At 43.1% G+C, this 72089-nt stretch overlaps 2 protein-coding genes across 2 annotated transcripts in view; both read right to left on the bottom strand.

Moving 5' to 3' along the window:
* Positions 1–48861: 48861 nt before the first annotated feature.
* LOC123099883 (probable isoprenylcysteine alpha-carbonyl methylesterase ICME) lies at positions 48862–53190 on the bottom strand. The gene is made up of 12 exons (XM_044521925.1): positions 52855–53190; positions 52496–52572; positions 52235–52304; positions 52072–52152; positions 51928–52002; positions 51721–51822; positions 51024–51161; positions 50516–50581; positions 50274–50414; positions 49844–49934; positions 49320–49488; positions 48862–49220 (listed from the first exon to the last, which is right to left on the bottom strand). The coding sequence occupies exons 1-11, from the start codon at positions 53058–53060 to the stop codon at positions 49324–49326; spliced, it is 1212 nt and encodes a 403-aa protein (XP_044377860.1). The 5' UTR covers positions 53061–53190; the 3' UTR covers positions 48862–49220; positions 49320–49323.
* Positions 53191–69035: 15845 nt separating this feature from the next.
* The window catches only part of LOC123099895 (probable isoprenylcysteine alpha-carbonyl methylesterase ICME), a 4317-nt gene continuing 1263 nt past the window's right edge, over positions 69036–72089 (bottom strand). The window contains exons 6-12 of the mRNA XM_044521930.1: positions 71887–71988; positions 71190–71327; positions 70682–70747; positions 70440–70580; positions 70010–70100; positions 69486–69654; positions 69036–69386 (exon numbers count right to left, since the gene is read on the bottom strand). Coding sequence (XP_044377865.1) covers positions 69490–69654; positions 70010–70100; positions 70440–70580; positions 70682–70747; positions 71190–71327; positions 71887–71988 — 703 coding nt within the window. The 3' untranslated portion in view covers positions 69036–69386; positions 69486–69489. The remainder of the gene's footprint in view (positions 69387–69485; positions 69655–70009; positions 70101–70439; positions 70581–70681; positions 70748–71189; positions 71328–71886; positions 71989–72089) is intronic.

Consider the following 72089-nt stretch of genomic DNA (forward strand, 5'->3'; position numbering starts at 1 on the left):
AACATGCAACAAAGAGTCACTCCAAATCCACTAATAGCGGAGAACAAACGTAGAGATTATCGTAGGGTACGAAACCACCTCAAAGTTATTCTTTTGGATCGATCTATTCAAGAGTTCGTACTAGAATAACACCTTAAGACGCAAATCAACCAAAACCCTAATGTCACCTAGATACTCCATTATCACCTCAAGTGTTCGTGGGCATGATTATACGATATGCATCACACAATCTCAGATTCATCTATTCAACCAACACAAAGTACTTCAAAGAGTGCCCCAAAGTTTCTACCGGAGAGTCAAGAACGTGTGCCAACCCCTATGCATAGGTTCATGGACGGAACCCGCAAGTTGGTCACCAAAACATACATCAAGAGGCACATGATATCCCATTGTCACCACAGATAAGCACGGCAAGACATACATCAAGTGTTCTCATAAAAGACTCATTCCGATAAGATAACTTCAAAGGGGAAAACTCAATTCATCACAAGAGAGCAGAGGGGGAGAAACATCATAAGATCGAACTACAATAGCAAAGCTCGGGATACATCAAGATCGTGCCATAGAGGGAACACGAGAGAGAACACGAGAGAGAGAGATCAAACACATAGCCACTGGTACATACCCTCAGCCTCGAGGGTGAACTACTCCCTCCTCATCATGGAGAGTGCCGGGATGATGAAGATGGCCACCGGTGAAGGATCCCCCCTCCGGCAGGGTGCCGGGAAGGGCTCCCAAGAGGTTTTTGGTGGCTACAGAGGCTTGCGGTGGCGGAACTCCCGATCTATCTTGATTTTCGATGGTTTTACGATACGTAGGCTTATATAGGCGAAAGAAGTCGGTCGGGGGGGGGGGGTGCTCGAGGGGTCCACGAGACAGGGGGTAGGGGGGCGCCCCCCTATCTCCTGGGCCCCTCGAGGATCTTCTGACTTAATCTCCAAGCCTCCAGGATGATATTCTGCCAAAAAATCACGATGCCGAAGGTTTCATTCTGTTGGGACTCCGTTTGATATTCCTTTTCTTCAAAATACTAAAACAGGCAATAAAACAACAATGTGGGTTGGGCCTCCGGTTAATAAGTTAGTCCCAAAAGTAATACAAAAGTGTATAATAAAGCCCATAATCATTCAAAATAGATAATAATATAGCATGAATGCTTCATAAATTATAGATACGTTGGAGACGTATCAGCTATCGATAAATGTTTTCTTCCCTGCAGGGGTGCACCAACTTACCCACCACGCTCGATTAACTCCAGCCGGACACACTTTTCCGGGTCATGCCCGGCCTCGGCCAAATGATACGCCGCAACCCAACCTAGGCCTAATAGAGAGGTCAACACGCCGGTCTACATCCTAAGCGCGCAGGGGTCTCGAGCCCATCGCCCTTTGCACTCCTGCACGTTGCGAACGCGGCCAATGAGAAGACCTAGCCCCCTTATACAAGGCGAGGCGTTCCAGTCCAACCCGGCACGTGCCGCTCAGTCGTTGACGTCTATCAAGCTTCGGCTGATGCATACGATGCAGAACGCCCATACTATGCCCACGTGATGGTTAGTGCTATTAGGCCAGAGTCCCCTCGGATCAAATATCCAAACCGTTAGTGTGTGTTGGTAGTGCGGTCACGAGCAGAGACTCACGAAAGATGTGACTCCGTCGCCCCGTCTCGAGGACTTGCGGCAAGGGCTAAGAATGCCCGGCCATGCCTCGTATTCAACTCTTGGGTACCCTCTAGGTTAACCCATCTCCACATCACTCGCGGGTACCCCTCAGGGTCGATGTTGGGGATATAACTACTGAGTATAAACCGCCCAGGAGGGGCCGATTCATCCTCAACTATATTGAAGCCCATGAATACCAAGAAGATGGCGCTTTACTGATGAAGCTTAGAGGCCCAGAGCCCAAAGGCGGATTAGGGCCCATAGTTGTAAACCGCCATAGTTGTATAACTTGTATTGTAAGTTACAAAGGCAGAGACCAAGCCGGACACTTGTATGAGCCGGCCTCGGGACTCCGTCAACCGGCCGGGCGTCAACCTGTGTATATAGGGATGACCCGACGGCGGTTCAGGGAGAGGAGACAACAGCTCGAGACTCAGGCAAAGCGTATTCGCTCCCTGGTCATCGAAACCCAATCAATTCCATCACAAATAGATGTAGGCTTTTACCTTCATCGTAAGGGGCCGAACTAGTATAAAACTCTCGTGACCTTTGTCTGGTTTAACCCCTTTAAGCTAACCCGTCGCGATGGCTCCATGACTAAGTCCTTTCACCAGGACATCTGACGTGATATTTCCATGATAGTTGGCGCCCACCGTGGGGCTATCGCACGATGGTTTCGAGTTCTTAAAGGGCAGCTTTGAAGGACTCAAAGGGTACACGGTTGGCTGGATGACCAAGAGTCGCCGCGACAAACTCTACATCGACGACGCAGGCTGGGGCCCCGACGCCGGCTCAATCGGGTACGGGTACCGGGTCCCCTTTGGAGGAATTCACGTCTTCATCGGCAAGATCAGCGAACCGGGCCTTGAGCCGGACATCTGCACCGACCTCGTCGAGACGGCTCAGCGTGCAAGTCCCGCCCGGATTCAGCCCGCCATGAAGCGTGCGTTCGTAGGATGTGTCCATGGGATCGGATCTGAACCGGTATCCGAAGGTGAGACGGCCGTTTATTCCGATGGCGAGTCATCAATCGGCAAAACCGAGTCCCTGTACCAAGTTCATGACGGTGTGTTCGAAGGGTATTCCGATGGCACTAGTATTCCAGAATTTCTTGAACCGCCAAATCGAGTCACAATCTTCATGGCCGGTACACAACCAACCTTGCAAAATTCTACTGCGGAGGCATTGGGTTCCGGACCAGCAGCTGGGGCAGGAGGCCCCGCGCGCCGGCCGGCTCAAGTTCTGTCCGTTTGTTGGACACCTGGACGACGTTATTGGCCACAACAGTTACCCCGGAGACTCGAGATCGGCATAACGCAGAGGTCACTACGCTACGTGATCAGATAACGCAGGCCAAGGAGGACTTGGCGACTGAGGAGACCAGGATGGCTATGGAATGTGCCGCTTTAGATGCCCAGGCGCAGAGGATTTAGGCCGAGAATTATCGACTTTTGCTGGATCAGAACGCCTCGAATGAAGTATGAAGGAGGAGACATCAGTCTTGCTTGCCAGCGGATTATAATGCAATGAACCTCTTCAGTACGCCAGGGGCAGGAACCAACAACCCGGCAGCAGTAAACCAGACTATCGTACCAAGGACCGGAGCGTCGGATCAACCTCAGGTGATGGGTCCACCCCGACGAACAAACAACCCGCCGCGGTACACAACACCCCCGCTGGGTCACTTCTCTACCCCTTTGGATAACATGATAGCTGCAGCGTCCCGGCTGGCAGCTATTCTGATGGAAGGTGAATCGCCAGCGGCGGTTGAGACACGGCGGGCCAGGGATCTTCTTTAGACTACTATGGTACAACAGCAGGCTTACTCATACAGCCGAGACAGGATTCACACGACCCCCCGTCCGAGCAAAAGCTATAGCAGGCACATAGATGAATTAGAGGTGTCCAGCAGTGCGCGGCGCCGTAATGCCCCTCAAGGACCCAATCCGGTGCGCGGTGAGGTAAATGCTCAGGACGTGTGGATAATGGCAGAGCACGAAGGGAGGCCGCTTTAGCAGCACAATATGCGGGTCGTTATCAACTCGCCCCGGTTCAGCCAGCAGCATCAGTAGACCGAGGCACCGGGCTTGCTTTCAGTTCCTGGGGAGTGTCGTGTCTCATTTCGGCTCTTCGTAATGTGCGACTATCCAAGGATTTGAAGGGTCCACGAAAGGTGCCTAATTACACCGCCGATCAACCACTTGAGGCGTGGGTTGAAAGTTATGAGATGGTGATGGAGATGCTGGATGTGGATGAAGCGGCCTGTGCAAAATACTTCATGATGATGTTGGAAGGGACATCCCGTACTTGGTTGAAGAACCTGCCAGCCAACTCCATCGAGTCATGGGACCAATTGAAGGTCCGGTTTATAGCAAACTTCAAGGATACATGCAAACAACCTATGTCCATTGTGGATCTGGATGCCAGTGTTCAAGGAGAGAATGAGTCAACAACTCATTTGGTGCGCCGGGTTTCAGAAGTTTTGCATTCGTCGGACCGGATTAATGCTGGCCAAGCAATCATATCGTTGGAGCGTAATTGCCGGTTTAAGTCACTGAAGATGAAGTTGGGACGGCTCAAACGCCACTGCAATGACATGGGAACCCTTATGGAAGCTTTGGCTAAATATGCCGATTCTGATAATACCAAGGATCCCTATTTTGATGAGGAGAAACCAGAGAAGGGAAAGAAGAACGGCGGTGCAAAGGGACAACAGCACAACCAAGGGGGCCATGGGAATAATGGTAAGCGCAAAGCAGATAATTCAGATTTTGTGGCTAACACTAATATGCAGCGTCGTAAAGGTAAACCGCCCCAGCGCCGGTGGAGGTATGAATCTGGAACGACTGTTAAACCATCCCTGCCCAAAGCACGTGACCAAGGAGGTTCCAGCAACACATCTTTGGAAGGATTGTTTCATCATGAAGGAGTTCAAAAGCTCTGATCTCTTCCGGTATGATCAGGGTCCTTCGGGCGGTTCAGGTCCAGGTTTTCATGGTGGTGGCGGTTCAAACTCTGGATTTCAGAATAATCAAGGCAACCAGAACAACCAAGGTGGCAATAACCAACAGAATAATCAGGGGAATCATCAGCAATCAGGTTTTCAAAGTCACCCAAAGCAGTTGAATGGCGGGCAGTATCATGTGTTCACTACTAGCTTGTGCAAACGTGATCAAAAGCTTCACAAGAGGGCAGTTAATGTTGTTGAACCAGCAGTGCCACATTACTTGCGGTGGTCCGAGCAGCCCATTGTGTGGAGCAGAGAGGATCATCCGCCCCGGGTTGATAATCCGGGTCATCTAGCTTTAGTGGTGGCACCTCAGGTGGGAGGTTATAAGTTTACCAAGGTGCTGATGGATGGAGGGAGCGGTATCAACATCCTGTATTATGAAACCTTCCGTCGCATGGGGTTGACAGACAAGAGTCTTAAACCGTCAAACACTGTTTTTCATGGTGTAGTACCAGGTAAATCAGCATATCCTGTTGGCAAGATAGCTTTGGAGGTTGTGTTCGGTGATGAGAATGACTCCAAGTCTGAAACATTGGCCTTTGAAGTAGTGAAGATCCAGAGCCCATATCACGCACTGTTTGGACGGCCGGCTTACGTGAAGTTCATGGAGAGGCCCTGCTATATTTACATACAACTCAAAATGCCGGGTCATAAGGGGACCATTATAGTCCACGGAAGTCGTAAGATCACTTTGGATTGCGAGGAAGGTGATGCGGCCTATGCTGAGTCGGTTTGTGCTACAGAGGAGCTGAAGTTCTATAAGGACAATGTTGATCCGGCAGACATGACCCCTCTGAAGAAGCCCACCACTGAGCATGACCCGACCCTGAAGTTCAATCCGGCTGATGAGACTAAACTTGTTGATTTTGTTCCTGGCGATTCATCCAAGCAGTTTAGCATCAGCACCAATCTGGATCCAAAATAGGAAAGCGCGCTCATCGAGTTCATCCGTGAGAACCGGGACATTTTTGCATGGAAACCTTCTGATATGCCAGGTGTACCGAGGGAACTCACTGAGCACACTCTCAATATTGATCCCAAGTTTAAGCCGTTCAAACAGTTTCTTCGCCGCTTTAACGAGGAAAGACGCAAGGCAATCGGTGAGGAGGTAGCCCGGCTGTTGGCTACTGGGTTTATCATCGAAGTGTTTCACCCTAAGTGGTTGTCTAATCCGGTGTCGGTCCTTAAGAAAAATGGCACTTGGCGCATGTGTGTGGACTACAAGATTTAAACAAAGCTTGTCCGGGAGATCCTTTTGCTCTCTTGCATATTGATCACATCATTGATGCGACGGCGGGTTGTGAGCGTTTAAGTTTCTTGGATGCTTATTCAGGTTATCATCAGATCAAAATGGCAGTTAAGGACCAGGAGAAGACAACCTTTATCACTCCCTTTGGAGCCTTCTGCTATGTTTCTATGCCCTTTTGGCTCAAGAGTTCCCAGGCAACTTATCAGCGCTGTGTGCAGAATTGTCTTCACACTCAGATTTGGCGCAATGTTCATGCCTATGTGGATGACACTGTAGTAAAATCCAGGAAGAAGGAGACATTGATAGATGATCTCAATGAGACCTTTGACAATCTTCGGGTTTATAAGATGATGCTTAATCCAGAAAAGTGTGTTTTCGGTGTTCCGGCAGGCAAGCTCTTAGGTTTTCTGGACTCCAACAGAGGCATTGAAGCTAATCCGGAAAAGATCAAGGCGATTACATCGTTGGCTAAACCGGCCTGTATTAATGATGTTCTGCGTCTGGCAGGTCGAATTGCAGCACTAAGCCGGTTTATTAGCCGCTTGGGAGAGAAGGCGATCCATCTATATCAGATGTTGAAGAAAACAGACACTTTTGTCTGGAGTGATGCGGCTGATGCGGCGTTTGAGGACTTGAAGCGGCAGTTGGCTGAACCGTCGGTCCTTGCTGCTCCGGTTGACAAGGAGCCCTTGTTATTGTATGTGGCTGCTAATGCCTGTGCTGTCAGTGTGGCAATTGTGGTTGAGCGCAAGGAGGCTGGGAAGGAATATCTGGTTCAACGGCCGGTTTACTATATCAGTGAAGTGCTTATCAAGTCAAAGCAATGATATCCGCATTGGCAGAAGCTGGTATATGGGGTTTTTATGGCAAGTCGGAAGCTCAAACAATACTTTCAAGGCCATCCCATTACAGTGGTCAGCTTTGCTCCCTTGGGCGATATAATTCAGAACCGGGAAGCAACTGGCCGGGTTGCAAATTGGGCAATTGAGCTTGGTCCACATGGGTTGAAGTATATGCCTCGAATAGCCATCAAATCTCAGGCGCTTGTTGACTTCATCAATGATTGGACCGAGTTACAGGCACCATAGGACAAACCGGATAATACATACTGGACTATTCACTTTGATGGATCCAGGCAATTGGAGGGCTCGAGGGCTGGAGTTGTCCTTACTTCCCCTCGAGGTGATAAAATTCGTTATGTTCTCTGCTTAATGTTTCCTTGTACTAACAATGCAGCTGAGTACGAGGCGTTACTCCATGCTCTCTGTGTGGCTAAGGAAATGAATTTAAGCCGAGTACGATGCTTTGGAGATTCTGATCTGGTGGCCCAGCAAGTTTCTGGCACTTCGGATTCTAAGGATCCACTCATGGCGGCTTACAGACGCGAGGTGGATATTGTGGCGGGTCACTTTAAAGGATATCAGGTTGAGCACATTGACCGGCGCAAAAACGAAGCAGCCGATGCTTTAAGCCGGCTGGGATCTCAGCGTAAACCGGTACCACCCAATACCTTTTTAGATATCTTGCATTACCCGTCTGTTAAGTTGCCTACAGAGGAGGATTTAGCTGTTCCTGATATGGAGGCCCAATTGGTAGCCGCTTTACATGTAATTCCGGATTGGACGGTTCCATATTTGGCGTATATGAACCGGGGCGAGCTACCAGATGATGAGGTTCTAGCCAGACAGATAGTCCGCCGATCAAAGTCCATGGTCATTCACAATGGCGAGTTACACCACTGCAATGTTTCAGGCGTATTCCAGCGTTGTGTTTCTCCTGAAGAAGGCCAAGAGATTCTACGTGAAATCCATGAAGGGGATTGTGGTCACCATGCCGGTTCAAAGTCCCTGGTGGCTAAAGCTTTTCGTCATGGGTTCTATTGGTTGACAGCTCATGCGGATGCTGAGGATCTGGTAAAGCGGTATGATGCTTGTCAGAAGTTTTCACGCCGAGCTCATGTTCCGGCTCAAGAGCTACGGATGATTCCCATCACTTGGCCGTTTGCTACTTGGGGGATTGATATGGTGGGGCCCTTTAAGTGATCCAAGGATAAGAAGACCCACCTGTTGGTGGCGGTTGATAAGTTCACTAAATGGGTTGAAGCGGAGCCCGTAAGCAAGTGTGACGCAGCCACGGCGGTTCAATTCATCAAAAAGATCATCTTCCGCTTTGGCTTTCCACACAGCATCATCACGGATAATGGCACAAACCTTTCTAAAGGTGAGATGGAGGACTTTTGTCAGAGAGAGCACATCCGGCTTGATATAGCATCCGTGGCTCACCCCCAGTCCAATGGTCAAGCTGAGAGAGCCAATCAAGAAATCTTGAAGGGTATCAAGCCTCGGCTCATGGTTCCTTTAAAGCGGACGCCGGGTTGTTGGGTGGAAAAATTACCTTCAGTTTTGTGGAGCATTAACACCACCCCCAACAGATCAACGGGTTACACACCTTTCTTTATGGTTTACAGGGCAGAGGCGCTCCTCCCAAGTGATATTCGTCACGATTCTCCCTGGGTTGCTAATTATGTTGAAGCGGACAATGAGCAAGCACGCCAGGAGGCGTTGGACCTGTTAGATGAAAACGGGACATGGCATTGGCTCGTTCAATGGTTTATCAGCAAGACCTGCAGCGTTATCACAGCTGCCGGGTTAAAACAAGAACCTTTCAAGAAGGCGACTTGGTGCTCCGGCTCATCCAGGATCAGACCGATATGCACAAGTTATCCCCACCTTGGGAAGGGCCCTTTGTGGTCAGCAAGAATCTACACAACGGATCATACTACCTCATTGACGTTCGAGACAACTCACGCAGTTCTGAGGAGGAGACCCGGTGGCCATGGAACATAGCTCTCCTTCGGCCTTACTACACTTGAGCCATAGGCTTCTCTTATGTACATATTTTGACAATGTATATATTATGATCAATATAATAACCGGCATCCTTGCTACAAGCAGGGCCTCTGCCGTTTGCCTCAAATATCTTTTGGTTGCATGGGAACTTCAGCTGACAAAGCAGAGTTCTACCTGTTAAGCCGGCTATCATGCCACAATACAGCTTGGGAGCTTCACACCCAAGGGGCCAAAGAGAGTCTGGATGCTATGCACAACTCAAACATAGGCACCCATTAGGCACAGCTCACGAAGTTACTTGGGGGCTCTTTGTGCACTGCAACAAAGAGTTTGAAAGGACCCTTGTAATATGCTATCAAGCACGGCTTCGAAGCCTGGTGTATTCACCTAAAACCCCGGATTAACCTGCCTTCATCAAGTAAGCCACTCCTATCCAGGTAATCCTGGCATGACCCGCGGAACGTTTGACAAGTCAATCTTATACAGACCCTGAACTTGTCAAAGTTAAAATGACGATTGATTAGTTGGAGGTCCATCTTAAAAGGCTTTGCAAAATGGTTTAACTCAGCGGCCTGGCAGCCCATGAAAAGCCTCGAATTTGGGCGTGGCAGCCCTTGAAAAGCCTTGACTACATGGTTTTATTTGCTTTTTGCCAAGTTTTTCCCCCTCTGTTGAAATTTATGTTAAACCGGTGTCAGTTGACCCGGTATGGCTTTTCAGTCATCATAATAACTCGGTGTTTGTTAACCCGGCTTGGCTTTCAACTACAAGTTGTCAGACCATATTCATTATTAAATCGGTGTTACAACACCCGATCTGGCTTTGACTACATGTCGCCAGTTTGATCATCTGGTGTTCATCACAACCCGGTATGGTTTATCATATACACCAGCACTGCATGGTGAGAGTTATCAACACTCCAGATTTGGGTTCTCACCCTTACTACAATCCAAGTTGGTAGACCAACTAAGGGATTTAATATCACAGACATCAGGATCGCATGAAATTATCCAAGTATAATCAAGCACAACAAATATCATGGCGGATCAACAAAGTCATGCAATAGTGCCGCAGATCAAAGTACTTTAACTAGCCTATTACAAGGCGCTTTGAGGCCCAAAATAATGATTGTTTTTACACAGAACAATGTTTGTGACAATAACCGAATTGCCGGATTAAGACTCATCGCCAGGTTGACGTGAGGTTGATGGATCCTCAGGCGTCGGTTCAACCTCCTCCTCCCCACCCAGTGGCTGGAAGTCAACGGTGGTCCAGTCAATCCGGGTTAAAGCTTGAAAGATAGCCTCTTCACTTATAAGATTCGATGGTTCAACGTCAGGGGCATAAGTGTGCTTACGGATTGGCGGAATAAGATTCTGCACTTCTTTCATAGCAGTGTCAACTCGATGGTTGTTGGCATCATAGAAGGACCAATGAGCATCCCAGTTCACCTCTTCGGCCAATTGACTTGCTACAGGACGCATCTCCTTGGTCAGGGCTTTGGGGGCTTTGTTATCAAATGCTGATCCGTTTTCTTGTTCATCCGGATAGCCCTTGGCGATATCAACTGGACCACCGCTTTGGCACGAGTCAGTGCTAACAAAGCGCCAGCCCTGGCAGCAGATCGCTTCATTTCTTCTATCTGCGCTAGTGTCATCAACAATTTGGCCAGTGTATCCTTGATCAGCGTTGGTGTCGGTTTGTTATATGAGGCCGCACAGATAACTCATTGGGCACCAGTGTACAGTTGCTCAACCAATGTGTAAGCTGCCTTCAACTTCATCCGCATATCTGCGCCCAGATGAGCAATGCGACTACCTGCAATGGTTTAAGAATTTAATGTTAAACCGGCAAAGTTGAAGATACTTCAAAACAGGCTATTACACAGTACTTACCAAAACTTGCAGAAGTCATGGCATTCACTTGATGTTTTAGCCCAGTCAGCTCTTCCGCCACCGGTTTAAGAGCTGCTTCCGCGTCTTCAGCCCGCTTCAACAAAGCGGTCTTCTCAGTTTCCCAATTCGTGCGCTCATTTTTGAAGCCATCCTTCAATTGTTCCATTGCTGTTAAATTGCCCTTTAGCTCCTCTTTTGCTTTAGAGGTCTCTTCTTGCTGGGACTTGATATTTTCCTGAAGATCGGCGATTTGAGAATCTTTGGTGTTTATGTCGGTCTGCAAAAGTCAGATGATGAAGCTGTTAAAGTCCCAAGCACATAACAAGTTATACACTTGGCACTTGGGGGTTAATGCGGATTGCTTCTTAAAATAGATATTTTAAAGTCCCAAGGTTCAATACAAGTATTAAGCTTGGCACTTGGGGGCTAATGCCTAGTTGATCAGTCAAATCAAAGGTGGAGGCAGTTCATAAAGACAAAAGGTTTAACAAAAAGTCCCGGTTCATCTTGCTAAGATAAACCGGCCCTTGGGGACTACTCAGTTGAAGTGTTCTTGATCTTAGAAGTCCTGGTTTGTCTTCAAGAGATAAACCGGCCCTTGGGGGCTACAATGGAATTGGGATACAGAACAAGCAAATTTAAAGTGTTTTGAAGATTACCTCATAGCGTTCCTTCATTAAGTTCACCAAACCGGCCTCATAATCTCGGCTTGTGTATAGGCGGTTTAAGAATCCGGAATGGAGCTCTTCGGCGCTAAGGTTAATGAAGCTAGATAAATCTGTCTTCCCTTTCCCCTTGCCCATAGCAGCAAATTCCTCCTTGGCAGTATGCTTTGACAAGGCAACTGGGTTGCCAGGGATAGTGTGACCACTACCAGTGATAACAACATCATCATCGCCACCTTTTGATGGAGTTGGCGGATTGACAGTATCCCTGGCCGGGCTTGGCACATCTTCGCCCTTGGCTGGGCTTGGAGGATCAGCATGCGGACTGGCCGGGTTGACTTCTGGCGGTTCAGCATAGGTATCCTAACTTTGGGGTACAGGATCATCAATGGCGATGTCAGCATCTCTATTAGTGCCTTCTGAAGTTCTGTCCGGTTCAACCTCTTCAGTAGGGACATTGGGTTTTGCTTTCTTGCTTAGAAAGGCTCTGGTGCTGTAATATTAAAACAAGAGGTCAGTTGGTAAACCAGCACAAGAAAACAAAGTTAAAGCCAGTTTACTTACCCAGGGACAGTCTTGAGGTGAGGCATTTGGGTTGTTGATGAATCGCCGGATGAAGAATTGGAAGTCACCTGATAATTTGAATCAGACGGATTAAGTGGATATCGGAAGCATCCCGCCAAAGGATAATTTTTTTTTGGGAGAACAAGAAACCTCTGGACGACGCTTCCGGGTTGGTGTATCCGATAAATCGGACGAAGTGACTTGCTGGCCACTGTGCCGGGTTGTGCGACGACCTTCATTTTGCTGTGTCTTCAAAGAAAATTGCGGATCCAAATGAGCAAGAGGGTGAGAGTATTTAACTTTCCGAACTGCACGGTGAAATTTTTGAACTGGCACATGATCTGAATCAGAGGAAAGGGAGATTATCTCTACATGGTCCGCACAACTGGCCTCCGCATCATCCTGGGAATAGTCATTGTCAATAAGGTGTATGAAAAATGAACCAAGGGAGTCAAGTTCTACCTCTGGATCCGACTCATCAACGTCTTCGGGCGGATCAGAGGACTCGGCGGTTTTCTTCTTGGCTACTTTCTTTATGACTTTGCTTTTTGCATGGGGAGCCCTCACTGGTTTGTCTGAAGCTTTCCTCTCCCAGAAAGAATCTTTGGCATGTAAAATCAAACAAAGGGTTATCAAAACAATGTTAAAGCAGAGACGGATCAACAAAAGGTAGGAAAGGTAAACTTCTTACTGTTGGCGGTTTGTTGGAGGTGTAAAAAGGGGGCCAATCCGGTCTTGCTGCATTGAGCGATCGGTTCATCCAGCATCTTCTTCACGGACTCAGTGACTTCCTCATCAGTCATTTCTATCTCATGATACCGTTGAGGGTCTTTGATGTTTCCAGCATACTCATGCATCAAACTGGAGCGGCGGCTTAAGGGAAGAATACCCCATGAAACCCAGCAACGAACGAGGTCAATGCCGGTTAAGCCATTTGCTAGAAAGGCTCGGAGCTTAGCAAGTTGAGGTGCATACGCTTGTCGTTCTTTGGCTATGAGGCGTGGTGGCAGTGGATGGCCATTGCTGAGCCGGTGAGCATGGTAACCCGACAGAGTGTTTTCATCAGCAGGTGCAGTGTTCTGACAGTAAATCATGTTTGATTCCAGTCTTTCAGATGGTTGTGGTGTTTGGCATGAGGGAAATCAACTTCCTTCCTCTTCTGAATTGACACGCCGCCAAGTTCAGTATTGGGGCCGTCAGAGAATTCGGTTCGGCGGTTTAAGTGGAAGAAGTCTCTAAAGAGCTCAACAGTTGGTTCTTCTTGAAGGTAAACTTCGCAGAACACTTGAAAATTGCATATGTTGGACACAAAGTTTGGTCCAATATCCTGAGGATGGAGTTGGAAGCTAGCAAGCACATCCCGGAAAAACTTTGAACCGGGGGGGCTAAAACCCCGGTCTAGATGCTGCATGAATACAATCACTTCTCCGTCTTGAGGGCCAGGAACTCGCCAATGGAGAACATCTTTCTTGGCCAAAGCGCCAGTTAAAACATATCCATTGAGCTGTGTTTCTGTGATCCGGGAAGGATCCCAGTTGCAAGCGGTGAATTGCTTGGTCATTTTGGAAGGTAAACTGAAAAATTACGAAGGCCGGTTTACGATTCAAGGTTGATGTGTACAAACCGGTGTTAAACCGGGTAATTATACATGTTAAACCGGCTATTGCTATTCAAGTCAGGATGACGGTTTAATTGAGGGCTAATGGTACCTTGCGGATTATGATTTTCTACAAGTTAAACCGCCTATACTAGAAGCAGCAGAGCTGAAATTCACTAAGTGTTGCAGAAACAAGTTTCAAAAAATGATGATATAATTTTGGATCTACCGTGGTTGAGTAAAGGAAATTTTCTGGGTCCTACAATGGCGTTAAGCAGAACAGAGAAGGTCCAGATGGGATTTTTCCAGGAATAACAAGATACTGCAGTATGGCAGATTAAAGTTATGGATCTAGCCGCAAAAGGAGGTTGTCAGGCCTAGCTAGATTCAGTAAGATGCTAAAGGAAAAACTAATAAGTGTTGATGAACATTGAGGAACACGGATGAACACGAAGCCCTAATGGAGATCTAGGGTTAAAGGAAGAAAGCTTACCGGATTTTCAGGAGCAGCGGAGGAGATCTCTGGAGCGTTCAGGTTGATGCAGCGACCTGAGGTGATGCAGAGCTTCGAGGTCGACGGCGGCGGCGATGTTTGAGTTCTTCGGGTTGCGAGGAGGAAGACGAGACGACGAGGCAAGGGGAGAAAATGGAAGGACCCCCCGGTCTTATTTATAAGGGGCAAGAAGATAAGTGACAGGCGCGAGAATCGAGGAGCCTGAAGCGGCAAGGGGCGCAACTGTCGCCATGATTTTCAGGAATTAATTAAATGAAGGGAATCTTTTTACACAGAGATGATGTCATTATGATTCACTACAATATTCGGAAGATGATGTCATGGCGGTTTAACAAAGTTAACAGGAGAAGACATCATGGCGGTTTACAAGAATCGTAAGAAGATGTTCACGGAATTTTATTAAGTGTTGAAGATTGACATGAACAGGTTCAAATCAATCTGGGGCCTAATGTTGGGGATATGACTACTGAGTATAAACCGCCCAGCAGGGGCCGGTTCACCCTCAACTATATTGAAGCCCATGAAGACCAAGAAGATGGCGCTTTACTGATGAAGCTTAGAGGCCCGGAGCCCAAAGGCGGATTAGGGCCCATAGTTGTAAACTGCCATAGTTGTATAACTTGTATTGTAAGTTAGAAAGGAGACAACAGCTCGAGACTCAGGCAAAGCGTATTCGCTCCCTGGTCATCGAAACCCAATCAATTTCATCACAACTAGATGTAGGCTTTTACCTTCATCGTAAGGGGTCGAACTAGTATAAAACTCTCGCGACCTTTGTCTGGTTTAACCCCTTTAAGCTAACCTGTCGCGATGGCTCCACGACTAAGTCCTTTCACCAGGACATCTGACGTGATATTTCCACGAGAGTCAACCCGCCTTTCCAAGTAACAGTTGTAAAGTCCAAGTATCTATGTGTCCAAATACCAGGGGGAAACCTCGAGGAATCACCCTCGGTGGATTCCACTCGATGTAATCATCAAGGTAAACGTAGGAGGAACCACCCTCGAGGTTCACACTTGAGGGGTTGCACGACAGCGTCGTTATCAGAAGTGGAAAAGGAGGAATCACCCTTGATGACCACGACCAGGTAACTACTCCACATAGTTAGCATCATAAGTGCTAATGAGGTATCACCCTCGGCACTCGATAGTAACGTTGCGGTGTCATACAACTAAGGGGAGTGTTGTGCGGTGCCGGGGCCTGGTCTTCAATCCCGTTGATCGGGTCTTCTAATAATCCAGCGAGGCAGTTGGGTCAACATGGGGTATCTGATGGGCTCTAACTAGCCTATACTAGGCAGTTTAGGATAAGCAGGTAGGTAACAACAGCAGGTTACAATAGACATGCTATGCAGTAGAAATAGGATAACAGTAGTACCAGCAGATTCTAATGCAAGCATAAGAGAGATAGAGTAGGCAATATTGGTACGCTCAAAAGGGGGGGTGCTTGCCTGCAAGCTCTGTGACAAGAGTCTGGTCATCGGGGACGTAGTCGTACTCCGGAGTTGCGTCTGTCTCGGGGACTACGTCGGCGTCGGGGTCTAACGAGAGAGAAGAGGGGGAGGAAACAGATAAATACATAGTAATCATATGCAACACAACGTATGTTATGCTAACGTGCAGTACAGGGTTGCCTAAAGATATGTCTAAGTCATTTACTTACTTCAGGATTAAAGTTGGATTTATTAACCGGTAAGCCTGCACTATTCATCTAGCGGAAACGGGCTAAAAGTTACGGGTTCACCTCTGTAGATGGTTTCGACATGGAAACAGACGACAAGATCAGATTCGTCTTGTCGTTCTAAGCAACTTTCATGTATAAAGTTTTTCAATTCAAGCTACTGTTTATTTTTATTTTCTATGATTTTTCAAAGATTTCAACATTTTCTGAGTTTAGTTAAATTAACAGAAACGGATTATGACATCATGCTGTGGTCATGCTTCCGTCAGCAGTTGGCTGACCGGCTGACCAGTCAAACTGACAGGTGGGACCCACCTGTCAGCCTCTGTAGGACTAACAGAGGGTTAATTTTACTAACAGGGCTAATTAGGGTGTGGGCCCCATTAGTCAGTGGCTAATTAGTGATTAAATCTAGCTAACAATTTATTTATTTATAAAACCTGTTAGTTAGTGCGCGGCCCATATGTCAGTGGCACTGGACTGCCAATCAGCATGTTGACCCAAGTCAACAGGTCAAAGTGGGCCCCGGGCCCACCAGTCAGTGGCCCAGGCGGTGCCACATGGACGCCATGTCGAATACCGGCCGGAGAGGCGCCGGAGTTGACTCCGGCGAGCCAAACGTGGCGGCACGGCTCGGGAGGGGCACGGATTTCGCGCACGGGGGGTCTGCGGGTTTGTGGCTGGGCGCGTTCGACTCAGCTCGATGTCGCACGTAGCGCGATGGTGGCCGGAGTGACTGGAACGGACGAGGGCGAGTGCTTCGAGCTCGTCGGCGGCGAGGTGCTTCGGGCGAGCAATGGCAATGGTGCTACGGCACAAGTTCGGGCAATCTAGAGAGTGGGGCGAGGCCTACATGTACACGCGAGCAAGATGGGCGCGAGCAAATGAACAACAGGTCATCGGAACGACGCCAGGGACGAGCTACGCGGAGGCGCATCCGGTCGGAGAACGGGGTCAACACTATGGGGCTCGACAAAGCGCGGGAGAGGGGTCTAACGGGCCCACACGGACGTGCTGAGCACGATCCCGAGCTCGTCTGAGCTCGATGGGCAGCAACGACACGGCTACGAGCACGCTGGCGGAAGCAGAGGCACGACCATGGCAACGGCTACCGACGGCTCAAATTCGAGCAAGACAGAGGGGAGGGAGGATGTGGAGCTCACCGCAAGGACTCAAGGTGGTCCGGTGAGGGCTTAGAAGAGCAGAGGCAGAGGAGCTCGAGGTGATGTCGTGGCGCTGGCCACAGAAGGGGATCGGGTCGTCGGAGTTGCTGCGCTGCTCCCTGACTTGATCCATCGGCACCGGACGAAAAGGTTGACGGCACCGGAGCTCCCGGGCAAATCGGCGAAACCGGAGAGGCACCGGCACGGGGGTCCACTGGTACGAACGGTGTCGGTCGCGCCGGCCTCTTCTCCAGATCGGCAGAGAGGGACAGGTAGAGAGGGGAGAGTGAGAGGATAAGGGGGCAAATGGATGAGGATGCCAGGAGGGAGGAGAGGTGGATCTTTATCCACCCGCGGCGCCTGTAGCGGCGTGGTCGGCGAGGTGGGTTTGGCGGCGACGGCGGGCGCGCCTCGGTCGCTTGAACACAGAACTGGGAGAGAAGGAGGAGGCCGTGGTGGGCTGGGCTCCAGGCACTATGCACTTCGGCCCAGTCCCCAACAGTAGTCTAGGCTTTTTTTATCTCTGCTTTATTTCCAGAGATAGTTTTGTTATAATTTGAGCCATCAAATGACTTAGTAAAAATGTGAAACTTGGTCACATAAATACTATGGTATATTCCACATTGCCACAGAATGTTTGGGAAATTTTGGAATCCTTTGGCATTTTTCAAAAAATGAATTTAGACATTTATAGTGTTGTTTTGGCACTGATTTAAATGCTTTGGCCCACTTTGACTTGATGGTGATGTTGTTTTCCTTTACAACAAGTTTGTTTGGAATATTTGCTAAATGGTGAACATTTTTTCAGCATCTTTTGTGCAACTTCAAATTTCACTTTGAATTTGAATTGAGTTCACAGAAGGATTGTGAAATGAGATATTTAACCACTGTGATTAATCAATGCAAATGATGATGACTTGGCATGATCGTAAGGGATTATTGTGGTGTGATATTGAGGATGTTACACACATCAAAAATTCTGTTTTTACCATTTACCTACTCGAGGACAAGCAGGAATTAAGCTTGGGGATGCTTGATACGTCTCCAACATATCTATAATTTTTGCTTGTTCCATGCTATTATATTATCCATCTTGGATGTTTTATATGCATTTATATGCTATTTATAAGATTTTTGGGACTAACCTATTAACCTAGAGCCCACTGCCAGTTTCTGTTTTTTCCTTGTTTTTGAGTTACAGAAAAGGAATACCAAACAGAGTCAATTGACCTGCCAATTTTTGTGGATTTTTTATGGACCAAAAGAAGCCCCCGAAGTAAAAGAGTTGGGCGAGAAGAGTCCTGAGCCATCCACGAGGGTGGAGGGCGCGCCCTACCCCCCTGGGCGCACCCCCTATTTGTGGATGACTTGGAGACCCCCGTGACATGAGACCGACGCCAAAAATTCCTATAAATACATATAAACCCCCAAAAATAAACCTAGATCGGGAGTTCCGCCGCCGCAAGCCTCTATAGCCACCAAAAACCAAGCGGGACCCTTTTCCGGCACCCTGCCCGATGGGGGATCCATCACCGGTGCCCATCTTCATCGTCCTGGCGCTCTCCATGACGAGGAGTGAGTAGTTCACCCTCGGGGCTGAGGGTATGTACTGGTAGCTATGTGTTTGATCTCTGGCTCTCGTGTTCTTTATTTGGCACGATCTTGATGTACCACGAGCTTTGCTATTAGTTGGATCTTATGATGTTTCCCCCCCTCTACTGTCTTGTAATGGATTGAGTTTCCCCTTTGAAGTTATCTTATTGGATTGAGTCTTTAAGGACTTGAAAACATTTGATGTATGTCTTGCGTGGGATACCTGTGGTGACAATGGGGTATTCTATGGATTCAATTGATATATGTTTTGGTGATCAACTTGTGGGTTCATTGACCTTGTGAACTTATGCATAGGGGTTGGCACACGTTTTTGTCTTGACTCTCCGGTAGAAACTTTGGGGCACTCTGTGAAGTTATTTGTGTTGGTTTGAATAGATGAATTTTAGATTGTGTGATGCATATCGTATAATCATACCCGCGGATACTTGAGGTGACATTGGAGTATCTAGGTGACATTAGGGTTTTGGTTGATGTGTGTCTTAAGGTGTTATTTTACTACGAACTCTAGGGTTGTTTGTGACACTTATAGGAATAGCCCAATGGATTGATCGGAAAGAATAGCTTTGAGGTGGTTCCGTACCCTACAATAATCTCTTCGTTGTTCTCCGCTATTAGTGACTTTGGAGTGACTCTTTGTTGCATATTGAGGGATTGTTATATGATCTAATTATGTTATTAGTGTTGAGAGAACTTGCACTTGTGAAACTATGAACCCTAGGCCTTGTTTCAAAGCATTGCAATACCGTTTCGCTCACTTTTTTTATTTGTTACCTTGCTGTCTTTATAACTTCAGATTACAAAAACCTATATCTACCATCCATATTGCACTTGTATCACCATCTCTTCGCCGAACTACATCTCTTTGCTGAACTAGTGCACCTATACAATCTACCATTGTATTGGGTGTGTTGGTGACACAAGAGACTCTTTGTTATTTGGTTGCAGGGTTGTTTGAGAGAGACCATCTTCATCCTACGCCTCCTAGGATTGATAAACCTTAGGTCATCCAATCGAGGGAAATTTGCTACTGCCCTACAAACCTCTGCACTTGGAGGACCAACAATGTCTACAAGAAGAAGGTTGCGTAGTAGACATCACGCTTCGGTGAGGCATTCGTCCTCCTTGGACGCCCACTTGATGTGCGGCTCGTCGGTCTTGGCCGCTCGTTTCTTCTTCTTCTTGCTTTTCCTAGTCGGAGCAGGCACCGGCTCCTCTTCCTCCTCCTCCTCCTCCTCCTCTTCCTCTGGCTCTTCCTCGCCGTAGTCGAGCTCGATGTCCTTGTCACTGAGATCAATTGAGTCGTGTTGGGCAGTGAACCCGGGGGAAGCGGCAGCGGCAGCCGAGCCGGCTGCAATGATGTCTTCCATGTCGGCCTCCGTCGCGTCGGTGGCGCCAAGATGTGACGAGGAGGCTTGTGAGAAGAGCAGTTGGCCGCGGCGGAGAGGTGGCATCAGGAAGGCTGCATAGGCCGGCAGCGAGTACGTGTATGAAGGGTACTGCACGCCGGCGAACGCGGGCGAGGGCGTGCGCTGGACCAGGCGACCATAGGGGAAGGTGACGTTGGGGTTGAACCCGCCGTGTACGTTGCCATTAGCATACTCTGGTGACGGCATGCAACCCCATGGTTGTGGCGACGACGAGAAGCCGTCCGGAGATCCGACGCTTTGCTAGCTCCGGGTTGCATGTAGGCCGTGGCCGCCGGGTGGATTCATCATCCCCGTGCGAGATGCCTCGACTTGTTTGGCCGAGCGCTCCGCCTGCTCCGCCGCCGCCGCAACCGCGACCGTCGTCCTCTCCTAGGCCTTCTTGGCCATGTTGCACCTATCGGCGGTGACGACCTCCCGGCACTGCATCTCCGCCTTGCAGTCGGCGTTGGTCATGCCCGGGGGCTTGGACAACGGCGCCCTCTGCTTCCTCTACTTCGGCTGGGCGGCGGCGGTGGCTGTGGTATCCGTCGCGGCGTGGGGGAACACGTACTTCTTCGGCGGCATGGCGCCCGGCTTGGAAGGGAGGAGGAGGAGATTGGTGGGAGTAATGGAGCATGAGAGGGAAGCCGAGTGGGTAAGCGGGAGGAAACGGCAGGAAAAGGGCCTCCTCTCGCCGACAGAGCTGCCCCACGCCCCTTTTTGCTTCTATCGGCGCACCCAGGCAACACCCGGGCGCTTGGGTTCAGCTCGGGTGAAGGAAATATGCCCTAGAAGCAATAATAAAGTTATTATTTATTTACTTATTTCATGATAAATGATTATTATTCATGCTAGAATTATATTAACCGAAAACTTAGTACATGTGTGAATACATAGACAAACAAAGTGTCACTAGTATGCCTCTACTTGACTAGCTCGTCGAATCAAAGATGGTTATGTTTCCTAGCCATAGACATGAGTTGTCATTTGATTAACGGGATCACATCATTAGAGAATGATGTGATTGGCTTGACCCATTCCGTTAGCTTACACTTGCTCTTTTAGTATATTGCTATTGCTTTCTTCATGACTTATACATGTTCCTATGACTATGAGATTACGCAACTCCCGAATACCGGAGGAACACTTTGTGTGATACCAAACGTCACAACGTAACTGGGTGATTATAAAGGTGCTCTACAGGTGTCTCCGATCGTACTTGTTGAGTTTGCATAGATCAAGATTAGGATTTGTCACTCTGATTGTCGGAGAGGTATCTCTGGGCCCTCTCGGTAATGCACATCACTATAAGCCTTTCAAGCAATGTGACTAATGAGTTAGTTGCGGGATGATGCATTACGAAACGAGTAAAGAGACTTTCCGGTAACGAGATTGAACTAGGTATTGATATACCGATCGAATCTCGGGCAAGTAACATACTGATGACAAAGGGAACAACGTATGTTGTTATGCGGTTTGACCGATAAAGATCTTAGTAGAATATGTAGGAACCAATATGAGCATCCAGGTTCCACTACTGGTTATTGACCGGAGATGAGTCTCGGTCATGTCTACATAGTTCTCGAACCCGTAGGGTCCGCACGCTTAACGTTCTGTGACGATTTGTATTATGAGTTATGTGATTTGATGACCGAATTTTATTCGGAGTTCCGGATGAGATCGGGGACATGACGAGGAGTCTCGAAATGGTCGAGACGTAAAGATCGATAGACTGGAAGGCTATATTCGGACATCGGAAAGGTTCCGAGTGATTCGTTTATTTCTCGGAGTACCGTAGAGTTACGAGATTTTATATTGGGCCTTAATGGGCCATACGGGAAAGGAGAGAAAGGCCTCAAGGGTGGACGCGCCCCTTCCCCATGGACTGGTCCGAATTGGACTAGGGAAAGGGGGCGCCCCCTTCCTTCCTTCTCCTTCTCCCTTCCCTTTTTCCTATTCCATGTGGGAGGTGGAATCCTACTAGGACTAGGGAGTCCTATTAGGACTAGGGAGTCCTATTAGGACTCCACACTTTAGGTGCACCCTATGAGGGCTGGCCTCCTCCTCCCTCCCTCTTTTATATACGTGGCCAGGGGGCACCCCATAGACACACAAGTTGATCATTGATCTCTTAGCCGTGTGCGGTGCCCCCCTCCACCATAATCCATCTCGGTCATATATCGTCGTAGTGCTTAAGCGAAGTCTTGTGCCGGTAGCTTCATCATCACCGTCATCACATCGTCGTGCTGACGAAGCTCTCCCTCGACACTCTGATGGATCGTGAGTTCGTGGGATGTCACCGAGCTGAACGTGTGCAGGTCGCGGAGGAGTCGTAAGTTCGGTACTAGGATCAGTCGATCGTGAAGACGTATGACTACATCAACCGCGTTGTCATAACGCTTCCGCTTACGGTCTACGAGGGTACATGGACAACACTCTCCCCTCTCGTTGCTATGCATCACCATGATCTTGCGTGTGCATAGGAAATTTTTGAAATTACTACGTTCCCCAACAATGACATCCGATCCAGGTTTATGCGTAGATGTTATATGCACGAGTAGAACAGAAAGAGTTGTGTGCGATAATAGTCATACTTCTTACCAGCATGTCATACTTTGATTCGGCGGTATTGTTGGATGAAGCGGCCCAGACCGACATTACACGTACGCTTACGGGAGACTGGTTGCACCGATGTGCTTCGCACCCAGGTGGCTGGCGGGTGTCAGTTTCTCCAACTTTAGTTGAATCGAGTGTGGCTACACCCGGTCCTTGTTGAAGGTTAAAACAACACATACTTGACGAAAAATCGTTTTGGTTTTCATGCGTAGGTAAGAACGGTTCTTGCTCAACCCGTAGCAGCCACGTAAAACTTGCAACAATAAAGTAGAGGACGTCTAACATTTTTTGCAGGGCATATTGTGATGTGATATGGTCAAGACGTGATGAGAATTGTTGTATGAGATGATCATGTTTTGTTCAAGTTATCGGCAGCTGGCAGGAGCCTTATGGTTGTCTCTTTATTACATAAGATGCAAGCGCCATATGATTGCTTTACTTTATCGCTATGCGATAACAATAGTTGCAAACGCAATAGTTGGCGAGACGACCATGTGACGACACATTGATAAAGATCAAGATGATGGAGATCATGGTGTCATGCTGGTGACAATGGAGATCATAACGGTACATTGCAGATGGAGATCAAAGGCACAAGATGATGATGGCCATATCATGTCACATATTTTGATTGCATGTGATGTTTATCTTTTATACATCTTATTTTGCTTAGTTCGGCGGTAGCTTTATAAGATGATCCCTTACTAAAATTTCAAGGTATAAGTGTTCTCCCTGAGTATGCACCATTGCAACAGTTCTTCATGCCGAGACACCACGTGATGATCGGGTATGATAAGCTCTACGATCACATACAACGGGTGCAACCCAGTTTTGTACACGCAGAATACTCGGGTTAAACTTGATGAGCCTAGCATATGCAGATATGGCCTCAGAACACTGGAGACCGAAAGGTCAAGTGTGAATCATATAGTAGATATGATCAACATAGTGATGTTCACCATTGAAAACTACTCCATCTCACGTGATGATCGAACATAGTTTAGTTGATTTGGATCACGTGATCACTTAGATGATTAGAGGGATGTCTATCTAAGTGGGAGTTCTTAAGTAATATGATTAACTGAACTTTATTTTATCATGAACTTAGTCCTGGTAGTATTTTGCAAATTATGTTGTAGATCAATAGCTCGTGTTATAGCTTCCCAATGTTTTTTATATGTTCCTAGAGAAAACTAAGTTGAAAGATGATAGTAGCAATGATGCGGACTGGGTCCATGATCTAAGGTTTATCCTCATTGTTGCACAGAAAATTATGTCCTTGATGCACCGCTAGGTGACAGACCTATTGCAGGAGCAGATGCAGACGTTATGAACGTTTGGCTAGCTCAATATGATGAATACTTGATAGATTAGTGCACCATGCTTAACGGCTTAGAAGCGGGACTTCAAAGACGTTTTGAACGTCATGGACCATACGAGATGTTCCAGGAGTTGAAGTTAATATTTCAAGCAAATACCCAAGTTGAGAGATATTAAGTCTCCAACAAGTTCTATAGCTAAAAGATGGAGGAGAATAGCTCAAGCAGTGAGCATGTGCTCAGGTTGTCTGGGTACTACAATCGCTTGAATCAAGTGGGAGTTAATCTTCCAGATGAGATAGTGATTGACAGAGTTCTCTAGTCACCATCACCAAGTTGCTGGAACTTCATGATGAACTATAGTATGCAAGGGATGACGAAAACGATTCCCGAGCTCTTCGTGATGCTGAAATTGACGAAGGTAGAAATCAAGAAAAGAGCATCAAGTGTTCATGATTATAAGACCACTAGTTTCAAGAAAAGGGCAAAGGAAAAGAAAGGGAACATCAAGTAGAATGGCAAGCAAGTTGTCACTCCCATGAAGAAGCCCAAAGCTAGACCAAAGCATGAAACTAAGTGCTGCTACTGCAAAGGAAATGGTCACTAGAAACAGAAATGCCCTGAATATTTGGTGGATAAGAAGGATGGCAAAGTGAACAAGGGTATATTTGATATACAGGTTATTGATGTGTACCTTACTAGTGTTTATAGTAGCCTCTGGGTATTTGATACTTGTTCGATTGCTAATATTAGTAACTCAAAACAGGAGTTACAAAATAAACAGAGACTAGTTGAGGGTGTAGTAACGATGTGTGTTGGAAGTGGTTCCAAGATTGATATGATCATCATCGCACACTCCCTATACTTTCAGGATTAGTGTTGAACCTAAATAAATGTTATTTGGCGTTTGCGTTGAGCATGAATATGATTTGATCATGTTTATTGCAATATGGTTATTCATTTAAAGTCAGAGAATAATTGTTGTTTTGTTTATATGAATAAAAGCTTTGATGGTAATACACCCAATGAAAATAGTTTGTTGGATATCGATCATGGTAATACACATATTCATTATATTGATGCCAAAATATGCAAAGTTGATAATGATACTGCAACATATTTGTGGCACTGCCTTTTGGGTCACATCAGTGTAAAGCACATTTGGAAACTCCATAAAGATGGACTCTTGGAATCACTTGATTATGAATCATTTGATGCTTGCAAACCGTACCTTATGGGCAAGATGACTAAAACTCCGTTCTCCGGAACAATGGAATGAGCTAGTGACTTATTGGAAATAATACATACCGATGTATGCGGTCCATGAGTGTTGATGCTCGTGGCGGGTATCATTATTTTCTGACCTTCACATATGATTTGAGCAGATATGGATATATCTACTTAATGAAACACAAGTCTGAAACATTTGAAAAGTTCAAAGAATTTCAGAGTGAAGTGGAGAATCATCGTAACAAGAAAATAAAGTTTCTACGATCTGATCGTGGAGGAGAATATTTGAGTTACGAGTTTGGCCTTCATTTAGAACAATGTGGAATAGTTTCACAACTCATGTCACCTAGAACACCACAGTGTTATGGTTTGTCCGACCGTCGTAACCGCACTTTATTGGATATGGTGCGATCTATGACGTCTCTTATCGGTTTACCACTTTCGTTTTGGGGTTATGCATTAGAGACAGTGGCATTCACTTTAAAAAGGGCACCATCAAAATCCGTTGAGATTACGCCTTATGAACTATGGTTTGGTAAGAAACCAAAGTTACCGTTTCTTAAAAGTTTGGGGTTGCGATGCTTATGTGAAAAAGTTTCAACCTGATAAGCTCGAACCCAAATCGGAGAAGTGCGTCTTCATAGGATGCCCAAAAGGAAACTGTTGGGTACACCTTCTATCACAGATCCGAAGGCAACATATTCATTCCTAAGAATGGATCCTTTCTAGAGAAGGAGTTTCTCTCGAAAGAAGTGAGTGGGAGGGAAGTAGAACTTGATGAGGTAATTGTACCTTCTCCCGCATTGGAAAGTAGTTCATCACAGAAATTAGTTCCAGTGATTCTTACACCAATTAGTGAGGAAGCTAATGATGATGATCATGAAACTTCGGATCAAATTACTACCAAACCTCGTAGGTCTTCCAGAGTACGGTCCGCACCAAAGTGGTACGGTAATCCTATTATGGAAGTCATGTTACTAGACCATGATGAACCTGCGAACTATGAGGAAGCCATGATGAGCCCAGATTCCACAAAATGGCTTGAGGCCATGAAATCTGAGATGGGATCCATGTATGAGAACAAAGTGCAGACTTTGGTGGACTTGACCGATGATCGGCAAGCCATATCAAATAAATGAATCTTCAAGAGGAAGACGAACACTAATAGTAGTGTTACTATCTACAAAGCTCAACTTGTCGCAAAAGGGTTTTTTGACAAGTTCAAGGTGTTGACTACAATGAGATTTTCTCAACTGTAGCGATGCTTAAATCCGTCCGAATCATGTTTGCAGTTGCCATATTTTATGAAATCTGGCAAATGGATGTCAAAATTGCATTCCTTAAATGGATATTTCTTAAAGAAAAGTTGTATATGATGCAACCAGAAGGTTTTGTCAATCCTAAAGGTACTAACAAGGTGTGCAAGCTCCAGCGATCCATCTATGGACTGGTGCAAGCATCTCGGAGTTGGAATAAGCTTTCATGAGTTGATCAAAGCATATAGTTTTATACACACTTGTGGTGAAGCCTGTATTTATAGGAAAGTGAGTGGGAGCACTACAACATTTCTTATAAGTATATGTGAATGACATATTGTTGATCAAAAATAATGTAGAATTTTCTGGAAAGCATAAATGAGTGTTTGAAAGGATTTTTTCAAAGAAAGACCTCGGTGAAGCTTCTTACACATTGAGAATCAAGATCTATAGAGATAGATCAATACGCTTGATAAGATTTTACAATGAGTACATACCTTGATAAGATTTTGAAGGAGTTCAAAATGGAACAGTCAAAGAGGGAGTTCTTGCCTGTGTTGCAAGGTGTGAAGTTGAGTAAGACTCAAAACCCGACCATGGCAGAAAATAGAAAGAGAATGAAAAGTCATTCCCTATGCCTCAGTCATAGGTTCTATAAAGTATGCTATATTGTGTACTAGACCTATTGTGTACTTCACCAGGAGTATGGCAAGAGGGTACAATAGTGATCTAGGAGTAGATCACTGGACAGCGGTCAAAATTATCCTTAGTGGAATAAGGAAATATTTCTCGGTTATGGAGGTGATAAAGAGTTTGTCGTAAAGAGTTACGTCGATGCAAGCTTTGACACCGATCTGGATGGCTCTAAGTCTCGATCTAGATACATATTGAAAGTGGGAGCTATTAGCTAGAGTAGCTCTGTGCAAAGCATTGTAGACATAGAAATTTTCAAAATACACATACGGATCTGAATGTGGCAGACCCGTTGACTAACTACTCTCACAAGCAAAACATGATCACACCTTAGTACTCTTTGGGTATTAATCACATGATGATGTGAACTAGATTACTGACTCTAGAAAACACTTTGAGTGTTGGTCACATGGCGATGTGAACTAACTATGGGTGTTAATCACATGGTGATGTGAACTATTGGTGTTAAATCACATAGCGATATGAACTAGATTATTGACTCTAGTGCAAGTGGAAGACTGAAGGAAATATGCCCTAGAGGCAATAAGAAATTTATTATTTATTTACTTATTTCATGATAAATTTCTATTATTCATGCTAAAATTGTATTAACCGGAAACTTAGTACATGTGTGAATACATAGACAAACATAGTGTCACTAGTATGCCTCTACTTGACTAGCTCGTTGAATCAAAGATGGTTCAGTTTCCTAGCCATAGACATGAGTTGCTATTTGATTAACGGGATCACATCATTAGAGAATGATGTGATTGACTTGACCCATTCTGTTAGCTTAGCACTTGATTGTTTAGTATATTGCTATTGCTTTCTTCATGACTTATACATGTTCCTATGACTATGAGATTATGCAACTCCTGAATATCGGAGGAGCACTTTGTGTGCTACCAAACGCCACAACGTAACCGGGTGATTATAAATGTGCTCTACAGGTGTTCCCGATGGTACTTGTTGAGTTTGCATAGATCAAGATTAGGATTTGTCACTCTGATTGTCGAAGAGGTATCTCTGGGCCCTCTCGATAATGCACATCACTATAAGCCTTGCAAGCAATGTGACTAATGAGTTAGTTGCGGAATTTAGACTCTGATTGAAGAGTCCCGGATGAGATCGGGGACATGACGAGGAGTCTCAAAATGGTCGAGTCGTAAAGATTGATATATTGGAAGGCTATATTCGGACATCGGAAAGGTTCCGAGTGATTCAGGTATTTTTCGAAGTACCACAGAGTTACGAGAATTCGTATTGGGCCTTACTGGGCCATACGGGATAGGAGAGAAAGGCCTCAAGGGTGGCCGTGCCCCTTCCCCATGGACCGGTCCGAATTGGACTAGGGAAAGGGGGCGCCCCCTTCCTTCCTTCTCCTTCTCCCTTCCATTTTTCCTATTCCATGTGGGAGGTGGAATCCTACTAGGACTAGAGAGTCCTAGTAGGACTCCACACTTTAGGCGCACCCTATGAGGGCCCTCCCTCCCTCCTTTATATACGTGGCCAGGGGCACCCCATAGACACACAAGTTGATCATTGATCTCTTAGCCGTGTTTGGTGCCCCCCTCCACCATAATCCACCTCGGTCATATCATCGTAGTGCTTAGGCGAAGTCCTGCACCGGTAGCTTCATCATCACCGTCATCACACATGCTGACGAAGCTCACCCTCGACACTCTGCTGGATCGTGAGTTCGTGGGACGTCACCGAGCTGAACGTGTGCAGATCACGGAGGTGTCGTACGTTCGGTACTAGGATCGGTCGATCGTGAAGACGTACGACTACGTCAACCGCGTTGTCCCATGATTTTGCATGTGCGTAGGAAATTTTTGAAATTACTATGTTCCCCAATCGGGGTTGCCGGCTGTTAATTTGGCCCAAACCGGCGCTAAATGAGATCCTGGGGGCGCGACTGGGGCCGATTTTCGGCCGCCGGCGCTAAAAAATCGCCTTGGGGGGGCTATTGGGGGAGTGGCTGGAGATGCTCTAAAGGGTTCCACAAAACATGGCATCCAATTCCTACACTTTTTCGTGTGCCTTTCCTGTCCCATATTCCAAACACGCATATAAGGTTTCCCTTTGGGCTACAAGTCGTACTTTGTCTTAACCGACTTAAATGCCCAACCTTACAAACAAACAAAAATGAATCACCGACACAATGTAGGTGCCAGGCCAGTGTTTTAGAGATGGGTATTCAAGAAAATTATAAAGAAAATAGAATGCTTAAAGTAGAAGTTCATTTAGCCCAAAAACTCTATCGGAAATCCAAACTATGTCCGTTTAACACCCCCCAAACCCAAATCAAACCACGGCGTGCTGCTGACCTGGTTTCCAACCTGGAGACCATTGTCGTGTCATTTTTATTATGTTAACCGCTGCATGAGAAATGTCCTCGATTGCACAGGAACAGGAGCCTCGTCGGGAGCGTGATACGCAAAACACACTCACAAGGTCTTTTGGAGACTAGAAATCACACATGCCCCGGAGGGACCCATCAAGGAGTGCGGCGGCAATGGGTTGCCCCGGTTCGACTTGATCGCCCCTATGGCCCCTGGATCATTTTCGTCGAGCACAAAAACAACAAATAACAAGGAGGAAGAAGAAAAAGGGAGAAGGAAAAGGTAAACATAAAAATGATAGATTGATTGATCGATTATGTGTTGTTCAATCGGTTGCCACCTCTCATCTATATATGAGGTAGATGGCGTTGCTATACAAGAAAAAGGACTCAAATCTCATCCAAAACATCAAAATCTAACCTAACTCGGACGGGTAGGGCCGGAACTTCCGATCTGGCCCTGAACTTCTGGGCTCAATATGTATAAAATAGCCCTTTTGTGTTGATCGTGTAGGTCACATACGATTCCACATTGCGATGATTCCAAAAGCAAATTTGTTCTTCACATCGAGATGAATAACTTCCATGTTTAACACTTTTCCATCTGAGATCACCTCGAGGATGAATTTTTGCGCACAAAATGGTAAAAATACCACAACTTTTGTTTTCTAGGTGCACCGCATGCAATGTTTCACATTTTCCTTGATTTATTCCAGGCTTTCCAACGATGTAGCACACTGTTTTTACTGTAACTTCTGCATACGACCTCAGATTGAGATGATTTAGAAGGCAAAATCATTCACCTCGACTAGATGAAGAATTTCATGTTGAACACTTTCAGTTTGAGGTTGTTTTGAGAATGCTATCATGCAAGCAAAAACCTGGTGGCATGACATGCCCCCTGTTTTTTTCCGCAAAGCTAGCCCCACCAAAGAATAACTTGTACACAATATTCGTTGCAAGGACGATGTCAAGACTTCATCGGTCATGTTACATGTGCATGCGTTGGGCGGTAAGTCTATATCGGCAACCTTCATGCTTAGTGCGATCAGTATATTTTGGTCATGTGTAAATTCTATAAATGAAAGCATGCTAGCCAAAATAAAATGAATACAATATTCCGGCCCTTTGGATCATCAACAAAATTGTCGTTAATAAAATTAATAATGATTTGATAATACCCTTTAAAAATTGTATTGCATCCATGGATCAGAATAAGTCGTACCTGGTGGTGAATTCCATGGCATAGGAATCAACAACATGTTTGACAAATATGGATGACGTGTGAGCTGGATATTTTGGTGAATCGATGCAAACCTTCATCTTACTTCTTTCGTGTTTCCATTGTTCTTCTTCTTCACTTTTCCTGCAGTTATTTAAAGATCTTCCTGACACGTAGGGTCTGGCATTCTTATCATTCTTAGTTAAATATGATTGAATATCAAGAATTTTTTCTTAACACAAATTGGGGACTAGGCCAAATTTAAACGCTCTCGTTTATTTATACTGGACTTTTTCACTTTATCATATGCCACCTTATTGTTAAAGGTAGGTTGATTTTATTTACATAAACCATTTAGTAGATTATCTTGAAAACTATACTTAACGTATAATTAGCAGAATTAGCAACATAATTAAAGGCATTCATGTATATTAAGATTGGTACCTATTTTCAATGGTAGTTTAATACTCGTCATTACAATCATTTGTTTGTGGTGAACTAAAACTGTATTTTGACACAAAATATGTTTTTTAAGATGTTTATAAGTATGTCCACTCTTTATACTTAAATATACACAATTTGGTAGAGGTAGGATCTCTAGAGTAGAAGTGTGTCGAGCTTAGGTGAAGCTAAACAGATTTTTGTTTTTTTTTGTGAAAAGATATTTCTAGTTTTCTATGAAGTGTCAACTACTAGCTTGCCCTAGAATCCTATCTTCCTTCTCGTGCATGAGTATCTAGTTGAATTGTAGTATGGTTTACTTATTTTATGTGGTTAACTGTAAATGAAACTAGTATATAACATCATCTACACCTAGGGTTCACAGATCTGGGACCCTGTACGTCCGGGTGTGTCAGTGGATAGCGTCTGGCATCCCTCATATCTTTGTCATTCCAACCATAGGCCTCATTCCCTAATCTTCATTTTCATATTACTAAGTGCAACATACCCTTCCATCGTCATACATAGCTAAAAACTAGTAAAGTAGCTATTCATCACCAGATATGTCGATGACCTCCTTGACGGAGCCTCCTCCTCGTCCTTCTCATCCGTGAATAACTGCTCGCGCTTCACCTCCGCCTCGTGGATGAAGTGGCATGATGTCGCTTGAAGCTACGTCAGTTTTTCCCCCAAAGAGGAAGGGATGATGCAGCACATCGGTGGTAGGTATTTCCATCAAATATGAAACCAAGGTTATCGAACCAGAAGGAGAACCAAGCAACACAACGTAAACATCCCCTGCACACAAAGAACAACACCTCGCAAGCCGACGTGTTAAAGGGGTTGTCAATCCCTTTTGGGGTATGGCGCCTCAAGATAGGCAAAGGACGTGAGGTAAATTTGTAGATAGGATAAATAGATCGCAGATCAAATAAATTGCAGCAAGGTATTTTTTGTATTTTTTTAGTTTAATAGATCTGAAAATAAACGTGAGGGAAAAGTAGATCGCAAGGCAAATATATGAGGAAGAAGACCCGGGGGGCATATGTTTCACTAGTGGCTTCTCTCGAGAAAAATAGCAAACGGTGGGTGAACAAATTACTGTTAGGAAATTGATAGAACTTCAAATAATCATGACGATATCCAGGCAATGATCATTACATAGGCATCACGTCCAAGATTAGTAGACCGACTCCTGCCTGCATCTACTACTATTACTCCACACATCGACCGCTATCCAGCATGCATCTAGTGTATTAATTTCATGAAAAAATGGAGTAATGAATAAGAACGATGACATGATGTAGACAAGATTCATTTATCTATTGCGGCAGATATGGATCCCGTCTTTTTATCCTTGATATCAACGATACATACGTGTCGGTTCCCTTTCGGTCACTGGGATCAAGCACCGTAAGATCGAACTCACTACCGGGCACCTCTTCCCATTGCAAGATAAATAGATCAAGTTGGCCAAACAAAACCCAAATATCGGAGAAGAAATACGAGGCTATAAGAGATCACGCATATAAGAGATCAAAGAACTCAGATAACTTTCACGGATATAAAAAGATATAACTGATCATAAACTCAAAGTTCATCAGATCCCAACAAACACACCGCAAAAAGGACTTACATCATATGGATCTCCAAGAGATCATTGTATTGATAATCAAGAGAGAGAGAGAGGAAGCCATCTAGCTACTAACTATGGACCTGAAGGTCTACAAAGAACTACTCACGCATCATCGGAGAGGCACCAATGGAAGTGGTGAACCCCTCCGTAATGGTGTCTAGATTGGATCTCGGTGTTCTGGACTCTGCGGCGGCTGGATGAAAATTTTGTCGACTCCCCTAGGGTTTCTGTAATATTGGGGTATTTATAGAGCAAAGAGTCGGTCCAGGGGGCACCCGAGGTGGGCACAACCCACCTGGGCACGCCTGGGCCTCCTGGCGCGCCCAGGTGGGTTGTCCCCTCCTCGGAACTCCCCCTAGGTGCAACCAGGGCCCATTGTGTTCCTTGTGGTCCATAAAAAATCATCGTAAATTGGCGTGGTATTTGGACCCCTTCTGATATTGATTTCCTGCGATGTAAAAAACATGCAGAAAACAACAACTGGCACTTGGCACTATGTCAATAGGTTAGTAACAAAAAAATGACTATATAATGATTATAAAACATGCAAGATTGATAATAAAATAGCACGGAATAGTCAAAAAATTATAGATACGTTGGAGATGTATCAACATCCCCAAGCTTAACTCCTACTCGTCCTCGAGTAGGTAAGTGATAAAACAGAATTTTTGATGTGGAGTGTTGTTTATCATGTCATATCATATTCTTTTCTTCATAGCATGGACATTTGGACTTTTATGTGATTCAAAGCAATAGTCTAGTTTTGACATAATAATTTAGATACTCAAGCATATCAACAAGCAACCATGTCTTTCAAAATATCAATGCTAAAACAAGTTATCCCTAGCCCATCATGCTCAAACATTGATCCATTCATGAAACACACTCGAATATTAGCTACACCCAATACTTAAGTACGATCATATTGTCCCCTAGTTGGTGCTTTTATAAGAGAGGATGGAGACTCAATTTCAAAAATAAAAATTGCATAAAGTAAAAGAAAGGCCCTTCGCGGAGGGAAGTAGGGATTTGTAGAGGTGCCAGAGCTCAAAGCGAAAAATTAGAGATAAAAACATTTTGGGAGGTGTATCCATCCCACCAACAAAAACGACTTGGAGCATACCAACACTTTCCATGCTAGATATATCATAGGCAGTTCCCAAACAGAAAATAAAGTTTATTCCTTTTTCCACCATAACTTTCACTTTCCATGGCTAGCCGTATCCACGGGTGCCCTCCATACCAACACTTTCCAAGGAATTTATTATTTGACAACATAAAGTAAATTCATTTTTGCATTTCGGGACTGGGCATCCCTAAAACCTTTGCCTTACTCTCGTGCAATGACAAGTGAATAAACACTCATCGTGAGAATAACACATCTAGCATGGAAAATATTAGCTACCCGTTACCGTTCCGCGAGCGAAACAAACACACAAAAGAGAAGTTCATTTTGAAAATTAGAGATGGCACATGCAAATTTGCTTAGAACGGCAAAAGAATACCGCATATAGGTAGATATAGTGGACTCATGTGGCAAAACTGGTTTAAAGGATTTTGGATGCACAAGTAGAGGTCATACTTGGTGCAAAATGAAGGCTAGCAAAAAGATTGAGAAGCGACCAACCAAGAAACGAATAATCTCATAAGCAAGCATTAAGCATAATTAACACCGAATAATGCACCACAAGTAGGATATAATTTTCATTGCATGATTATTGACTTACGTGCATGCATAGGGAATCACAAACCTTAACACCAATATTCCTACTAGAGCACAATTACTCACCAACATGACTCACATATCACATCATCATATCTCAAAACTATTACTAAGAATCAAGTTTATTTTGTCCAATGATCTTCATGAAATATATTTTTTCTTTATCCTTCTTGGATATCTATCACTTTGGGACTAATTTTCATGTGTTGCTTTTCATAAGCTCAAACAAATATAAGTGAAGATCATGAGCATAACATATTTTCTTTCTCTCAAAATAACTTAAGTGAAGCAAGAGAGAATTTCTTAAAAATTTACTAACTGTCAAATAAATCTAAGTGAAGCAAGAGATTATTTCTTCAAAAATACTAAGCACACCGTGCTCAAAAAGATATAAGTGAAGCACTAGAGCAAGTCCATTGCTCATAAAAATTTAAGTGAAGCATAGAGAGCAATTCTAACAAGTCATGACATAATTTTGGCTCTCTCAAATAGGTGTGTACATCAATGATTGATTTCTTAAAACACAAAATAAAGCAAGCAAAGACACATATCATACAAGACACTCCAAGCAAAACACATATCATGTGACGAATAAAAATATAGTCTCGAGTAAAATACCGATGGTCCTTAGAAGAAAGAGGGGATGCCACTCGGGGGCATCCCCAAGCTTAGTTGGTTGCTCATTCTTGGATAATAGCTTGGGATGCCGGGGCATCCCCAAGCTTAGGCTCTTCTATCCTTCTTTCATCCATCGTAAGATAACCCAAAACTTGAAAACTTCAATCACACAAAACTCAACAAAACCCTTGTGAGATCCGTTAGAAAAGAAAGCAAACCACTACTATAAGTGCTGTGTCAAACCAATTCTTATTTTGTTTTTGTATTATATCTACTGTATTCCAACTTTTCTATGGCAAAAACTCATCTAAGAAAACCATAGAGCCATCAAAATAAGCACACAACACAAAGAAAACAGAATCTGTCAAAACAGAACAGTCTGTAGTAATCTGGAACTTTAGATTACTTATCTAACTCCAAAAATTCTACCAAATTAGTAGGACCAGAATAATTTATATATTAATCTTCTGCAAAAATAATCAGAGCAAAAGCTCTTTTCTGTGATTTATGATAATTATTTTCGTGAGCACAAAGTTTCTGTTTTTTCAGCAAGATCAAACAACTATCACCCCGAAGATCCTAAAGGCTTTACTTGGCACAAACACTAACTAAAACACAAAAAACACAATCATACCAGTAGCATAATTGTGCTAACACTCAAGAACAGAAAGAAAAAAGAAAAAATAAATTTTATTCATTGGGTTGCCTCCCAACAAGCGCTATCGTTTTATGCACTTAGCTAGGCATAAAGCAAGGATCTAAGTTTTGTCATTTTTGGTGCTAGATCCATAAGATGCCCTCATGATTGATTCATATGGTGGCTTAATTCTTGTTCTAGGAAAGTGTTCCATACCCTTCCTAAAGGAAATGTGAACTTAATATTGCCTTCTTTCTTATCAATCACTGCACCGATAGCGCGTAAAAACGGTCTACCAAGAATAATTGGACAAGACAGATTGCAATCGATATCAAGAACAATAAAATATATGGGCACATAATTTTTATTTGCAAGAATAAGAACATCATTAATTCTTCCCATAGGCTTTTTAATAGTAGAATCCGCTAAGTGCAAATTTAAAGAGCATTCTTCAATATCAATAAGACCAAGCACATCACATAAAGATTTCGGAATTGAAGAAACACTAGCACCCAAGTCACACAAAGCAAAACACTCATAATTTTTAATCTTGACTTTGATAGTAGGTTCCCATTCATCATGCAATTTTCTAGGAATTGAAACTTCTAATTCCAATTTTTCTTCAAAAGCTTTCATCATGGCATCAACAATATGTTTAGTAAAAGCTTTACTTTGTTCATAAGCATGGGGTGAATTTATAATGGATTGCAACAAGGAATTACAATCAATCAAAGAGAAACTATCATAATTAAAGTTTTTGTAATCCAAAAGAGTGGGCACATCACTAGTTAAAGTTTTGACCTCTTCAAACCCACTTTCATCAATTTTTTCAACAAGATTTTCACCCTCCAAAATATTGGGACGCCTTCTACCTAAAGTTGACTCTTCTCCAGTCCCTTTTTCATCAATATTTATTTTACTAAACAAGGAATCAATAGAAGAAACACCAATCATTTTAAGATCTTCATCACTTTTGCGAAAGATATCACTAGAAAACGCTTTTTCTAAAAATTGTCTTTTAGCTCTGAGCATAGCGGTTCTTTTCTTAGTTTCATCCATAGAAACATAATGAGCTTTAATTGATTCATCTAATTCAGGCACAAAAATTTCATCTTGAGATTTTCCACATCATGAGCAATTCTATCAACACTTCTAGACAAATCATCAATCTTATTCAACTTTCTTCTATGGAAGTGTTGAAAACTTTTTGCGTGTTGATAAATTCTTTAATATTATTCTCAAGATCAGAGGTGTTCCTATTATTATTATAAGATTGATTTCCATAGGAATTACCATAATTATTAGAGGGATTACTAGGAAAAGGCCTAGGATTAAAATTACCTCTATAAGCATTGTTGTTGAAATTATTGCGAGAAATAAAATTCACATCTATGGCATCACTATTTTGCTCAATCAAAGTAGACAAAGGCATATCATTAAAATCAATAGGAGCAATTTTACTAGCAACCGATTTCATAAGAGCATCAACCTTTTCACTCAAAGAAGAAATTTCTTCAACCAAATTAACTTTTTTACTGGTAGGAGCCCTTCCGGTATGCCATTGTGAATAATTTGACATGATATTATCAAAAAATTTGGTGGCTTTACCCAAGGTAATTTCCATAAAAGTACCACCCCTGGCGGAATCTAAGAGATTACGAGAAAAATTCAATCCCGCATAAGAAATTTGTATGATCATCGAAAGATTTAACCCATGAGTTGGGCAATTCCTTAGCATCATTTTCATCCTTTCCCAAGATTGTGCAACATTCTCATGTTCAAGTTGCTTGAAATTCATGATCTGGGTTCTAAGGGAAATAAATTTTGTGGGAGGAAAATACTTAGTGATAAAAGCATCTTTGCACTTATTCCAAGAATCGATACTATTGCGAGGCAAAGAAGAGAACCAATTTTTTGCGGAATCACTCAAGGTAAACGGAAATAATTTCATCTTGACCACATCATTGTCCACATCTTTTTTCTTTTGCATATCGCATAATTCCACGAAGGTATTAAGATGGGACGCGGCATCCTCATTAGGAGTACCGGAAAATTGGTCTTTCATAACAAGATTCAGCAAAGCAGTATTAATATCACAAGTCTCCGCACTAGTGGTGGGAGGAGCAAGTGGAGTGCCAATAAAGTCATTGTTGTTGGTTTTGGTGTTATCTTGAGTCATGATGACCACACAACAAGATTGCACTCAAAAACAGATCCGGTAAAAAACGGCAAACGGAAAAAGAGAGGCAAATAAAGCGGCAAATTTTTGTGAAGTGGGGGACAGGAAAATGAGAGGCAAATAATGTAAATTGCAAGGAGATGAGATTTGTGGTTAGGAACCTGGTTATGTTGAAGATCCTTCCCTGCAACGGCGCCAGAAATTCCTTTTGATGTCGCTTGAAGCTACGTCGGTTTTTTCCCCAAAGAGGAAGGGATGATGCAGCACAGCGGTGGTAAGTATTTCCCTCAGATATGAAACCAAGGTTATCAAACTAGTAGGAGAACCAAGCAACACAACGTATCCAGGCAATTCATCATTACATAGGCATCACATCCAAGATTAGTAGACCGACTCCTGGGCAATTGATAGAACTTCAAATGGTCATGACGATATCCAGGCAATGATCATTACATAGGCATCACATCCAAGATTAGTAGACCGACTCCTGCCTGCATCTACTACTATTACTCCACACATTGACCGCTATCCAGCATGCATCTAGTGTATTAAGTTCATGGAAAAACGGAGTAATGCAATAAGAATGATGACATGATGTAGACAAGATCCGTTTACCTATTGCGGCAGATATGGATCCCGTATTTTTATCCTTAGTAGCAACGATACATACGTGTCGGTTCCCTTCCTGTCACTGGGATCAAGCACCGTAAGATCGAACCCACTACCGGGCACCTCTTCCCATTACAAGATAAATAGATCAAGTTGGCCAAACAAAACCCAAATGTCGAAGAAGAAATACGAGGCTATAAGATATCAAAGAACTCAGATAACTTTCATGGACATAAGAAGATATAACTGATCATAAACTCGAAGTTCATCAGATTCCAACAAACACACCGCAAAAAGGACTTACATCATATGGATATCCAAGAGATCATTGTATTGATAATCAAGAGAGAGAGAGGAAGCCATCTAGCTACTAACTACGGACCCGAAGGTATACAAAGAACTACTCACGCATCATCGGAGAGGCACCAATGGAAGTGGTGAACCCCTCCGTGATGGTGTCTAGATTGGATCTCGGTGTTCTGGACTCTGCGGCGGCTGGATGAAAATTTCGTCGACTCCCCTAGGGTTTCTGGAATATTGGGGTATTTATAGAGCAAAGAGTCAGTCCTGGCGGGCCCAGGTGGGTTGTCCCCTCCTCGGGACTCACCCACAGGTGCAACCAGGGCCCATTGTGTTCCTTCTGGTCCAAAAAAATTCTTCGTAAATTGGCGTGGTATTTGGACCCCTTCTGATATTGATTTCCTGCGATGTAAAAAACATGCAGAAAACAGCAACTAGTACTTGGCACTATGTCAATAGGTTAGTACCAAAAAATGATATAAAATGACTATATAATGATTATAAAGCATCCAAGATTGATAATAAAAAAACACGGAATAGTCAAAAATTATAGATATGTTGGAGACGTATCATGGCGGTTCACCGCTACATCCGCCTCGGACAAGATGGACTCGACGATGGCCAGTTGCTTCGCCGCCTTCTTCGCTTGGGTGAGCTCGAACTCCGGCAGTGCATCCTCCATGCCGAGTCCGTCCTGCTCCGGTGTTGGCGACTCCCGCTCCACCCCATTGCCCGAGATTAACTATCCTTGGGGTACCCCTTGCAGTGGGGTTCCCAACGGACAGTAGCAGGCGCACGGGAGCGCTTTAGCATCAGTCGTGTGGTGTGTTTAGCTGTCATCAGATGTCACGTGTTGGGTGCATCCACGGGTGAATAAAAAAATTTAACACGTTTTTTGATTTTTCTTGATATTTTTGATTTTTTTTTGCTTGGTTTTCCTAGGTTTTCTTAGAAAAAAATATTTTTCTTCCTCCCATGAAGCACGATGTGTGAAAAAGCACGGTTGGGATTCAAGGAACACAACTATGCTTCCCAAAAGTGAAAAGCAGAGTGGTCCTTCCACGTGAAGCACAACTGTGATTTTCGAAAGTGAAAAGCACAGCTATCCTTCCATGTGAAGTATAGTTGTGCTTCCTGGAAGTGTGAAAAACACAGTCGTGCGTGAAGCACTACTGTGCTTCCTGAAAAGTGAAAAAACTATTGTGCTACTGGTTTTTTGTTCAGTGGTATTTTTTTGTTCCCTATTTACATGGGATCTAGTTTTCAAGATTTTGATGCAAGAAACGCAACACATAAAATCGTTTATGTTTCGAACACACGGTTCAAGAGATGCAACATTTTGAGAAAATGAATCTACAAAAAAGCACGAAACTCAAAACTTGTTCACTATGAAAGGAGATAGGAGTGACATTTGCAAGGTGTACTCCTTAGTAATTTTGATATTTTCCTAACATATCATAGTGGGAGAGCTACATTGGATCATCTGGGCGGGCCATGGCCCAGTTTTACTTGGTTGTAGCTCCACCACTTCTATCATGTTGTTATAATTTAAAAATAGATAAAATCGAGCTAGTTATGAACTCACAATGGATTGAGTTAATTGGCCCTCGGACCTCGCAAATGACGCCTCAGATCACCTGGTCGTCGCATCATGCACCCTAGTTTTTTCACATGTATCCTCCCCGCCATGCAGGCCTTGATGTCTCTGGGCCGCTGCTCTAGGGACTGATCAGGATGACCCATCATTAATTGGGATGAGAAACTTCTTCATAAAACGAGACCTCCTATACCGCGCGTGACATGCTGACAAACGAGCCAGCGCGTATGTCCTCCCCTCCCGCGCGCCCTATTTGGCCAGCGGCCGGGATTCCTCCTGTTTTTTCCTATTTTTATTCTTTATTCTTTAAAACATTCAGGATATCAAAAAATTCAAAAATTCAAAAAAATTATAAATTTCAGAAAAATGTTCCTGATTTCATAAAATGTTCATGGAATCAGAAAACTATTAATGATTTTGAAAAATATTCACATATGTAAAGAATGTTCATGAGTTAAAAAAATGTTTGTTCATTAAAAATGTTCAAAAAATTCAAAAAAGTTCGTCAAATCAAAAACAATTAACACACACAAAATAAATTCACCGATTTAACAAAAAGTGTTCATTGACTAAAAAAAAGTTCAACGATTCAAAAAATGTTCATCAAATTCAAAAAATGTTCATGGATTCAAACAAGTTTCTCGATTCAAAAACATTGTTCGTCGATTCAAAAAATGTTTGTCGACTAATAAAAGGTCATTGGTTCCAAAAGCGTTCATCGATTCAAAAAAATGCTCAAATTTCAAGAAAATGTTCACAAATTTTAAAAAAAATGTTCATCGATCTAATGAAATGTTCACAAAAAGTATAGTTTTTTAGGATTTCCAAAATGTTCGTCACATTTGAAAAATGGTCATGGTTTCGTAAAAAATGTTCGTGAATTCAGAAAGTGTTCATCAATTGAAAATGTTCGTGATTTCAAACATATGTTCATGAATGAAAAAATATTCATGATTTCAGAAAATGTTGACATATTTTAAAAGATGCCTGCAACAAGAAAAACAAAAAAAAGAAAAAAAGAAAACAAAACAAGAAGAAAAAAATAAAAAATAATAAAGAAAGAAAACCAGAAGAAGAAAATGGAAAAGAAAAAAATTGTTCATGGAAGGTTATAGAATCTTCCCAAAAGTAGTATGGGGAAGAACCTAGAATGGGCCGGGCCAGAAGAGGACCACGCGCACGATGGAGGTAGGCGCTAGGTCGCTTCGTAGTAACCTACACGCAAAATAGGGTTCCCCTCATAAAACATCATCTAAACTGCAAATATAAACTCCTAAAAAGAGCTTGGGCCTTCTTTGCTGCATGAGTCTGGAAGAGTACCGTGCCTGCACGTTGCGAGTTCTCTCTTTGATGCGAAATGTCACATTTGGAGGTGAACGACGGTGGAACAACGAGGAAAGCTTCTACCCGGGTTGTCACTCATGACACCATCTCATTCGGCCACTACCCTTCTTTTCTTCCCCAGCGAGCGACGTGTACCCTAATTGCGATATTGCACTAGCAGAGGTAACGGACAATGCCAAGTTGTAGTGACTCCTCTCTCCGAGAGTATATCACATGAAAACTAAGTTTCAATGAGAACTTTGTGAAACCCACATTTGAAAGGTTCAAAATAAACTGTAAATGCAGCATGTTAAGAGGGTGATGTTCTATTGGCACTGCGAAATGTGAAGTTCAAACATATTATCATGTATGATCTATGAAAAGAACTAATTCAACAACGAATGATGATGTTTACTGTTTGGCACTATGCAAAATATCGTGTCCACATGGTTTACATCGGTTTCCACATAAACTTGGTTTTTATGTGATTTTTTCTCCCTCTCTACCCCTTCCGTGGCAGTACGTACATGCCACCGTTCTCTACTCTTTCAGTCACTCGGGTGTTTGATCGAATCACTCACTGGTAGGTTCCGCAACTAACAGGTGCACGACGGGCCGGTAAGAGCAATGCTGGTTTCCTCGAGATGTAGTCCAATCTGTACAAGAAGTCAATTTTGGTGATTAATTCATGTGTTGGCTTTATTCATTCTGGCTCTCTAGAGGAGCGCCTCGGCAAGATGAAGTACTTTTTTTTGCAGGAGGCAAGATGAAGTACTGCACTAGCATGGAACTTACGCACGACGATGGCATCAAGATATTTATCACCCACCTTATCTTTCATGTTCGTCCTTCGAGAAATCTCTTGTGCGTTGGCTGAAAAAAATGTTTTATTTTGCTATATGTGACATTAATTCCTCTTTCCTGATGCGAAGAGTTGAATTCCTCGTGAACACATGACATTCTTATTACGATTGAATTATGTGCCAAATGCTAGCCTCTAAGATGATATATGTTTCTTTTTTTTGCTCCACCAATTTTTAATCTTGTTATCATTAATTTGACGGGGAAAATGAAAGCATTTACGTGAGTGCATCAGCTCTGACTCAAATACATCCAACTACCTGTATCAAGTATCAACACATTGTAATTCAACATTTCTACAATTACAAGATGCTTATTTTGTTCATGTTCAAGAAAAAGTATCTGTTTACTTAAAATGAACGGGCATGGCAACACGCCTTGATGGTCTAGTTAATTAAGAAATGGTAAGACTAGGTGACCTACCAGCCTGCTCAGCATTTCAATATGGCCACTAATAGGCGCCGGTGCGCCGGCCGAAAGTTTCGGCCGGTCCAGCGTACCCCGTCCGGTTCCACAAAAATAGCTGTCAGATATACCTCCTGCTTCGTTTCCAACTCAGTAGGGGGGAAAATCCCCTCACCCTCGATTCGCCATGCGCACCTGCTGCAGCTCCGGTCACCCGCCCTCTCCGGCCACCCTCCCTCATCGTAGGACGGCCCTCGCCGCCGGTCGCACTTGTCCGCCCCAGCCGCCAGTCGCAGCTTTCCTCTCCTCTTCCCTCCCACCGGTGCCGTGGTAGCCATGTCCCATGCTAAATCTTCGACGAAGCTGTCGCAACTCCATATTATGGGCAGGTTGCAGCTCGATAAATTCCTGAGAAAACTGCCAGGGACGGATTGCGGCTCCGCCACCCATGGTTGCAACACCAAAAAAAGCATTGACAACTCCTTCATCAGTGGCCACGCGGCATTGTAGCTTCCCCCAAAAACAAGAGGTTCCAGCATCCTGCAAAGCCGGGTGTAACAAACAAAAAGGCTACATCCAGCAAAAAATCAAAGCAACAAAAAATCCAGTACTCGATTGAAGCAGAAAAAAATGCCGGTCCCAGCAAAATTGGAATATGGTGGTAGCAAATTTTGAGGCTGGTTCCAGCAAAAATAAAAAAGGATGAGGCAAAAAATGTAAAAATTGGGCGATGGTCCAACAAGCCCAAAACACCAGAGGTAGCAAAAATTGAAGTGGTTCCAGCAAACCAAAACGCCATTGGAAACAAATATGCAGAAGTTGGACGTTTTGTTCTGCAAAATGCAAAAATGTTCGGTTGTAGCAAGAAATTGATCTGGTTCCCGCAAACCAAAATGCTGGTGGTAGCAAATTGCAAAAGTTGGCGTTGGTTTCAGCAAAATCGAAATTGGCGGTGGTAGCAAAATTTTGTGTTGGTTCTAGCAAACCTAAAAAGCGGTGGCAGCAAACTTGGGTGCTGGTCCCAGCATCTCGCTGTTGTAGTTGTAGTACTCATCGCGTTGCTGGTCCAGGGCGTCGTTGCAGCTCGCCAGGCGCCGCTGCAGCAACCCGCTCGCCAGATTCTGTCTTTTGGCTCGCCTGAGGAGGGGAGGGGAGGGGAAAAGGTTCAGCGCAGGAGTAACACTGGCGAGGGAGGTGGAAGAGGAGGAGAAGGAGAAACGTCTTGTGGAAGAAGGAGCTAGAAAAGAGTGGTCAGCAGCGGTGTGGAAAGGATAAGATTGGGCTGAGCTGTCATGCGGTGCGCGAGCTGTTTAGTAGCAAGGCTGTGGGAGCGATCAAGTGGTGTGACCAGCCCAAGCTTCGGCCGGTGCACCGTTCTCAAACGTTTCTCTTTCGATATTCTCATCCATCGGATCAAAAAAATTTAGTAACAGTTTAGACTTCAGATCAGTCAGTCTTTCTTTTTTAGAATCTTTAGATCAGGCAGTCTTTTTTTTTGAGCAACTTAGATCACGCAGTCAGACAGCTGCTTTTTTTTTAGTGCTGTCAGACAGCTGCTATACGCGCGTGCTTTCTGGGCCTACGTAGTTGTGCTGCTGCTCCGATAACCCTATCTGGGCCAACTCGGGTTGGCCCATCTCCCTTCGTCGGATAGGAAACAAACGGCCCAGATAAGCAATCTGCATTGTCTACAAAAAAAGCTAAGCATTCTGGAAGCGAGATCCTATACAATGCGTAGGTCTAGTTAATGAGCCCTCCTTGGGAGCCTCGCAACGATCAGCGCCACTTGGCGCGCTCTCAGTCATTCGTCACGTTTCGCGTTCTGGGCGCTCTTTTGGAATTGTTTTTATTTTCCCGCACGTGTTTTCGGCTTTTTAAACGATTTTTCCAAGTTTTTTCGACGTTTTGGTTTTCCACCGGTCTTCCTTAACTTTTCGATATTTTTTTTGAATTTTCTTTTTTTCGCAAAAAACGAGTTTTTTTCCGCGAGAGTCACGGTTTTGCTTCCGTGAAAGGCACGGCTTTGCTTTCGCGAGAGTAATGGCCGCGTCTCTCGGAAACGGAAATAAAATGTGTTTTCTATTTTTTTCCTTTCGTGAGAGGCACGGTTGTGCTTTAGCGAGAGTCGCGGCCTTGCCTCTCGGAAACGAAAAAAACCCGTTTTCTATTTTTTTTTTCGCGAGAGTCACGGTTTTAATTTCGCGAGAGGCACGGTTGTGCTTTTGCGAGAGTCACGACCGTGCGTCTTGGATACAAAAAAAAACGTGTTTTTTGGTTTTTTTTCCTTTTGCGAGAGTCACGGTTTTGCTCCCGCTAGAGACACAATTGTGCTTTCGCAAGAGTCACGGCCGTGCCTCCTCGGAAATAGAAAAAAAATGCGTTTTCTCTTCTTTTTTCTTTCGCGAGAGTCACGGTTTTGCTTTCGCGAGAGGCATGGTTGTGATTTCGTGAGATGCACGGATGTGCCTCTTTCGGAAAGGGAGAAAACCCGTGCTCCCGGTTTGGTTTTTTCGTCCGGTTTATTTGCCTGTTTTTTTTGTGAAAAAAAAGTTGGTCAAAACCTATCAACATGAAATCTGGTTTGAAAGATCTCGACGCGAGAAATCCAACGGTGAAAGCGGTTTGAGGTTTGGATGCATGGTTTAAGAGATAAAACGTTTTGAATAAACGAATCTACGAAAAAAGGAAAAACTCTCAGGTTGCGACAAGTGGCGCACATGCAGCGCGCACTTGTCGCAACCTGGAAAGGTTGGAGTGATTATTGTAATGAGTACTCCTCAACTAATGATTTCGGCATAGGTCGCCCTCTAGCGACATAGCGTGCAACCCCCAGCTCGCATCGTTCAGCGTATGGGCCGGCCCGTTTTGCTGTCTAAAAAAATGGTCAACAGTCCAAAAATGTTCATCGAATTTAATTTTTTGTACATCAGATTTAAAAAATGTTCATAAAATTCAAATTTTGTTCAACGAACTAAAAACATGTTCATTGGATTTTTTTTGTTCATTGATTTAAAAAAAATCATCACATTTAAAATTAGTTCACGGAATTAAAAATTTGTTCATCATTTTTTTCAGAAAAATGTTCAGCAAATTCAAATTTTGTTCATAAGTTTTTTTAAAAATGTTCTTGAAATTTTGTTCATCAAATGCCAAATTTGTTCATCGATGTTCAAAATATGTTCATTGAATTTAAAAAAGTCATTCCTTTGAAATCACGAAAAAAAATTGAATTCAAGAAATGTTTTTGAATTCGGTGGACATATTATAATTCCATCAGCATTTATCATTTCGCGACCATTTTTTCAAATCATGAACAATTTTCCTTCATGAACATTTCACAAGTTGTAACTTTATTGAAATCCTGAATTAGTCTTACAGTGAAAAACAATTTAAAAAAACTTTCCCGCCCCACACATGGGCCGTCCCCATGTTTGGGGGGGGGGGGGGAGCGTGTGTTACGCGCTCCGTCGTTCGCTGGCGCGTACAACGCTAAATAGGAGACTAAACATTCTGGACATCAAGGACTGTGCGGGAATTTGCAAAAAAGAAGGTTGGGATTTGCAAGGTTGAAAGTTCAAACTTTAAACTGTGGCAGGTTGGGTCCTTATCAACTCGGTGCTCAATTCTTCGGCCACCTATTTCCTAACGGCGTAGGCTCCCAATAAGTGGATGATGAAGAAACTTGATAAGCTAAGGAGAAACTTCTTGTGGAATGCGCCCGGAACTTGATCCTCTCCCATCAAGCTAAGAAGAAAGTTGATAAGCTAAGAAGAAACTTCTTGTGCCCCAAAATGCTATCAGTCAAGCCCTTGGGCTTAGGTGGCCGTAGTTCGAATGGGACAAGGTACGAAGCCCGTGTGGTCGTAAGGATATCCATCTTTTCGCTGCTTGCGCTAAATTATACTCCGTCCATAAACTAATATAAGAGCAAGAGGGAATAGCTCTTATACTAGTTTACAGAGGAAGTAGCTGGGTAATGGTGACAGGATCAAGTTCCGAGGGCATATAGATGGCTTGATTTTTTTCTTTCGAAAAGGATATAGATGGCTTGATAGGAAGTCACCCATGGAAGATGGAACCGGAGCTCTTTGCGCTTTCTGGTTCCAAACTTTTCACAGTAACAAAAGAGGCACTGCAGAATGTAGATTGGCATGTGGACGAGAGGCCTGGCTAGGATCAACTTTCCTGGCTTGATGGATTCTTTCATCAAACTATGGTGCAACCGTGCAAGCTGCAGAATTAACCCTTTCCTTGAGTCCTGAATGGCATTTCTTGGGCCTTATCTGCTAAAGGGAATTACTCTGCGAAAAATCTGCTTACGATGTCCAGTTCGTCACCCGAAATCCCTAGTCCATTGCTCGAGAAGGTTTGCAACATGATAAGGCTGAAATGAAGCTCAGGTTCTTTATTTGGACTCTCCTCCGAAATAGGCTTTGGACGGCGGATAGGCTAAGAACAAGAGGATGGGATCACCAAGTGCAGCAATTGTGATCAAAGTCTCGAGTCATTGAAGCACTTGTTTCTTGACTGCCCTTTTACAAAAGAAATCTGGCTGCTTCTCAGAGGCGATGCAGGCAGACGCATCCGCGAAGCTGAAAATAAGCTAACCACTGATACTACAATAACCGTCCCAGGCTGCGCTCTCAATGACAACAATCTGCGGCTGGTTGGCGAAATCCAGGGGACTGATATTCATGAATGTTCAATAGCACCCTATATTGCTTGCAATATATACTGTATACTGGAGTGCTTATGCTTGCTAAAGCCTAAAGAGGAGATCAGGCATGGAAGAGCAGCCTAGCCCAACCGCATGTGCAGTTTCGGATTCTTGTTTTTTGTTTTTCTTCTCTTGGCTGTTTTGACCAAGCCACTGCACAACTTTCCCTCTTCTCAAATGACTCTCAAATGCAGGTGTTCCGGTCAGAAAAACTTCCGAACTACTCGCAAATCATAAGTTTACCGTCTGTTTCACAATATCTATCACGCGCGTATGCCTATAATAAATGTACCTAAAGGCAAACGATGACATATATCTGACAAAATCAATAATGTATTCGTCGTCACCACGACGCCAGAAAACACCACCGCCATCTTCCGTCGTCCCATCTCCAGAGGGATCATCGCATTGACCTTGCTAGGCCCAACCGCCGCACTGTTGACGTCACCACGACGCCGGAAAACGCCACTAGCCTACGCGGATCCATCAACCCACATCCAACGCTGAGTCTCCATCGCGCCACGCCGCCCACCACAATTAGGGTTTTCACCCGAGAAGCGGTAGGGTGGAAAGAGGTAGGGCAGACCCGAGCGACATCTCGAGGAGAAGACCGGTGCCCTCAGGCGTCATCACCGTCGCGGCCAGCCGGAGCCGACCAGGCAGTTATCCCAATCCGGATCCTCTCCACCCGCTCCGCCCCACCCCGGTGACCGACTAGCATCCAGCGTGGACATGTCCGGTGAGACGTAGCACACCTAGCAGGGAATGGGGGTAGAGGACAGATCGGCGCCATTGGTCACCGTGTCAACTAGCCGCGGCACCAACCGGCCGGTGGATTACCAGCCACCCCAGCCCAGCCCAGCCCTGTCGCGCCACCGAATAGGCCACCGAATAGGGAGGCCACACCAAGGGGCCGCCCTGGATCCAAGGCCCTCTGCCATGAGGGAGCAACACAGGACCAGACGGAGCCACCCCTTCAGATCCAGGGCCCTCCATCCTTTCCATCGGGACGGAGCAACACAACCCCGCCACCACCTTCCTTGGATGCGGTTCAGACTTAGCTGGCGCCAACCTCAATCGGCGGTGAGGGATCGGGTGGAGGACGGAGCATGGTGGCGCAAGGGCTTGTGCCCTCGAGTTCTCGCGCGGGGCGACACGAGGATAAATATGATATTTGGGGAGAATATAAATGTGGCCCACTTCCATCAAGTATCATTCAATGTTATGACTCAAGCTGTGAAACATAGTGCGAATTTGATTATGCACATTGCAGGAACAAGTCTCTTGTGTACGAAAGCATTATATCTAAATTTCAATGAATTGCTTGATATTTGTAATTGTACCAACTATACAAACGCGGATCTATGTTCCCGGAATTTTTGCTATATATTACCTACAACCTATATTTTATTCAGTGCGAACGTGCTGCCACAGGTGAGCTTGAAGTTCCGTTGCTTGGTATTATCAAAACTATGACAATTTCAAAAAAAAAAAGAACTATGGCAATTCTCCTGGACCTCATGCAATTCCTCATCTCAGAACACACGTGCCCAGATTCTTGCATTCTAGTGCATTCGTGTTGAACAGTATAATAAACAAGCAAATTAATGGCTGATGAAATAATCTACCTGCATGCATACAAACAAATTCATTAGTACATCATTACTGAAAAAAAAATCAAAGTGAAACACCAACACTAAGGCTTGGCATGTAAAGAGAATCAAAACCTGTTCAAAATGGGCTGATTTGCCGGGCCAACATTATCCGCCACTCGGAAACCAGGCGCTCGGGGCTAGGTGCCGAATCATCATACTTGTGGCGTGCATCTGCATCATCGGCGTGGATTATAGAAACCACATCCTCAACCAGTGGGTCTTTGCCACCCCTAAGTGGATCCTACAATGAAAAACAAAGTCAGAACTTCAAACAATCAATTCTGGATTGAAAAAATGAAGTCAGGACCTCAGAGCAATATTATTTTCAGACGACTAGCTTTATCCAAGCAAGAAAAATAAAAAGATATCGATGCAAAGTTCCTTTCCAACTCCAGAAAACAAAGTAGTGTTCAGTGTGCTAATTATCTGCATCCTATCGAACTCCGATAAAAAAAACACAAAGAGCATCAAAGTCTGCTCATCGATCGTTGCTGATGCAATGTCAAAGGGGTTTCCCCAATCACAGTTAGCAAAGATCACAAAATTAATGAAGTGGCAGGTCATCAGAAGTCTAGCTGATATTCAAGATAACTGACCTGTACAAATACATCAGTATGGGTTTTTCCTCTGTACAATTGTACTTTAGCTTTTGCACCAGCTTTTTTGAGGACATCCGCAAAAATTTTACTGCACATAAAACAGAATGGTTGGAAGGTTGAAGATGGAACAAGAACATAAGACTACGGTAAGCAGAAATATAGTGGTTAAAATTGTGCTAACTACACATTGAAGAACAGCGAAACCATACATTTTGGATTATACTGCCAATTTAAGTTTTTTAATGTACAGAAATGTTTTAATTCAAAAATAATTTGGAATGACTACCTTTGACTTCGCATATTCAAATTTCAGTTTGATGCTAATAACTTTGGAAAGCGCCAAATGATAAAACAGAAAAGGCATAGCCACTTAATGTATAAAACATTGCGTTCAAATTAAGCATCTGCCAAGAGTTAAGTGTCCAACCTAGCAGACGATGGTATCGAGTAATCTCCTGTTCCATGAAAAAGTACAATCTCAGGAAGTAGAGCTATGGCTCCATGAGTTAATTTTTTAGCGATAATTTCCGGAGAGAACTGTGGCAATGATCTCCTTCCCTCCATTATGCTGAAATAAACAGTTTATAATTTCTTGAGTACTTTTACTTAAGTGTTACTAAAGGAAAGTTGGAACAACACTTATAAATCAAATTTCAATCATGATATTACCTGAGAAAAATTGAACGATAAAGACCACGTTTATGAAAATGATCGACCAAATTTTGCATGTTGTATCTGCAAATAAATGAGTATATATATGTCATGGATGGTTGTATCACTAGATATGTATCTGAGACCAGCTGAAACAGATCGTTGCTCTAGCATTCTATACCTCGCTGTACATGTTGTATATACATCCCAATCCAAAATATATCGGCAGAGCCCCAATAAGCACTTACAGGGGAATGTTTTTTGGGAAGCTACTGGAATGCTCTAAAATGGTTGTGACTTTTTTGACTGAAAATGGTAGATGCTCTGCTTTTGTATTAAGAAGAGGAAAATGCTTGTGAAATTATAATAGAAGTTTTGGTGTAACTATCAGAAGGTGCGAACATGTATCAGACACTGCCTACATGTATGACTACGTTCTTAAGAGGCGGTTAAGGATAAGTTGATTGAGAACAACTATCATCCATGTATATAATGGAAACAGATGACAATTCATTTAAGAGCTCACCCTCCAGATAAACCAAAATATGATTTTATTTGAGTAACACTCCAATAAATTTCTTCTCCTTGAGATTCTTTAATTGCTTGCTCCAAGAGAGCACATGCGGCGATATGTGCTCCTGCTGATTGACCCATCAAGTAAATCCTGAAGGTTGGTTGTAAATAAGTTTATTAATGTAGTCGAAGCTGAAAATCTTAATAGACGGGTTCTAAGGCAGAACGGCTGCAGAGCTCAAAAAGTAAATCTGATAGGTTGATGATAAATAAGTTTCATGTATTGACAAAACTCATTAGTAAAAGCATAAGGAAATATTGCTACAAAGTTATTTTGTGCTTGATTTATTTGCAAATACAATAATCTAAATTGTGCATCTTGATTTTTGCATTAGGCCAGGCAGGCAGGTGTGTTTCTACAGCCCGCTCGACGTAGGTACAGATAACACTGGTCCATCCAGAAATGAAATTCAATGCGCTTATCCTTAATATACGCAGAATACATTTCAATCATCTAAGTCATTCAGACACTAGTGCTATAGATCAACACAACAACGACTTTGGATAGAATCACCGCCGAAAAGGATCAGATATTCAAGTGCGGTGCATAGTTCCTTCATGATAAAAAAAACCGCTGTCTATCTAATGTTTCAAATAGTCCATCCATAGTAGTGTACTGTGATATAAATATATAATGAAGGATCACTTACTGATTAGGATCTCCTCCATAGCTAGCAACAGTATCACAAATAAATGAAATTGCCTCAGAAGCATCACTGACCATGTCACTTATTGTTCCTTGAGGGAAATTTCTGCAAGATATATTTACATATTTAATCAACCAGGCATATGTAAATCGATACTCACTCGTCTAGAAGTCATGAAATTAGATAGAAATGCCATCAAAGGGTAAGCACCTATAATCAACGCAAGCGACTATAATTCCACGCTCTGCTAGCCGTCTTCCAAGAAGGGCACCCCACGCCTTGTAACTACAGAGAATCATGACCATCAACAATGGAAGTCACGGAGAAAGACGTCTTGAGAAAATTTTCACTCACCCAATGATCCAAGCTCCACCAGTTACAAATACCACAACTGGATTGGGTTTGCTACGATCAGTGGGTATGTACATATCCAACCTGTATATTATGATTTTCAGTAATGCTAACACGGCTAAAAAAGCAGATGTTCTTTGTTTCTGCGGTATGTAACTCTTCTTACCTATTTCTTGGTTGGTCTCCATACACTATGCTTCTAAGGACCTGACTTGAGAAAAAATAATAGTACCCAACTGGGCAACCCAAATGAATGAAATGCATATGTTAGAAATGATGAGAAAGCTTCAACAACATCTACCTATTGTGCAGAGGGCAGTTTAATTTAACAAGCTAAAAGTCACTTATTGGCAAGAGCCAAGAATATGTGGCCATCCTGATGATAACTAACATGGTGAGACGGAAGATAAACTTGATTTTCACGCACCTCTTATGAAACCGGGCATAAGTAAAACTGCATATATGAGGAGCGCAAGAAGCTGACATATCCACCGAGAGCCTACCCTGAAAAAAAATAAAGGAAGTGTAAAAAAATGGTCAGCCTCAATCATATGACTTCTTTTGGGCAAAAATACCATAATATGCGCTTGGATATTTTGGTGAATATATATAGATTACTAGGCAGTCATTGTATATTGGGAATGAAAATGTTTGGATCGGTTGGAGGATTTTGTGTGTGGTGTTCGCCGCCAAACGTGGATCAGATCAATGCGATCGTGTGGTACTACTGTACTAGAGACGTTGAAGCCTAACCCTCCGAAGAGATGGGGGACCCGCATTACGTACCCGAGGGAGCGGAGGAGGATGAAGGTGAGGCGCGTGACGAGGTAGGTCTCGGCGGCCGCGTGGCCGACGTCCTCCCGGAACGTGGTCCGCCTCCCGACACCGCCGAGGCCGCAGGGGCCCGCGCGCGGGGTGTTGGGCGCCGACGAGTCGCGCCTGCGCAGGCGCGGGGTGCCGCTGCGCGAGGCCGGGGACGCGGGCTGCTGCATTGCTGCGCGTGCGATCCGTCCGTCGGGAGCTTCCGGTGGCGGGGCGGGGTGGTGTGTCTGCGCTGCGGGCGCGTCGCGTCGGTGGTTGGAGAGAGGGAGAGGGCGCCTAACTAAATTAGGAGGTGGACGAGCGCGCCTCACGACGCTGATTCTGCTAAAAACTCCCCTTCTGATATTGATTTCCTGCGATGTAAAAAACATGCAGAAAACAACAACTGGCACTTGGCACTATGTCAATAGGTTAGTAACAAAAAATGACTATATAATGATTATAAAACATGCAAGATTGATAATAAAATAGCACGGAATAGTCAAAAAATTATAGATACGTTGGAGATGTATCAACATCCCCAAGCTTAACTCCTACTCGTCCTCGAGTAGGTAAGTGATAAAACAGAATTTTTGATGTGGAGTGTTGTTTATCATGTCATATCATATTCTTTTTTTCGTAGCATGGGCATTTGGACTTTTATGTTATTCAATGCAATAGTCTAGTTTTGACATAATAATTTAGATACTCAAGCATATCAACAAGCAACCATGTCTTTCAAAATATTGATGCTAAAACAAGTTATCCCTAGCCTATCATGCTCAAACATTGATCCATTCATGAAACACACTCGAATATTAGCTACACCCAATACTTAAGTACGGTCATATTGTCCCCTAGTTAGTGCTTTTATAAGAGAGGATGGAGACTCAAATTCAAAAAATAAAAATTGCATAAAGTAAAAGAAAGGCCCTTCGCGGAGGGAAGTAGGGATTTGTAGAGGTGCCAGAGCTCAAAGCGAAAAATAGAGATAAAAACATTTTGGGAGGTGTATCCATCCCACCAACGAAAATGACTTGGAGCATCCCAACACTTTCCATGCTAGATATATCATAGGCGGTTCCCAAACAGAAAATAAAGTTTATTCCTTTTTCCACCATAACTTTCACTTTTCATGGCTAACCGTATCCACGGGTGCCGTCCATACCAACACTTTCCAAGGAATTTATTATTTGACAACATAAAGTAAATTTATTTTTGCATTTCGGGACTGGGCATCCCTAATACCTTTGCCTTACTCTCGTGCAACGACAAGTGAATAAACACTCATCGTGAGAATAACACATCTAGCATGGAAAATATTAACTACTCGTTACCGTTCCGCGAGCGAAACAAACACACAAAAGAGAAGTTCATTTTGAAAATTAGAGATGGCACTTGCAAATTTGCTTAGAACGGCAAAAGAATACCGCATATAGGTAGATATAGTGGACTCATGTGGCAAAGCTGGTTTAAAGGATTTTGGATGCACAAGTAGAGGTCATACTTGGTGCAAAATGAAGGCTAGCAAAAAGATTGAGAAGCGACCAACCAAGAAACGAATAATCTCATAAGCAAGCATTAAGCATAATTAACACCGGATAATGCACCACAAGTAGGATATAATTTTGACTGCCTGATTATTGACTTACGTGCATGCATATGGAATCACAAGCCTTAACACCAATATTCCTACTAGTGCACAATTACTCACCAACATGACTCACATATAACATCATTATATCTCAAAACTATTACTAAGAATCAAGTTTATTTTGTCCAATGATCTTCATGAAATATTTTTTTCTTTATCTTTCTTGGATATCTATCACTTTGGTACTATTTTTCAAGTGATGCTTTTCATAAGCTCAAACAAATATAAGTGAAGATCATGAGCATAACATATTTTCTTTGTATCAAAATAATTTAAGTGAAGCAAGAGAGAATTTCTTCAAAATTTTACTAACTCTCAAATAAATCTAAGTGAATCAAGAGAGCATTTCTTCAAAAATACTAAGCACACCGTGATCAAAAAGATTTAAGTGAAGCACTAGAGCAAGTCCATTGCTCATAAAAATTTAAGTGAAGCATAGAGAGCAATTCTAACAAGTCATGACATAATTTTAGTTCTCTCAAATAGGTGTGTCCAGCAAGGATTGATGACTTAAAACACAAAATAAAACAAGCAAAGACACATATCATACAAGACACTCCAAGCAAAACACATATCATGTGACGAATAAAAATATAGTCTCGAGTAAAATACCGATGGTCGTTAGAAGAAAGAGGGGATGCCACTCGGGGGCATCCCCAAGCTTAGTTGGTTGTTCATTCTTGGATAATAGCTTGGGATGCTGGGGCATCCCCAAGCTTAGGCTCTTCTATCCTTCTTTCATCCATCGTAAGATAACCCAAAACTTGAAAACTTCAATCACACAAAACTCAACAAAACCCTTGTGAGATCCGTTAGAAAAAGAAAGCAAACCACTACTATAAGTGCTGTGTAAAACCAATTCTTATTTTGTTTTTGTATTATATCTGCTTTATTCCAACTTCTCTATGGCAAAAACTCATCTAAGAAAACCATAGAGCCATCAAAATAAGCACACAACACAAAGAAAACAGAATCTGTCAAAACAGAACAGTCTGTAGTAATCTGGAACTTTAGATTACTTATCTAACTCCAAAAATTCTACCAAATTAGTAGGACCAGAATAATTTATATACTAATCTTCTGCAAAAATAATCAGAGCAAAATCTCTTTTCTGTGATTTATGATAATTATTTTCGTGAGCACAAAGTTTCTGTTTTTTCAGCAAGATCAAACAACTATCACCCCGAAAGATCCTAAAGGCTTTACTTGGCACAAACACTAACTAAAACACAAAAAACACAATCATACCAGTAGCATAATTGTGCTAACACTCAAGAACAGAAAGAAAAAAGAAAAAATAAATTTTATTCATTGGGTTGCCTCCCAACAAGCGCTATCGTTTTATGCACTTAGCTAGGCATAAAGCAAGGATCTAAGTTTTGTCATTTTTGGTGCTAGATCCATAAGATTCCCTCATGATTGATTCATATGGTGGCTTAATTATTGTTCTAGGAAAGTGTTCCATACCCTTCCTCAAAGGAAATTGGAACTTACTATTGCCTTCTTTCATATCAATCGCTGCACCGATAGTGCGTAAAAACGGTCTACCAAGAATAATTGGACAAGACGGATTGCAATCAATATCAAGAACAACAAAACCTATGGGCGCATAATTTCTATTAGCCATAATAAGAACATCATTAATTCTTCTCATAGGCTTTTTAATAGTAGAATCCGCTAAGTGCAAATTTAAAGAGCATTCTTCAATATTGGTAAGACCAAGCACATCACATAAAGATTTTGGAATTGTAGAAACACTAGCACCCAAGTCACACAAAGCAAAACACTCATAATTTTTAATCTTGACTTTGATAGTAGGTTCACATTCATCATGCAATTTTCTAGGAATTGAAACTTCCAATTCCAATTTTTCTTCAAAAGCTTTCATCATGGCATCAACAATATGTTTAGTAAAAGCTTTACTTTGTTCATAAGCATGGGGTGAATTTATAATGGATTGCAACAAGGAATTACAATCAATCAAAGAGAAACTATCATAATTAAAGTTTTTGTAATCCAAAAGAGTGGGCACATCACTAGTTAAAGTTTTGACCTCTTCAAACCCACTTTCATCAATTTTTTCAACAAGATTTTCACCCTCCAAAATATTGGGACACCTTCTACCTAAAGTTGACTTTTCTCCAGTCCCTTTTTCATCAATATTTATTTTACTAAACAAGGCATCAATAGAAGAAACACCAATCATTTTAAGATCTTCATCACTTTTGTGAAAGATATCACTAGAAAACGCTTTTTCTAAAAATTGTCTTTTAGCTCTGAGCATAGCGGTTCTTTTCTTAGTTTCATCCATAGAAACATAATGAGCTTTAATTGATTCATCTAATTCAGGCACAAAAATTTTCATCTTGAGATTTTCCACATCATGAGCAATTCTATCAACACTTCTAGACAAATCATCAATCTTATTCAACCTTTCTTCTATGGAAGTGTTGAAAACTTTTTGCGTGTCGATAAATTCTTTGATATTATTCTCAAGATCAGAGGTGTTCCTATTATTATTATAAGATTGATTTCCACAGGAATTACCATAATTATTAGAGGGATTACTAGGAAAAGGCCTAGGATTAAAATTACCTCTATAAGCATTGTTGTTGAAATTATTGCGAGAAATAAAATTCACATCTATGGCATCACTATTTTGCTCAATCAAAGTAGACAAAGGCATATCATTAAAATCAATAGGAGCAATTTTACTAGCAACCGATTTCATAAGAGCATCAACCTTTTCACTCAAAGAAGAAATTTCTTCAACCAAATTAACTTTTTTACTGGTAGGAGCCCTTCCGGTATGCCATTGTGAATAATTTGACATGATATTATCAAAAAATTTGGTGGCTTTACCCAAGGTAATTTCCATAAAAGTACCACCCCTGGCGGAATCTAAGAGATTACGAGAAAAATTCAATCCCGCATAAGAAAATTGTATGATCATCGAAAGATTTAACCCATGAGTTGGGCAATTCCTTAGCATCATTTTCATCCTTTCCCAAGATTGTGCAACATTCTCATGTTCAAGTTGCTTGAAATTCATGATCTGGGTTCTAAGGGAAATAAATTTTGTGGGAGGAAAATACTTAGTGATAAAAGCATCTTTGCACTTATTCCAAGAATCGATACTATTGCGAGGCAAAGAAGAGAACCAATTTTTTGCGGAATCACTCAAGGTAAACGGAAATAATTTCATCTTGACCACATCATTGTCCACATCTTTTTTCTTTTGCATATCGCATAATTCCACGAAGGTATTAAGATGGGACGCGGCATCCTCATTAGGAGTACCGGAAAATTGGTCTTTCATAACAAGATTCAGCAAAGCAGTATTAATATCACAAGTCTCCGCACTAGTGGTGGGAGGAGCAAGTGGAGTGCCAATAAAGTCATTGTTGTTGGTTTTGGTGTTATCTTGAGTCATGATGACCACACAACAAGATTGCACTCAAAAACAGATCCGGTAAAAAACGGCAAACGGAAAAAGAGAGGCAAATAAAGCGGCAAATTTTTGTGAAGTGGGGGACAGGAAAATGAGAGGCAAATAATGTAAATTGCAAGGAGATGAGATTTGTGGTTAGGAACCTGGTTATGTTGAAGATCCTTCCCTGCAACGGCGCCAGAAATTCCTTTTGATGTCGCTTGAAGCTACGTCGGTTTTTTCCCCAAAGAGGAAGGGATGATGCAGCACAGCGGTGGTAAGTATTTCCCTCAGATATGAAACCAAGGTTATCAAACTAGTAGGAGAACCAAGCAACACAACGTATCCAGGCAATTCATCATTACATAGGCATCACATCCAAGATTAGTAGACCGACTCCTGGGCAATTGATAGAACTTCAAATGGTCATGACGATATCCAGGCAATGATCATTACATAGGCATCACATCCAAGATTAGTAGACCGACTCCTGCCTGCATCTACTACTATTACTCCACACATTGACCGCTATCCAGCATGCATCTAGTGTATTAAGTTCATGGAAAAACGGAGTAATGCAATAAGAATGATGACATGATGTAGACAAGATCCGTTTACCTATTGCGGCAGATATGGATCCCGTATTTTTATCCTTAGTAGCAACGATACATACGTGTCGGTTCCCTTCCTGTCACTGGGATCAAGCACCGTAAGATCGAACCCACTACCGGGCACCTCTTCCCATTACAAGATAAATAGATCAAGTTGGCCAAACAAAACCCAAATGTCGAAGAAGAAATACGAGGCTATAAGATATCAAAGAACTCAGATAACTTTCATGGATATAAGAAGATATAACTGATCATAAACTCGAAGTTCATCAGATTCCAACAAACACACCGCAAAAAGGACTTGCATCATATGGATATCCAAGAGATCATTGTATTGATAATCAAGAGAGAGAGAGGAAGCCATCTAGCTACTAACTACGGACCCGAAGGTATACAAAGAACTACTCACGCATCATCGGAGAGGCACCAATGGAAGTGGTGAACCCCTCCGTGATGGTGTCTAGATTGGATCTCGGTGTTCTGGACTCTGCGGCGGCTGGATGAAAATTTCGTCGACTCCCCTAGGGTTTCTGGAATATTGGGGTATTTATAGAGCAAAGAGTCAGTCCTGGCGCGCCCAGGTGGGTTGTCCCCTCCTCGGGACTCACCCACAGGTGCAACCAGGGCCCATTGTGTTCCTTCTGGTCCAAAAAAATTCTTCGTAAATTGGCGTGGTATTTGGACCCCTTCTGATATTGATTTCCTGCGATGTAAAAAACATGCAGAAAACAGCAACTAGTACTTGGCACTATGTCAATAGGTTAGTACCAAAAAATGATATAAAATGACTATATAATGATTATAAAACATCCAAGATTGATAATAAAAGAACACGGAATAGTCAAAAATTATAGATACGTTGGAGACGTATCATGGCGGTTCACCGCTACATCCGCCTCGGACAAGATGGACTCGACGATGGCCAGTTGCTTCGCCGCCTTCTTCGCTTGGGTGAGCTCGAACTCCGGCAGTGCATCCTCCATGCCGAGTCCGTCCTGCTCCGGTGTTGGCGACTCCCGCTCCACCCCATTGCCCGAGATTAACTATCCTTGGGGTACCCCTTGCAGTGGGGTTCCCAACGGACAGTAGCAGGCGCACGGGAGCGCTTTAGCATCAGTCGTGTGGTGTGTTTAGCTGTCATCAGATGTCACGTGTTGGGTGCATCCACGGGTGAATAAAAAAATTTAACACGTTTTTTGATTTTTCTTGATATTTTTGATTTTTTTTGCTTGGTTTTCCTAGGTTTTCTTAGAAAAAAATATTTTTCTTCCTCCCATGAAGCACGATGTGTGAAAAAGCACGGTTGGGATTCAAGGAACACAACTATGCTTCCCAATAGTGAAAAGCAGAGTGGTCCTTCCACGTGAAGCACAACTGTGATTTTCGAAAGTGAAAAGCACAGCTATCCTTCCATGTGAAGTATAGTTGTGCTTCCTGGAAGTGTGAAAAACACAGTCGTGCGTGAAGCACTACTGTGCTTCCTGAAAAGTGAAAAAACTATTGTGCTACTGGTTTTTTGTTCAGTGGTATTTTTTTGTTCCCTATTTACATGGGATCTAGTTTTCAAGATTTTGATGCAAGAAACGCAACACATAAAATCGTTTATGTTTCGAACACACGGTTCAAGAGATGCAACGTTTTGAGAAAATGAATCTACAAAAAAGCACGAAACTCAAAACTTGTTCACTATGAAAGGAGATAGGAGTGACATTTGCAAGGTCTACTCCTTAGTAATTTTGATATTTTCCTAACATATCATAGTGGGAGAGCTACATTGGATCATCTGGGTGGGCCATGGCCCAGTTTTACTTGGTTGTAGCTCCACCACTTCTATCATGTTGTTATAATTTAAAAATAGATAAAATCGAGCTAGTTATGAACTCACAATGGATTGAGTTAATTGGCCCTCGGACCTCGCAAATGACGCCTCAGATCACCTGGTCGTCGCATCATGCACCCTAGTTTTTTCACATGTATCCTCCCCGCCATGCAGGCCTTGATGTCTCTGGGCCGCTGCTCTAGGGACTGATCAGGATGACCCATCATTAATTGGGATGAGAAACTTCTTCATAAAACGAGACCTCCTATACCGCGCGTGACATGCTGACAAACGAGCCAGCGCGTATGTCCTCCCCTCCCGCGCGCCCTATTTGGCCAGCGGCCGGGATTCCTCCTGTTTTTTCCTATTTTTATTCTTTATTCTTTAAAACATTCAGGATATCAAAAAATTCAAAAATTCAAAAAAATTATAAATTTCAGAAAAATGTTCCTGATTTCATAAAATGTTCATGGAATCAGAAAACTATTAATGATTTTGAAAAATATTCACATATGTAAAGAATGTTCATGAGTTAAAAAAATGTTTGTTCATTAAAAATGTTCAAAAAATTCAAAAAAGTTCGTCAAATCAAAAACAATTAACACACACAAAATAAATTCACCGATTTAACAAAAAGTGTTCATTGACTAAAAAAAAGTTCAACGATTCAAAAAATGTTCATCAAATTCAAAAAATGTTCATGGATTCAAACAAGTTTCTCGATTCAAAAACAATGTTCATCGATTCAAAAAATGTTTGTCGACTAATAAAAGGTCATTGGTTCCAAAAGCGTTCACCGATTCAAAAAAAATGCTCAAATTTCAAGAAAATGTTCACAAATTTTAAAAAAAATGTTCATCGATCTAATGAAATGTTCACAAAAAGTATAGTTTTTTAGGATTTCCAAAATGTTCGTCACATTTGAAAAATGGTCATGGTTTCGTAAAAAATGTTCGTGAATTCAGAAAGTGTTCATCAATTGAAAATGTTCGTGATTTCAAACATATGTTCATGAATGAAAAAATATTCATGATTTCAGAAAATGTTGACATATTTTAAAAGATGCCTGCAACAAGAAAAACAAAAAAAAAAGAAAAAAAGAAAACAAAACAAGAAGAAAAAAATAAAAAAAAAGAAAGAAAACCAGAAGAAGAAAATGGAAAAGAAAAAAATTGTTCATGGAAGGTTATAGAATCTTCCCAAAAGTAGTATGGGGAAGAACCTAGAATGGGCCGGGCCAGAAGAGGACCACGCGCACGATGGAGGTAGGCGCTAGGTCGCTTCGTAGTAACCTACACGCAAAATAGGGTTCCCCTCATAAAACATCATCTAAACTGCAAATACAAACTCCTAAAAAGAGCTTGGGCCTTCTTTGCTGCATGAGTCTGGAAGAGTACCGTGCCTGCACGTTGCGAGTTCTCTCTTTGATGCGAAATGTCACATTTGGAGGTGAACGACGGTGGAACAACGAGGAAAGCTTCTACCCGGGTTGTCACTCATGACACCATCTCATTCGGCCACTACCATTCTTTTCTTCCCCAGCGAGCGACGTGTACCCTAATTGCGATATTGCACTAGCAGAGGTAACGGACAATGCCAAGTTGTAGTGACTCCTCTCTCCGAGAGTATATCACATGAAAACTAAGTTTCAATGAGAACTTTGTGAAACCCACATTTGAAAGGTTCAAAATAAACTGTAAATGCAGCATGTTAAGAGGGTGATGTTCTATTGGCACTGCGAAATGTGAAGTTCAAACATATTATCATGTATGATCTATGAAAAGAACTAATTCAACAACGAATGATGATGTTTACTGTTTGGCACTATGCAAAATATCGTGTCCACATGGTTTACATCGGTTTCCACATAAACTTGGTTTTTATGTGATTTTTTCTCCCTCTCTACCCCTTCCGTGGCAGTACGTACATGCCACCGTTCTCTACTCTTTCAGTCACTCGGGTGTTTGATCGAATCACTCACTGGTAGGTTCCGCAACTAACAGGTGCACGACGGGCCGGTAAGAGCAATGCTGGTTTCCTCGAGATGTAGTCCAATCTGTACAAGAAGTCAATTTTGGTGATTAATTCATGTGTTGGCTTTATTCATTCTGGCTCTCTAGAGGAGCGCCTCGGCAAGATGAAGTACTTTTTTTTGCAGGAGGCAAGATGAAGTACTGCACTAGCATGGAACTTACGCACGACGATGGCATCAAGATATTTATCACCCACCTTATCTTTCATGTTCGTCCTTCGAGAAATCTCTTGTGCGTTGGCTGAAAAAATGTTTTATTTTGCTATATGTGACATTAATTCCTCTTTCCTGATGCGAAGAGTTGAATTCCTCGTGAACACATGACATTCTTATTACGATTGAATTATGTGCCAAATGCTAGCCTCTAAGATGATATATGTTTCTTTTTTTTGCTCCACCAATTTTTAATCTTGTTATCATTAATTTGACGGGGAAAATGAAAGCATTTACGTGAGTGCATCAGCTCTGACTCAAATACATCCAACTACCTGTATCAAGTATCAACACATTGTAATTCAACATTTCTACAATTACAAGATGCTTATTTTGTTCATGTTCAAGAAAAAGTATCTGTTTACTTAAAATGAACGGGCATGGCAACACGCCTTGATGGTCTAGTTAATTAAGAAATGGTAAGACTAGGTGACCTACCAGCCTGCTCAGCATTTCAATATGGCCACTAATAGGCGCCGGTGCGCCGGCCGAAAGTTTCGGCCGGTCCAGCGTACCCCGTCCGGTTCCACAAAAATAGCTGTCAGATATACCTCCTGCTTCATTTCCAACTCAGTAGGGGGGAAAATCCCCTCACCCTCGATTCGCCATGCGCACCTGCTGCAGCTCCGGTCACCCGCCCTCTCCAGCCACCCTCCCTCATCGTAGGACGGCCCTCGCCGCCGGTCGCACTTGTCCGCCCCAGCCGCCGGTCGCAGCTTTCCTCTCCTCTTCCCTCCCACCGGTGCCGTGGTAGCCATGTCCCATGCTAAATCTTCGACGAAGCTGTCGCAACTCCATATTATGGGCAGGTTGCAGCTCGATAAATTCCTGAGAAAACTGCCAGGGACGGATTGCGGCTCCGCCACCCATGGTTGCAACACCAAAAAAAGCATTGACAACTCCTTCATCAGTGGCCACGCGGCATTGTAGCTTCCCCCAAAAACAAGAGGTTCCAGCATCCTGCAAAGCCGGGTGTAACAAACAAAAAGGCTACATCCAGCAAAAAATCAAAGCAACAAAAAATCCAGTACTCGATTGAAGCAGAAAAAAATGCCGGTCCCAGCAAAATTGGAATATGGTGGTAGCAAATTTTGAGGCTGGTTCCAGCAAAAATAAAAAAGGATGAGGCAAAAAATGTAAAAATTGGGCGATGGTCCAACAAGCCCAAAACACCAGAGGTAGCAAAAATTGAAGTGGTTCCAGCAAACCAAAACGCCATTGGAAACAAATATGCAGAAGTTGGACGTTTTGTTCTGCAAAATGCAAAAATGTTCGGTTGTAGCAAGAAATTGATCTGGTTCCCGCAAACCAAAATGCTGGTGGTAGCAAATTGCAAAAGTTGGCGTTGGTTTCAGCAAAATCGAAATTGGCGGTGGTAGCAAAATTTTGTGTTGGTTCTAGCAAACCTAAAAAGCGGTGGCAGCAAACTTGGGTGCTGGTCCCAGCATCTCGCTGTTGTAGTTGTAGTACTCATCGCGTTGCTGGTCCAGGGCGTCGTTGCAGCTCGCCAGGCGCCGCTGCAGCAACCCGCTCGCCAGATTCTGTCTTTTGGCTCGCCTGAGGAGGGGAGGGGAGGGGAAAAGGTTCAGCGCAGGAGTAACACTGGCGAGGGAGGTGGAAGAGGAGGAGAAGGAGAAACGTCTTGTGGAAGAAGGAGCTAGAAAAGAGTGGTCAGCAGCGGTGTGGAAAGGATAAGATTGGGCTGAGCTGTCATGCGGTGCGCGAGCTGTTTAGTAGCAAGGCTGTGGGAGCGATCAAGTGGTGTGACCAGCCCAAGCTTCGGCCGGTGCACCGTTCTCAAACGTTTCTCTTTCGATATTCTCATCCATCGGATCAAAAAAATTTAGTAACAGTTTAGACTTCAGATCAGTCAGTCTTTCTTTTTTAGAATCTTTAGATCAGGCAGTCTTTTTTTTGAGCAACTTAGATCACGCAGTCAGACAGCTGCTTTTTTTTTAGTGCTGTCAGACAGCTGCTATACGCGCGTGCTTTCTGGGCCTACGTAGTTGTGCTGCTGCTCCGATAACCCTATCTGGGCCAACTCGGGTTGGCCCATCTCCCTTCGTCGGATAGGAAACAAACGGCCCAGATAAGCAATCTGCATTGTCTACAAAAAAAGCTAAGCATTCTGGAAGCGAGATCCTATACAATGCGTAGGTCTAGTTAATGAGCGCTCCTTGGGAGCCTCGCAACGATCAGTGCCACTTGGCGCGCTCTCAGTCATTCGTCACGTTTCGCGTTCTGGGCGCTCTTTTGGAATTGTTTTTATTTTCCCGCACGTGTTTTCGGCTTTTTAAACGATTTTTCCAAGTTTTTTCGACGTTTTGGTTTTCCACCGGTCTTCCTTAACTTTTCGATATTTTTTTTGAATTTTCTTTTTTTCGCAAAAAATGAGTTTTTTTCCGCGAGAGTCATGGTTTTGCTTCCGTGAAAGGCACGGCTTTGCTTTCGCGAGAGTAATGGCCGCGTCTCTCGGAAACGGAAATAAAATGTGTTTTCTATTTTTTTCCTTTCGTGAGAGGCACGGTTGTGCTTTAGCGAGAGTCACGGCCTTGCCTCTCGGAAACGAAAAAAACCCGTTTTCTATTTTTTTTTCGCGAGAGTCACGGTTTTAATTTCGCGAGAGGCACGGTTGTGCTTTTGCGAGAGTCACGACCGTGCGTCTTGGATAAAAAAAACGTGTTTTTTGGTTTTTTTCCTTTTGCGAGAGTCACGGTTTTGCTCCCGCTAGAGACACAATTGTGCTTTCGCAAGAGTCACGGCCGTGCCTCCTCGGAAATAGAAAAAAAATGCGTTTTCTCTTCTTTTTTCTTTCGCGAGAGTCACGGTTTTGCTTTCGCGAGAGGCATGGTTGTGATTTCGTGAGATGCACGGATGTGCCTCTTTCGGAAAGGGAGAAAACCCGTGCTCCCGGTTTGGTTTTTTCGTCCGGTTTATTTGTCTGTTTTTTTTATGAAAAAAAAGTTGGTCAAAACCTATCAACATGAAATCTGGTTTGAAAGATCTCGACGCGAGAAATCCAACGGTGAAAGCGGTTTGAGGTTTGGATGCATGGTTTAAGAGATAAAACGTTTTGAATAAAGGAATCTACGAAAAAAGGAAAAACTCTCAGGTTGCGACAAGTGGCGCACATGCAGCGCGCACTTGTCGCAACCTGGAAAGGTTGGAGTGATTATTGTAATGAGTACTCCTCAACTAATGATTTCGGCATAGGTCGCCCTCTAGCGACATAGCGTGCAACCCCCAGCTCGCATCGTTCAGCGTATGGGCCGGCCCGTTTTGCTGTCTAAAAAAATGGTCAACAGTCCAAAAATGTTCATCGAATTTAATTTTTTGTACATCAGATTTAAAAAATGTTCATAAAATTCAAATTTTGTTCAACGAACTAAAAACATGTTCATTGGATTTTTTTTGTTCATTGATTTAAAAAAAATCATCACATTCAAAATTAGTTCACGGAATTAAAAATTTGTTCATCATTTTTTTCAGAAAAATGTTCAGCAAATTCAAATTTTGTTCATAAGTTTTTTTAAAAATGTTCTTGAAATTTTGTTCATCAAATGCCAAATTTGTTCATCGATGTTCAAAATATGTTCATTGAATTTAAAAAAGTCATTCCTTTGAAATCACGAAAAAAATTGAATTCAAGAAATGTTTTTGAATTTGGTGGACATATTTTAATTCCGTCAGCATTTATCATTTCGCGACCATTTTTTCAAATCATGAACAATTTTCCTTCATGAACATTTCACAAGTTGTAACTTTATTGAAATCCTGAATTAGTCTTACAGTGAAAAACAATTTAAAAAAACTTTCCCGCCCCACACATGGGCCGTCCCATGTTTGGGGGGGGGGGGGGGAGCGTGTGTTACGCGCTCCGTCGTTCGCTGGCGCGTACAACGCTAAATAGGAGACTAAACATTCTGGACATCAAGGACTGTGCGGGAATTTGCAAAAAAGAAGGTTGGGATTTGCAAGGTTGAAAGTTCAAACTTTAAACTGTGGCAGGTTGGGTCCTTATCAACTCGGTGCTCAATTCTTCGGCCACCTATTTCCTAACGGCGTAGGCTCCCAATAAGTGGATGATGAAGAAACTTGATAAGCTAAGGAGAAACTTCTTGTGGAATGCGCCCGGAACTTGATCCTCTCCCATCAAGCTAAGAAGAAAGTTGATAAGCTAAGAAGAAACTTCTTGTGCCCCAAAATGCTATCAGTCAAGCCCTTGGGCTTAGGTGGCCGTAGTTCGAATGGGACAAGGTACGAAGCCCGTGTGGTCGTAAGGATATCCATCTTTTCGCTGCTTGCGCTAAATTATACTCCGTCCATAAACTAATATAAGAGCAAGAGGGAATAGCTCTTATACTAGTTTACAGAGGAAGTAGCTGGGTAATGGTGACAGGATCAAGTTCCGAGGGCATATAGATGGCTTGATTTTTTTCTTTCGAAAAGGATATAGATGGCTTGATAGGAAGTCACCCATGGAAGATGGAACCGGAGCTCTTTGCGCTTTCTGGTTCCAAACTTTTCACAGTAACAAAAGAGGCACTGCAGAATGTAGATTGGCATGTGGACGAGAGGCCTGGCTAGGATCAACTTTCCTGGCTTGATGGATTCTTTCATCAAACTATGGTGCAACCGTGCAAGCTGCAGAATTAACCCTTTCCTTGAGTCCTGAATGGCATTTCTTGGGCCTTATCTGCTAAAGGGAATTACTCTGCGAAAAATCTGCTTACGATGTCCAGTTCGTCACCCGAAATCCCTAGTCCATTGCTCGAGAAGGTTTGCAACATGATAAGGCTGAAATGAAGCTCAGGTTCTTTATTTGGACTCTCCTCCGAAATAGGCTTTGGACGGCGGATAGGCTAAGAACAAGAGGATGGGATCACCAAGTGCAGCAATTGTGATCAAAGTCTCGAGTCATTGAAGCACTTGTTTCTTGACTGCCCTTTTACAAAAGAAATCTGGCTGCTTCTCAGAGGCGATGCAGGCAGACGCATCCGCGAAGCTGAAAATAAGCTAACCACTGATACTACAATAACCGTCCCAGGCTGCGCTCTCAATGACAACAATCTGCGGCTGGTTGGCGAAATCCAGGGGACTGATATTCATGAATGTTCAATAGCACCCTATATTGCTTGCAATATATACTGTATACTGGAGTGCTTATGCTTGCTAAAGCCTAAAGAGGAGATCAGGCATGGAAGAGCAGCCTAGCCCAACCGCATGTGCAGTTTCGGATTCTTGTTTTTTGTTTTTCTTCTCTTGGCTGTTTTGACCAAGCCACTGCACAACTTTCCCTCTTCTCAAATGACTCTCAAATGCAGGTGTTCCGGTCAGAAAAACTTCCGAACTACTCGCAAATCATAAGTTTACCGTCTGTTTCACAATATCTATCACGCGCGTATGCCTATAATAAATGTACCTAAAGGCAAACGATGACATATATCTGACAAAATCAATAATGTATTCGTCGTCACCACGACGCCAGAAAACACCACCGCCATCTTCCGTCGTCCCATCTCCAGAGGGATCATCGCATTGACCTTGCTAGGCCCAACCGCCGCACTGTTGACGTCACCACGACGCCGGAAAACGCCACTAGCCTACGCGGATCCATCAACCCACATCCAACGCTGAGTCTCCATCGCGCCACGCCGCCCACCACAATTAGGGTTTTCACCCGAGAAGCGGTAGGGTGGAAAGAGGTAGGGCAGACCCGAGCGACATCTCGAGGAGAAGACCGGTGCCCTCAGGCGTCATCACCGTCGCGGCCAGCCGGAGCCGACCAGGCAGTTATCCCAATCCGGATCCTCTCCACCCGCTCCGCCCCACCCCGGTGACCGACTAGCATCCAGCGTGGACATGTCCGGTGAGACGTAGCACACCTAGCAGGGAATGGGGGTAGAGGACAGATCGGCGCCATTGGTCACCGTGTCAACTAGCCGCGGCACCAACCGGCCGGTGGATTACCAGCCACCCCAGCCCAGCCCAGCCCTGTCGCGCCACCGAATAGGCCACCGAATAGGGAGGCCACACCAAGGGGCCGCCCTGGATCCAAGGCCCTCTGCCATGAGGGAGCAACACAGGACCAGACGGAGCCACCCCTTCAGATCCAGGGCCCTCCATCCTTTCCATCGGGACGGAGCAACACAACCCCGCCACCACCTTCCTTGGATGCGGTTCAGACTTAGCTGGCGCCAACCTCAATCGGCGGTGAGGGATCGGGTGGAGGACGGAGCATGGTGGCGCAAGGGCTTGTGCCCTCGAGTTCTCGCGCGGGGCGACACGAGGATAAATATGATATTTGGGGAGAATATAAATGTGGCCCACTTCCATCAAGTATCATTCAATGTTATGACTCAAGCTGTGAAACATAGTGCGAATTTGATTATGCACATTGCAGGAACAAGTCTCTTGTGTACGAAAGCATTATATCTAAATTTCAATGAATTGCTTGATATTTGTAATTGTACCAACTATACAAACGCGGATCTATGTTCCCGGAATTTTTGCTATATATTACCTACAACCTATATTTTATTCAGTGCGAACGTGCTGCCACAGGTGAGCTTGAAGTTCCGTTGCTTGGTATTATCAAAACTATGACAATTTCAAAAAAAAAAAGAACTATGGCAATTCTCCTGGACCTCATGCAATTCCTCATCTCAGAACACACGTGCCCAGATTCTTGCATTCTAGTGCATTCGTGTTGAACAGTATAATAAACAAGCAAATTAATGGCTGATGAAATAATCTACCTGCATGCATACAAACAAATTCATTAGTACATCATTACTGAAAAAAAAATCAAAGTGAAACACCAACACTAAGGCTTGGCATGTAAAGAGAATCAAAACCTGTTCAAAATGGGCTGATTTGCCGGGCCAACATTATCCGCCACTCGGAAACCAGGCGCTCGGGGCTAGGTGCCGAATCATCATACTTGTGGCGTGCATCTGCATCATCGGCGTGGATTATAGAAACCACATCCTCAACCAGTGGGTCTTTGCCACCCCTAAGTGGATCCTACAATGAAAAACAAAGTCAGAACTTCAAACAATCAATTCTGGATTGAAAAAATGAAGTCAGGACCTCAGAGCAATATTATTTTCAGACGACTAGCTTTATCCAAGCAAGAAAAATAAAAAGATATCGATGCAAAGTTCCTTTCCAACTCCAGAAAACAAAGTAGTGTTCAGTGTGCTAATTATCTGCATCCTATCGAACTCCGATAAAAAAAACACAAAGAGCATCAAAGTCTGCTCATCGATCGTTGCTGATGCAATGTCAAAGGGGTTTCCCCAATCACAGTTAGCAAAGATCACAAAATTAATGAAGTGGCAGGTCATCAGAAGTCTAGCTGATATTCAAGATAACTGACCTGTACAAATACATCAGTATGGGTTTTTCCTCTGTACAATTGTACTTTAGCTTTTGCACCAGCTTTTTTGAGGACATCCGCAAAAATTTTACTGCACATAAAACAGAATGGTTGGAAGGTTGAAGATGGAACAAGAACATAAGACTACGGTAAGCAGAAATATAGTGGTTAAAATTGTGCTAACTACACATTGAAGAACAGCGAAACCATACATTTTGGATTATACTGCCAATTTAAGTTTTTTAATGTACAGAAATGTTTTAATTCAAAAATAATTTGGAATGACTACCTTTGACTTCGCATATTCAAATTTCAGTTTGATGCTAATAACTTTGGAAAGCGCCAAATGATAAAACAGAAAAGGCATAGCCACTTAATGTATAAAACATTGCGTTCAAATTAAGCATCTGCCAAGAGTTAAGTGTCCAACCTAGCAGACGATGGTATCGAGTAATCTCCTGTTCCATGAAAAAGTACAATCTCAGGAAGTAGAGCTATGGCTCCATGAGTTAATTTTTTAGCGATAATTTCCGGAGAGAACTGTGGCAATGATCTCCTTCCCTCCATTATGCTGAAATAAACAGTTTATAATTTCTTGAGTACTTTTACTTAAGTGTTACTAAAGGAAAGTTGGAACAACACTTATAAATCAAATTTCAATCATGATATTACCTGAGAAAAATTGAACGATAAAGACCACGTTTATGAAAATGATCAACCAAATTTTGCATGTTGTATCTGCAAATAAATGAGTATATATATGTCATGGATGGTTGTATCACTAGATATGTATCTGAGACCAGCTGAAACAGATCGTTGCTCTAGCATTCTATACCTCGCTGTACATGTTGTATATACATCCCAATCCAAAATATATCGGCAGAGCCCCAATAAGCACTTACAGGGGAATGTTTTTTGGGAAGCTACTGGAATGCTCTAAAATGGTTGTGACTTTTTTGACTGAAAATGGTAGATGCTCTGCTTTTGTATTAAGAAGAGGAAAATGCTTGTGACATTATAATAGAAGTTTTGGTGTAACTATCAGAAGGTGCGAACATGTATCAGACACTGCCTACATGTATGACTACGTTCTTAAGAGGCGGTTAAGGATAAGTTGATTGAGAACAACTATCATCCATGTATATAATGGAAACAGATGACAATTCATTTAAGAGCTCACCCTCCAGATAAACCAAAATATGATTTTATTTGAGTAACACTCCAATAAATTTCTTCTCCTTGAGATTCTTTAACTGCTTGCTCCAAGAGAGCACATGCGGCGATATGTGCTCCTGCTGATTGACCCATCAAGTAAATCCTGAAGGTTGGTTGTAAATAAGTTTATTAATGTAGTCGAAGCTGAAAATCTTAATAGACGGGTTCTAAGGCAGAACGGCTGCAGAGCTCAAAAAGTAAATCTGATAGGTTGATGATAAATAAGTTTCATGTATTGACAAAACTCATTAGTAAAAGCATAAGGAAATATTGCTACAAAGTTATTTTGTGCTTGATTTATTTGCAAATACAATAATCTAAATTGTGCATCTTGATTTTTGCATTAGGCCAGGCAGGCAGGTGTGTTTCTACAGCCCGCTCGACGTAGGTACAGATAACACTGGTCCATCCAGAAATGAAATTCAATGCGCTTATCCTTAATATACGCAGAATACATTTCAATCATCTAAGTCATTCAGACACTAGTGCTATAGATCAACACAACAACGACTTTGGATAGAATCACCGCCGAAAAGGATCAGATATTCAAGTGCGGTGCATAGTTCCTTCATGATAAAAAAAACCGCTGTCTATCTAATGTTTCAAATAGTCCATCCATAGTAGTGTACTGTGATATAAATATATAATGAAGGATCACTTACTGATTAGGATCTCCTCCATAGCTAGCAACAGTATCACAAATAAATGAAATTGCCTCAGAAGCATCACTGACCATGTCACTTATTGTTCCTTGAGGGAAATTTCTGCAAGATATATTTACATATTTAATCAACCAGGCATATGTAAATCGATACTCACTCGTCTAGAAGTCATGAAATTAGATAGAAATGCCATCAAAGGGTAA

Source organism: Triticum aestivum, chromosome 1B (genome assembly GCF_018294505.1).
Source record: "Triticum aestivum cultivar Chinese Spring chromosome 1B, IWGSC CS RefSeq v2.1, whole genome shotgun sequence".
NCBI classification, from domain to species: Eukaryota; Viridiplantae; Streptophyta; class Magnoliopsida; order Poales; family Poaceae; genus Triticum; species Triticum aestivum.

What these genes read in the sequence shown, in the direction of transcription:
- LOC123099883 (XM_044521925.1), bottom strand. Translation starts at nt 53,060, where the DNA reads ATGCAGCAGCCCGCGTCCCCGGCCTCGCGCAGCGGCACCCCGCGCCTG. An exon ending in GGTGGAGCTTGGATCATTGG is followed by an intron (nt 52,003 to 52,071) that starts GTGAGTGAAAAT and finishes GATTCTCTGTAG; the next exon opens with TTACAAGGCGTGGGGTGCCC. An exon ending in TATGGAGGAGATCCTAATCA is followed by an intron (nt 51,162 to 51,720) that starts GTAAGTGATCCT and finishes ACCAACCTTCAG; the next exon opens with GATTTACTTGATGGGTCAAT.